Genomic DNA, 72,089 nt, shown 5'->3' on the forward strand with positions numbered 1-72,089 from the left:
TCTAACCATCTTGGAGAGGAGCCACCGCTTTACCATGACAGATCTGGATCATCATCGCCATGAACTGCAAGTTTCCCAGGATGAGATCCTGCGGCTTAGGCAATTGGTGTCGAGCAAGGACTCTGTCATTAAAGATCTGCGTGCCTCCAAGAGATCAGTCGCCCAGGAGCTAGAGGCCGCTCAACTGGCTACTAAAGTTGTCGTGGACAACTGCACCGCTCTGAAAGCCCAGCATGACAAGGCTATGGACAAAGCCATTCACGCGGGGCGAATTTTGATGAGAAGGCCTGGTGTAGTTGTTCCTGATGACATTATTGCGGACATCAAGGCTACACCTGATGCTTCGAGTCACCCTTCCTCCTCGATTGCTCCTGCGAAAGACATTGCCAAGTAGAGATGTTTTGCTGTGTTTAGAAGATACTGAATGCATTTGTGAACTATATGTGTGTGTGATCAGCGCGCTTGAATATTCGGTAGGATATTAGAATGTGTTCTTGGCGCTGAAAACTATAACGTTTTGTTTCTGTTGTTAGAATTCAAAAGTTGTCACGAATGATTGTAGAAGTAAGTGTGGTGTGCTGGGTTTGGAATCTTTTCCTAATTTATGCTAATTGATCAGCTGGTAGGGCATAGAGATCGCCCTAATATGAGTAAATGCGAGCATGTTACACTAAGTCGAGTAAGCATGATCATGTTGCACCGTCTTAAGTCATTGCCGACTTAAGTCGATTGCTTTGTTAGTAGGGTATAGTGGTCACCCTAAGTCGAGTAAGCGTGAGCATGTTGCACCGTCTTATGTCACTGCCGACTTAAGCTGATTGCTCCGTTAGTAGGGTATAGTGGTCACCCTAAGTCGAGTAAGCGTGAGCATGTTGCACCGTCCTAAGTCATTGCCGACTTAAGCCGATTGATCCGTTAATAGGATATAGTGGTCACCCTAAGTTGAGTAAGCGCGAGCATGTTGCACCGTCTTAAGTCACTGACGACTTAAGTCGATTGCTCTGTTAGTAGGGTATAGTGGTCACCCTAAGTCGAGTAAGCATGAGCATGTTGCACCATCCTAAGTCATTGCCGACTTAAGCCGATTGCTCCATTAATAGGGTATAGTGGTCATCCTAAGTTGAGTAAGCGCGTTGATTGATAATAAACAGTTCGAGTGCCCTTGAGAATGAAATCTTTTTATTGATGATGTATTATCCAATTACAGAATACAATGCTGCCCCGATAGCTTTTGAAATCTTGCTAAGGGTAAAACTTCCTGAGATGCTCTATATTCCATGAATTCCCTATTTCCGTGCCATCCATTTGAGTACGCCGATATGATCCTGGCCGAGTGATCTTCGCTACTACAAATGGCCCTTCGCATAGTGGTGACAATTTGTGTCGTCCTTCCCCCGTTAGAATTCGGCGAAGGACCAAGTCTCTCACTACAAAGGATCGATGTCGTATAGCCTTATCATGATAGCGCCTCAGGGTTTGCTGGTGCCTAGCTGACTGAAGTATTGTATTCAATCGCTCCTCCTCCAATATGTCAATATCCTCTAGTCCGGTAGCCTCTGCCTCAGCTATGTTCTCGAAGACCAGCCTTGGTTCCCCAAACCTGAGGTCGGTAGGTAGCACTGCCTCTGAACCATAGACCATGAAGAAAGGGGTATTTTCATGCAGAGCTCGACTAGGTTGAGTTCTTAGGCTCCAAACTACATACGATAACTCTCTGATCCATTTTCCCGCGAACTTCTCATTCTTGTCAAAGACTTTCTTACTGAGTGCTTCTAGTATCATTCCATTAGCCCTTTCTACCTGACCGTTGGCTCTTGGATGTGCTACTGATGCATATTTGATCTAGATGCTTCGTTGTTCACATAAATCAAAGAATTCAGAGCTAGTGAAATTGGACCCAGGTCGGTTATGATGCTATTCGGTATCCCAAACCTGAATATTATATCTTGTATGAATTCCACTGCCTTGGCTGAAGATAGAGAAGCAATGGGTTTGTATTCTATCCATTTGGTGAATTTGTCAATGGCAACCAACACGTGAGTGTATCCTCCTTGAGCTTTCTTGAAGGGTCCAATCATGTCCAATCCCCAGCACGCAAATGGCCATGTTACGGGTATGGTCTGCAGTTGCTGTGCTGGTAAATGCTGCTGTTTTGATAAGAATTGGCAAGCTTCACACCTCTGAACTAACTCGGCTGCATCACTCTTTGTTGTCGGCCAGTAGAAACCAGACCTGAAGACCTTCCCAACCAGAGTCCTAGATGCTGCGTGTATCCCACACTGTCCGGCGTGGATCTCATCTAGCAGTTGCTTCCCAGTAACCGAAGGAATGCACTTCATGAGGACTCCTATTGCACCCCTTCTGCACAGTGCATCCCCAATGAGGGTGTAGTGGGCTGACTGCCTTGCGATGCGTTCTGCTGTGGCTTTATCATTCGGTTCCTCTTCATTCTTTATATATCTGATGATGGGCTCCCTCCAGTCATAAGAGTCTGACTCTGGCTGGCTCAAAACATTGCACTCTTCTGCTTGATCTGGGGAAATGCTCGGGCGTGGCACCTCCTGGACGAAAACTCCGGGTGGGACCTGAGTTCGACTGGATCCTAGTTTCGACAACGCGTCTGCTGCCGCGTTGTGATCTCTTTCCACATGATGAAATTCCAGCCCTTCAAATTTGTCTTCCAGTTTTCGGACGGCTGCACAGTACTTGCCCATAGAATCATTCGAGCAATCCCATTCTTTATTTATCTGACTTATGACCACCAGTGAATCTCCGTATACCATCAACCTCTTAATGCCCAGTGATATGGCAATGTTCAATCCGTGGTGGACGAAGCACCCTAGGGAAGCATCATCAAAGCATGAAGATCCACTCCAGTGCAAAGCCGAGTGACAACAAAGGCAATAACAGCCCCATGGAGAATGTCGTGGTCCACGATGTTCTGAACGTGGCTCAAAATGTCCAGTAAACGCTACAGGTGAGTTTCCCAGCGAGCACAAATGCTCTAGGTCACCGAGTCAATCTCTTGACGAAGCTCCACCAACTCAGAGTCCTGCCCTGCCCGTAAACAAAATATGAGAGTCTTAGCATCCCCGAGAAGCGGGGAAGGATGAGAAACAGGGCGAGTGGCTTACTCGTCGCATGGGCCTCCACGATGGCTAATTGCGCTTGGAGACATGCAATACGAGCGTTAGACGTCCACACGATTGACCGAGATGCCCCTAGCTGGCCCCGCAGCTCAGCCATCGCCAACAGCGGAAGGGCCAAAGACCCGACCCCGCAAGACGACTCATGGCAGATGAGCGAGGAAGAGGCAATGACCCTCTTGCACAGGAAAACACGAACAGGTCGGGAGCTACCACCAACCAGCCTTATTCCCTCCACAGGGCGGCTAACAACAATTGTGGCACCGGTGGCGTCGTAGGGCTGACTGCGTAGGTTCTCCATCACAAGGGTCAACCCTTGATTCTCAGTTTGGATAGGTGGAAGGGGAGGACAAAAGCGATATGACCTCTCCTTCGGTGCTTGAGCCCACCGCCCTACAAAGAAAGCTTATCACCAGGATAACAGAGGGCAAGAATTAGGCAAGTTCTTGGACACTACCCCCTTTCCTTCGACGGGCGACTCTTGGACCAACCTTGGTGAAGACATCTGGAGAAGGATGCTTGCTGCAGTCCATGGCCAGCTGATAGGACCCTAAGGAGTTTGAGTTGGAAAAACCCATCCCAACTGAGTGCCACTTTTAGAAAGCACGGGAGTGACGAGCAAAATCAGTTGAGGATAAACATGAGGTGACCCCCTACTTATAGCGCTCGACTAGTTCTTGAAAGCATGTTGCGGGTCTTGAGAATCTTACCAACTCAATAGTGGTAAGCTACAAAAGGGACAAGGCACCGTCCGACCCTTCATCAGCCCCGAAGGGAGACACTCTCCCCTCAGGGGCTCGGGGGCTAGTGTCGGATATATGATTCCCGGTTCCTAAGGCCCATTGGTCAGAGAACACACTTACAGAAAGCCCCTGGTCGTTCGGGCCCGTTGGTCAGCGGGAAGAGATAGATAACATCTTCCCTGGAAGAACCCACCCCTAGTCGAACCACACAGCACCGAGTCCACGCTCGGGCGTGGCGGAACCTGATAGGGGGGCGGGCGTGCCGGAGGGAAACCACTCGAGTGGATCTCGCGCCCGGCCCAAGACTGACCGATCATAAATAATCGGTCACATTAACTACGCTGGGCACCGCGCTACAGCAGAGGCGCCAGTCCGCTTCCCACTCATGACCTACGAACCCCTCAGACAGCATAGCACTCATGACCTATGAACCCTCGAACTGCGGCGTACTCATGACCTATCGAGACTAGGCCTGAGTGCGCAGACCATTGGCAGGGTGTAACACGACGAGCCGTGCTGAGCCCTAGGCTACAAAGGCCAAAGGTTAGCATAGCCTGAATGTTGACGCCTGGGACCCACACAGCCCTACGCCGTCCGCCATGATAAATACGAGACAGCCAGGCGACCCCGAGGCCCTCGATCACGCGCGGCTTTACCCCGGGTAGAACATTTAGTTTAACCTCGCCTGATGGCTCCTTCGTGGGGAAGCTGTCGTTGGCCGACCCCTCTCCCAGAAAAGGGAAGAGTTGGTCCCAGGCAAAGGGGTTGGTCAAGTGGGTTTGGTTGAGTTCTTTCGGATACGCGCCTAACAGGACGAACCCCAAACAAACCAATCAACAGGAGGAGGAGCACTGACGAGGACCAGGAGGCCAGTGTCCCGTCGCCAAGCTAAGACTTAGCTAGGACTCCACTTTGCAGCTCTTAGCTCCACTTCCACCCCGATAAGAGACTTGGGAGCCTCTTCTCCTTTCTCGCTCGCTTGTAACACATACTACGAGTTTTGATCATCAATGGTGCCGGTAGCATGAGCCGCCGATGATTGGAAGTAGAGACGTTGTTTCCGAACCAGTATAAATCTTGCGTCCACCGCACACACCCTCTGCAGCCCGAAACGCGTGCAATAAATTTACTTATCGGAGCGAGGTTCGAAACACTGACAAACACACAGAGACAAAGGCATAGAGGACTACAAAGGTCGGAGCCTAGGAGCACACCGCCACGACGATCAAGGCTTACCTAGATAGAGAGCACCAGATTCGTAGTCCTTAGGCCTCACCAGTCACCACGCATAAGAGACTTGGGAGTCTCCTCACTCTTTCGACTGGTTGTAATCCCTATGACGAGTATTGAACAACAAGGTGCTGGTAGTGCAAGATACCGAATACTGGATGTAGGGACGTTATGTTTGAACTAGTATATATTTTATGCTCACTGAACACACCATCCAGACCCAGAACGCGCATACACAAATTACTTAGAGTGATTTAAAAATAGTTTAGAATTTTTTATGCAAAATTTATCTTGGTTGGAAAAATTCACAAATATGCTCTTAAGCTTTTTAGCTACTTTAAAAACTTATTGCTTTATTATTATTTTTTAGAACTATTGAAAATTTTCTTACGTGCCATCGAGAACGTTACATAAACACATTTTATCAAAGCGAGCATCCAACTATGCAACTTGTCCTTGTAAAAGAAAAATAAAGTCTGTCGTCACTCGTCAGCCACTGTATCAGACCGGATGCTTGGTTTGCTTACGCGCTTTACAGCCCATAAACGGAACATGACATTTTCACTTGCTTCTATTTTTTCATCTCGTCACCCTAGTAGAATCATTGTCATCTTCGTTGCCCTGCTAGTCCCGTAGCTTCTCTCCCTCCTCGCTCCTCGGCTCCTCGCTTGTCGCTCCTCCTCAGCCCTCACCGCGTTCCCTCGGTCCCACCTTCCCCGCGAAGTAACCACCACTAGGACATCGGTCCACACGCTAAGCATCTAGTGCATCTAGGTCTACGCGGCGCGGGCACGCGGCCGGTACAGCTTCCCCCTGCCCCCCATCCTCCTCGTCGCCGGATGATCGCCGCCGGCGCCGCCTCGATGGGGCGCGCAGCGACTCCAGCCCCCGGGGCCCAGTCCTCCCGGTTGCCGCGCGCCGTCTCGAGGCTGCGGCTTGTGCTTCGCTCCTCGGAAGCAGCAGCGAGGAGCGGCAGCAAGAGATGGATAGGGTGCTTCCGGCCGTCGCCATCGCCGGCCACCGCCGCGGCGGGGGCGGCCGTGGTGAAGGAGGCGAAGGGAAAGCGGCCGGAGGTGGAGGTGGAGCCGGCGCGCGGCGGAGGGGAGGACGTGTGGAGCGCCGATGCTGAGACCGAAGTGGCTCAGGGTGGGGCGTTCCCCGAGCACCTCGTCATCATGGTCAATGGCCTCGTCGGGAGGTGGATCCGCGTGCCCCATGGCTTAGTTAGTCGCGCGTTTTGCGCGTGTTGATGTGCGGTGGCTAAATTTCTGTTTCTGTTTTTTTTTATACAGCGCGGACGATTGGAAGTTCGCGGCAGAGCAGTTTGTGAGGCGGATGCCGGACAAGGTGATCGTGCACCGTGAGTTACCTGACCCCATTCTGTAGGCTATTCCATTTCATGCTGGATTGTTAAATGCAGTTGCTCGCTGAGTCATGGATAGTAGTGTGCGCGTGCTGTGTTTACATTGATCTGGGGGAGATTATCATTAGGGTTGAGGATATTGGTTTATTATCCCAAATGCTGATAAAGGAGAATCGTTTTTAGCTGGCTGAAATACAGTAAGTACCAAGGAAATTGTCTGATACTGGAGTTTAGACTTGTTATGAAGGAATGTTTAGAACAAACATGTTGGTGTCAACATGAAGTTGAGATATATGAAATAATTATGGAGGATTGAGTGTCTGTCAGTCCATGCAACACACAAATAGCTGTCTAGTTGACTAGAAAGTGAAAGGTTAGGCACTTCTCAAATTTTTAATCCTATTTATTACACAAGTTTCTGTTTGAAACAGAAACATGGGATATTGTTTGTGTAACACGGCGATCTGATCCACCACACGGTGTGACAAGTGTTTTGACATATCTGTTAGGAGACAGTGACATACATAGGAAACAGAACCTGACAGAGAGAATTGGAGATGAAGTAACCATATCCTTGTACGACGACTTAGCGAAGGTCATTATGTGGAAGTGTGTATTAGCCATTTATTTTACGTTTTTTGTTCCTAAATTGCAGTAGTAAGATGCATTTGTGGCATCACCTAGTTGGCTACTTGCATGGGAAATATTGGATATCTTCTTGTGTACTCTATCTTATTCAAGAAAATAGTTCTCATCCCAGAACTTTACTTGTCATGATCTGGTATTAATATAAATATATTGTGATAGGCATTCTCTTATAGCTCTGGAAACACATAGATCTTCTTTTATGCCTTCTCTTTTTGGACTGCACGCATGAAGAAGTTGTGCAGATTTTGAAAGTTTATAAAAATGAACTTTCTGTACCCAAAGTATGAAAGAGGTTCCAGTCTTCCAGAAGTGCGTTGGGCTGATGGGCTCGTTCACTGCAGATTAAAGGCAGCTGCCATCATCCGCTGCTTGCACAGTACTTTACTGAGAGGATAGCAGCCGCAACCACAGCTGCTGGTATGGCTATGCCGAACAAAACCTTATCCTATCCAAGCTGCACTTTTCAATGTTGCCTTATTATCCCTTGTGTGGCAAGTTAGTGCATACTAGTGTGATGGCGTTAGGATGAACTGCCTTGTTTCATAGGCAAGTAGTCAACCACACTTGGCAGTGCTGTTCCAGCCCTTAAAAGTGCAGCTGTTTTTTTTTAAACTCGACCTGTGGGGGGTAAGACAACCCTAAGTATTGTATTAAGAAGACCTTCTCATAGGTCAAGAAAACCCCCAGACCCCTGCACCATCCATACACAGCGGCACCTTAGTCCATGTGAGAACGACTGCGACCGGGGCTAGGCCTTAGACCCGTGCTTTGGCGTGAGACAAACGAGGGGATGTTTTTAACCACAGCTTGAAACTTGCTCCCACGGGGAGTCGAACTTAGAATTGAAGTGTGTTACTCAGATCATGATATTGGCATTCATCTTTTCTTTGTTCTGTAATTCTTAGAAGTATAGTGTTTTTCATAGCTTGAAACTAACTTAGCTAGAGGAGTACTTTCTTGAAACAAGTTCTTAGAAGTATAGTGTTTTTCATAGCTTGGAAAGTGTAAATGTTGTTTTTTGGAATCCCTTTGATATTGGCATTCATCTTTTCTTTGTTCTGTAATTCTTGCCTTTTTCTTGTAAATAGATTTAGACTTTACCTTTTTTATGCAGGAAGTCAGTGCAACTCTGCCACTCAGACATTTGATGGTGTTGATTTAATGGGTGAAAGGTTAGCAAATGAGGTATATCTTTTTGATTTGGTGAATCATAGAAGTTGACAACATGTGCATGTCTAGCTAATTCATCTAATTTTTTTCTTTCTACATTAAACTAACCGCATGCATCTATGGTGTATTTGTTATTGCATACAAGCCCTGTTGAAGTGAAAAATGTTGATTGTGTTAGTTTGTGTCAAGTTGTTGATGTCTGGGCTTCTTTTCATAAATGGAAGTACTATATTTCAGCCTTATTGTCTGATGTTGGGACCTTACTGAATTATTATAGGTTCTATCAGTTGTAGAGCAAAGACGAGGTGTGAAGAAAATCTCGTTTGTGGCACATTCTCTTGGTGGCCTTGTTGCCAGATATGCTATAGGAAGGCTCTATGAACCTAATAGTAGAAGGAAATCTTCTGGGGGGGAGAGCAGAGATGATGTTGTGCACTTGAATGGTCACATTGCTGGTTTAGAACCTATGAATTTCATAACATTTGCATCACCACATTTGGGTTCAAGTGGAAACAAACAGGTAAGACAGACCTCTTTTGCTGTTTAATGAAAAAGAGTTATATCAGTGCGTTTATTCTTTCTTATGTTAACTTCACATGGCTACCCAGTACCCTCTAACTGTTTAAGATTTAAAGTGATTATTGGCAATGTTGAAATATTATGTTCTAGCTAATCTGTGCAAGTTAGCCAGCCATGCAATTTCATACAACTTTAATTATGATATTTCTGTTAATTTCATGGATACTCATGTTATTTCTGTTAATTTCGTTTTCCTATGCATTATGTATAATCATGAAGTGCCTTGATTTCACTTGAAGTAGAGCAAGAACATTCAAATTCTTCAGTAATGTTAGTCTCATGTTCAGATTCTTCCACCAGCTACCTTTTTTATGTGGCCTTCCTTTCCTTGAGCGAAGAGCTTCAGAAGCTGCGCATTTGATTGTTGGGAGAACTGGAAAGCATTTATTCCTTACAGACAATGATGATGGTAGACGCCCACTTCTCCTTCGAATGGTTGATGACTCTGATGATTTACAGTTCAGGTTATTTAGTGTACACTTCTCCTTTCTATTTGAAATGATTGATAAAATGTGTCTGTATAGAAATCAGGTCCTTTTATTCTTTGTTTAGGCTGTGTCAAGTCTAAGTACAGTATATTATTTTATGCAGATCGGCGTTGCGTTCTTTCAAACGGCGCGTAGCATATGCTAATGCTAATTTTGACCGTATCCTTTAACAGCTTCATCCTTGTCTGTGTACTAATTATTAATGCTGAGTTACACTTCTTACCTCTGACGTGTTTCCAGTTAACTAAGCAAACAGATATGGTTGGATGGAGAACATCATCAATCCGACGTCAGCATGAGTTGCCAAAAGTATGTTTGTAGCTTCTGCTCTCTATATAAATAGAGTGAATCATTTGTTTGTCATTGAGCTGACTTGCCTTTCTTCAACGCCTGTAGCATCGTCTTCTTGTTCGTGATGAAAAGTATCCACATATTGTTTATGTTGAAAAGGAAGTTACAGACAACAATGAAACGAAGGCCCATGCTGATCATTATGATCCAGAAGGTATGGTCACTTCTCGTACAATCTGTTTTTTATGAGAAATGCGCAAGCCATTTGCTGTAATCTGCATCATGGATGTGCTGTACTTTGTAGCTTCGGCTCACATCTGTCTGACTAGAGAAAAATGAACCACGTGCCGCCCCCCCCCAATGCAGCAGGGGAATTAGGCATGTCTTTTGTTAGTACTGCATCTTCAGCATCTTTTCTTGCATTGTACTGAAAGGATATCTTTCTGAAATGAAGTTATAAAGCTCTATTTGTTGTGATTTCTCCAACCATTGCAGTCAAGTTGCTACATGGAATAATTTACTTGTACTGTCCATTAATGATTCCTATATGTTTGGCAGCTTCCTACATACTGTATTTTAACAGAACATTATAATTATTACTTCAAATTAGGCTGTTAGTTTATCCCGAACTCCACAATTGATTGTTTAACAACAGCTGATAAAAATCCTTTTTATATGCAGAGGAGATGATAAGAGGCCTTACGCAAGTTCCGTGGGAACGTGTTGATGTGAGCTTCCAGAAAAGCACCCAAAGATTAGTTGCGCATAACACAATTCAGGTAAATTTTATTAACTTCTTTCGTTTTCAAACACGCAATAGAATTTCTATACCATTTCATTAAAGGAGAGTTACAATCCCAACGCCGCTCGTTCAAACTATAATTTATTATAAAAAACTTGTTAGACTCTAGTGTCTTTTGATTAAGTTCATATTTTTGACTGGATTTCTTTTCATTTTTCTAGCATCTGAAGATTCTGAACTTTCCTTAACCTTATGTTGTCTCATCATAGCAAGTCCCAAGTCCTTTTAAAGGAGGGTTTTGAATTGATAGGCTTGACTAGCTAACGTTAAACCTAGCCATTCTAATGGATATAAAACCCGAAAGCAATCAATTGGGGTGTAACTTCAGCGACATTCCATATTTGAACCTAAATATGGTGTTAAATGGGCAAGGGACGAGTCAGCATCCCCTTAGTGATGCGTCATGTTGCAATTTGGGCATGATGTCAAATGAGCAAGGATCCGGTTACTACTTCTTTAGTGGTGTATATGGCCTGCAAAACACTGTTTTGCACTATAGACTGGATTGTTTACAGACTGGATTGTTTACATAGTTGAGTTTGAAATGAGAGATAGGGGTGAGTAAGCTGCTAGAGATTGCCTTATGGTTTTTATTGGGTTTGAACTCTAGCCTACCCCATTAGCTAGGTCTTCAACCCCCACCCCTTCCACCCCACAGCTGTCAGCCCCTAGGTCCGTCCGCCACCGGCTTCCGCGTCGCCGCCCCGGGAGGCTCATCCTTCCCTTCTGGGGCGGCTCCCTTCCCAGCCGCTGGCCAGCCCTCTCCCCCTGGCTGGCCCGTCCCCTGCTCCTGCACTCCCTCTCAGATGCCGTCGTGACTGCCCTGCCTCTGACGCCAGCATGGCACCGACGTCCCACATCACGCCTGTACCAGCCACCCTCGATGCCCGTGCAGCCCAGGGAGTGGCCCTCCCCACCAGACGCGTCGCCGGCGCCCCATCGCGCCTGCACCCGACGCCCCATCCTCCGGCCACCTGATCGCCTCTCTCACACCCCTCGACGCCTACGCGGCCCAGGGAGGGCACTCCCCACCATACATGCCATGTTGCACGCTTTCCTCTCCGAGGCGCGCAGACACCCCTTGGCAGCGCTATAGGCCACGCCGGTGCAGCTCAAGGCCACCGCCTCTGACGACATGTAGCTCCCCTTCCTCTCCCCATGACGCGGGCCCAACCAGGACGCAGTCATCGTCCTCCACCGCGTGGCCGCAGACCAGATCTGCTGTCAGGCCCAGTGGTGTCGCACGACTCCTCCCCAGGTCGTCGGCCCTTCCCCACTGGCCTTCCTCTGTCCTCCCACCGCCGGCCTGCTGTCTTAGCAGCCACACGAGGGCGCCGCCGTCGCTGGCCGAGCCAGCGGGCGGACGCCGCCATCGCTGGTCGGCCGCACGTGCGGGCACTATCGCCATGGAGGTTGGCTGACGCACTAGCCGCCACCACAGCCTCGGTGAGTTGAAGGCGCGCTAGCAGTCGTCGTCTCCCTGTTCATGTCTAGCGTCGGCGGGTCAACCTCCGTCTTTCTCTCCCCTAGCATCGGCCACCTCCTCCGCTGACGCGCAACAGCGTCTCCCTCTTCTTCGCACTTCTCCCGTCGTCGGCGTCAACCCCCCTACCAGGCCCGACGCAGGCCCTTGCCCGGCTGGAACCGCCCCGTCACCCTTCCCCCTTCTTCGACGCCTTCGTCGGATTCGTCACTGTCGTGGCCTTCCCGTTCGGACCGTTGTTGCGTCCCTAACGGCTGGATTCGTCGTCTCTTTGGCTGGATCGCCTCTTCATGGCTAGATTCGTTGTTGCCGTGGCCTTCCTGGCCGGATGCCACGGGCGCGGCCACCCTGACCGGCATAGAAGCGCGCGCTGCCGCCGGCCTCCCTGGCGGGGCTCCTCGGTGACTGGACGAGATAAGAAGCAAGGTCCTTGGCCTTCCGGTGCTCTTTTGTTGCGTCGCCCCGCCGACCGTTGACGCTCGAACGTCGACCCCGCCGAAGAACAAGGCAGCGCACCGCCTCGACTTCGGCTACCTCGGCATCTAGGGGCTATCATCTACATGGAGTGCACACTGGTCTCTACTCCAACCGCAACATTCACACCCTCACGACGTTGCAACTGCGGGAGGATTTCAACCCGTCAGCTCCTACCTTCGGCTTCTACTCCGATCTCATCGTGTGTTTTTGCGACTACGGGAGGATGTTAGACAGTGTGTGTTCCTATATATGTAGTTGGGCTGGCACCACCGTTGGGCTGGCACCACCGTTGGGCTGCCGGTCCATTAGGGTTAGGGTTCAATGTCTCTATATTTGTATCCATCCCCTATGCAATACAACAAGCACTTCACATGGACTTGGGCAGTTTGGATCAGGATTGTAGTATAATCTAGTGTGATATTCCTAGAAGATTCCAAGTGCTTGCATGGACTTTTGGCTATTTCACTCACCAAGTTCAAATGTTATCTTTTTACTTGATGTGTTGGTGCATGGTATCAGCATTTTTATATCTTCAATGCCTGGTACTAAAGGAATAGATTGGCAACATGTGTTACCGTTGCAGAGATGCCTTTTTACACCTTTACGAGCTCAGCACAGAACTTGTTAATATCTGTTAGTACTTAAGACTTTCTAGCACTACCATTTTTCAGGCTGCATTCGGTTCATTCTGGACGAAGTAATATTCTTTTATTGTGCATGGCCTCGTCCGAACCCATCATTTCTTAGCACTTTTTATCCTCCCAACATTGTTTATGCCTGGCACATTCTCATCAGAATAATCGACTATTCGGCCAATGTCAGGTGAAAAGCTATTGGCTAAACTCGGATGGAGCAGACGTGATCAACCACATGATGGACAATTTCATCGTCTAGTCCATGGAGGCATGAAGCCTACGTTGTGTCGATGGAGGTTCAGTCTACGCTGTGGGTTTGACGAATGTCCGTCGAAATTTGTTGATCAGTGACCATTCAATTTTGCCTCGGCCAATTTTTCCTTCTAGGTTGCAGTTTCCCATCCCAGGAAATGTGGTTGATTCTTTAGGCCCGTTTGCTGCAGGCGCAGAGCAGAGCCCCGCCCTCGATGCTTATCATCCTGCACCATCAGCAAGGCTAGTTCGTTCAACTGTATCATAATCTGTCCCCTCCTTTGTATACTTGTATTCCGCAACTAAGCTAGTAAATAGATGTTGCTGGAAATAGAATTCTTCTATCTGGTTCAATTGGAGTTGAAGTTCGAACTGAAACTTGCCATATTCTTGTGATCCATCGACGTGCTTATTGGGCACGGTACGGTACTTCAATCAAGCTGTTTTTTTAGGAACTTGAAGTTTTTTTTTTTGGGAATTGTATGGATAACAGGATCGCTCTTCAGAGAGCTCCTGTCGTTCTTAAAGAGAAGCTATATTCTATGTTGAAAGTAATTCTTGCGATTTTTTTTTTGTTTTTGAAAATGTATTCTTGCGATTTCAATAGACTCTAGGTATAACGTGATTGTGGCGTGTGGCGTGGAGCGAATGAGGAGCGTTTTTTCAGCTCGTAGTCTTCTAATTCATTTCAAGCAATCATTGATAGGATAAGTACAGAATCATTTCTCAGAAAATAACTACTTGTTAGAGCAGCTTCTGGATTAGTATAGAAGCTGTTCTAAGAGCTATACCAAATAAATAGGCACGAGGCTTCTCGCAACCTTAGTCGCCCGGAACACGGGATATGGTCTCATTTCATATTTGAGGAACTTCGTTCCTAAATAAGGAACAACCGAATAACGTAGTCCATAGTTTTAAACTTCGGATGCAACCTAGATCGAAGGCTTGAAGAAGAGGAACCAAAGTAAGGCCTTGTTCGGTTATTTCAATTCCATGTGGATTGAAGTGGATTGGGTGGGATTGAGATGTATTTTGACTTGCTATGGATTTAAACCGACTCGATCCCACCCAATCCACATGGTTTAATAGCAAAACAAACAAGCCCTAAAGTGGGAGTCTCATGTTGGCGGAACGTTTTCAAATAAGGATTGGGAATAACCGAACAACGTAGTACATAATTTCATAGATTGGAATGTAACCTAGATCGAACAGGTATTAGGAACAACCAAGCGAGGTAGTAGTACATAGTTTCGAACTTAGGTTGAAACGTAACCTAGATCGAACTATCAAAGATTCAAAGGAGGAGAGGAACCAAATTGGGAATCTTTTAGTCGCGCATTTTCACCATGTAATCTGATCCTATACCACTGATGCATTTCTAGAATTATAGTCATGCATTTTTGGTGGTACATGTTGAGGTGGTTCAAGCGTTGTTTTTGGAACACCTTTTTTATTAAAATGAAGAAACTTTTTCCTATGCGCCATTGTAAAAGTTCGCAAAGGCGGCACAATAGGAGGAGCAGGGGCATCGGCTCCAGGCGGCGGCGTAGTAGGATGGCAGGGAATTAGGTGAGGGAGACACAACAGGAAGAAAGCGCAGGGCACAAGGAAGGCGATGGCGGCGGTGGGTGAGGGCGGCACAGCGGGATGCAAGGGATGGAGGCGGTGACGACGCCCGGAAGGAGATGGGGCAATGAATGTTCCGATCAGTTGGATTCGAGAAATAGGGCAGCCTAGTATATTCGGAACACTAGACAAGGTACCCTAACTAATTTTAAACAAATTTTAAAAAATACGCCAGTTGTTGGAGCTATTTTTGTCGACAAATGCTTTATAATTCAATATACAACATTTGTATAGGACACTGTTAGAGATGCTCTTACATCAGATTTGACTATAACGTAACAGTGTCATATTACGGTGGAACAAAAGTAAAAAACACACTTAAGTCTACGAAAATATCAAGATGTCAAGAGAGAGGTTAAATTGAACTAATCCAAAAATTATCGTGACAATTAAGACCTATAGCTTAACTCATTTTACCTCTTATGATGAATATTTTTCTATCCCTGCGTATAAAATTTTGCAACCTAGTTCTAATTCTACAATAGCATGATTATAAGAAAAATGGATTGATGCCCATTTATAATAATGTTCTAGTATTTGACGATCGATATAATTATTTAGACTATCTTTATTTGGTAGTATTTATTTTTAGTTCAAAAAATATGTAAAATGTACTACGAAGGAAAAGTCATGATCTAGATGATCAACACCTCAAACAAGCCATGTTAAAGACCTTCAAATACATGCAAGAGTCTAAGTCATAAGATGTAAAAGCCTAGGCAAAGACACAAAGAAATGATAATAACATATTACTCAGCAACATCGGATGTGTCGGGTAAAGCATCAGATAAAACAACGAATACAAGTACCATTGTATCAGAAAAGGGCTATCGTAACAGAGTACACCAAACAGGAAGGTCTTGCACCAGATACATTCATTGAACATGTGTGGTGAGGTATATGGTATGACACTGTAGCATGTTTGGTGAAATCCATAAGACACCGAACACATTTGGTGTTGCAAGGAATGGTGACGCCTAAGAGGGAACACATTTGGTGTTGCAAGGAATGGTGACACATAAGAGGGAGGACGTGAATTAGGCAATCTAATTTTGCTCTAATCAATGACCTCTATTTTTCTATCAATCAAAATTATGTCGATATCCAGGCGTTCATACGTGCAACTAAGGTTTTGAATAAGTATTGCTATCCCTACCGCAAAATAAGTTATGCAACATAGGGTTCAAACCTATCAACTAGCTTATAACTAAGCTAGGAAGGTAAAGCATACAACCAAGATAACAATATAAATGCAGAAGCTTAAATATGATACAAATACAAACTCTTGTTGATGGATCGGTATTTTTACGAAGGTGTTGAGCTGCGTGAAAGCTTCCTCTTAGTCCTTGTTAGAGCCTCACCCAAGGAAAGCCCATGCGAGGGCTAAACTCCTAGTCAGGTCACTTTGTAGATAGCTCTAGGCCTTCTCTATGCGTAAGTGGTACTACAGTTTTAGCCTCTTTTAAATGCTTCTTGTCGTCTTCACTATCAAGCTTTCAAGTAAAATATTGTAGGCCCTGTTTAACTCAGTATGTGGTGGCAGTCACACAATAAACGCAGTTGGTATGATCTCGCAAAACTACATCCCCTTCTGATACAACTATATAGGTGCGTGCAAGCAACAATGGTTTGAGGATGTCTAACCTCACTTCTAACCACTAGGGGTTAACCTAGAGCAAAGTGCTATAAAAACAGTGTAACTAACCTAAGCACTTCACAAATCACCGTGACACCCTACTTTTGTATAATATAAAATCCTTTGAATTCCTAAATAACATACCACAAATCGATTTGAGGAGAATGTATTTTTCCTTTTTAACTTAATTTTATTCCATTTTACCCTAAATAGAGAAATAGGTAAAATTATTTTGTATAAAAATACTGACCAATAAATGAACCCAAACTAAACCAAAATGTTCAATTGAATATTTCTCATGTAAAATTCTGAGTTCATTTGATTTGGTTTTGAAAATAAAACTTAAATTCAAAATCTGGAAATGAAAAAAGATAATAGTGTTGAGCCATCCCATAAGGACTTTAGCATAGTTCATGCCCGCGCTAGCTAAAACGTGGGGCTGACCTGTCAGCGCTCCCTCTTGCACTTGCACTTGCACTTGCGCTCACTTGCTAACAAGTAGGACCGAATGGTCCGCTGCTCCCCACGAGTGCACCCGCTCTCTCTCTCTCTCTCTCTCTGACATGCAGGACCTGCATGTCATCCCCAACCTCGTGTCCCTCTCACTGTTCCTCGATGGACATTCCTTTGTCAATCTCGCATATTCTCAACCTGAACGCTGCCCCTATCCTCACGACCCTACAACCGGAGTGAAGAGCATTCACTTCCCTCTTCCCTCCCTAGATGACCGCGCCATTAACCCGACCACATCCGTGGACCGTGGGCATTCAAATGAGAAAAATGGTCGTGCTACCCTCGCCATCATCCCCTCCATCCAATCAATGGCACCCGCCTATAAAAGGAGACCCCCACACCCTCTGCTCCCCATAATTCGAACTCCCAGCCATCCGAGCACCCTCTCCTTGCCGGAGGAGGTTCCTCTGACGTACTGCAGGGGGCAGTAGGGTCACTGCACGCGGGCCCTGTCGCACGCGGGGGCCACGCGGCAGTGCCCTCTCCCCACGTCAGAGGATCTCGTTCCCTCCTTGCCACCAGCGTCGCCGCCACTGTTTAGGAGCATCGGAGGTCGTGTTCTGGCGTCATGTTCCCGCCGCCCACACAACACCTATTTAATCCTGAGCATACATCTATCATCCAATAGCATGTAGACTGATCAACACCCGATCAGATTGATGCTAATAGTGCGCTTTTAATAAAAGAGACCTTGGCTTAGTTGAAATAAACCTGCAATCCATTGCCGTTGTAGCCAAGGACCAGATTTATACATTTGAGACCCTCGAAACTATAGTTAATTAGAAAAATGTCTCTTGTAGCTTAGAAATTAACTAAATTTCATATCAAATTCATTAAATGCACAAAATAGTTTTAGGACTATTTTGATCCATGTTTCTATGTTTGGTGTATTGTTTCTTATTCTGTGTTCATGTTTATTTTATGTCCGCGAGTAGATTCAGAGTGTTGCACCTGTCCCGAGGGCCACCACATTGAAGACCTCGAAATCCTGTAAGAAGGCAAGTATCCATGTTCCTATATCCCATTATATTAAATGTTCATTATTGTTTTGGCCAAATTATATATTGCTCCCAGTAGGATTACCTTAGTATTGTTTACCGTGTCCTTGTTAGACTGATAATTTGGGAATATTTTTAGTAGACAAATGCTAGTGCTCTACATTTTTCAAAATATAAATGTTTTCAAATGTTTTATAAGAATTTTTACAAAAGATGCTTTTTAGCAAACCATGGGGGCTTGATGCCTAGCATAGGATTGCATAAGTGCCTCACCTTAAGGACTAGTTCGCCGAGCGACCACCCGAGAGATCAGTACAACCACAAGGACTATTATGGCTCTGGACTTGACCATGTAATTAGGAGTAATTGTGTGGATATTAGCTATGACAAATGGGGACAAAGCAAGGCAATTTGGCCACAATTTCGCTTGACTAGGCCTTGGATGGGATTCCTTAGAGGGCCTACGTGTGTGGTTTGTGGTGGAGAGATATTACGGGAGAATGCCTCCTAGCTTCTTAGTCTAATATGCATGAGAGATCTTTTGTAAAGGTCTCGTAGTGAACCCTACCACACCTCCCTGGAAGAGGTGAAGGGTCTAGCAAAACTGGACAAATCGGTACCATGACTTGCAGTTAAAGTTATACAACCTATGTAGAGTGTCATAAAACTGATTAATCAACTATGCTCATAGTCACGAGTGGCCTTGGTATCCCCACAGATTAGAAGTGTTTTAAAAACAATAAAACTTCACCATGAGACTTGGTGATGTGTCCACTATGAGATTCAATAGATGGTTCTCTATAGAATGTAGCAGATGGTCCATTGTGGGATTGTTGGAACTCACTGACACGTGGTCGAGCGAGTACAAATAGTGGGAGAGCGGGAATGATTTGATGCTTAACAACACGGTGGATTAGAGCAACAATGTTTTTTTCAACAACCCCCATCAGGGTACAGTGCGGGGGTATTTATAGGTAACAGGGGAAAGTCTCACCTTGGTAAATACAGTTATGCCCCTGGTTACTTATGTTATTCCTAGAATATTCCCCCCTCAAGGGTTATTACAGGTCATTACAGTGTGAATAAGTACGACACGGATGGACACACCATTAATCCTACATGCGTTGTGGCTTACAAGTGGGGCCAAGCGACCCAGGGCGGTTCTACACGGGCCTGCTTTAATAACACACGTGGGTAGTGACAGTAGCCTTCGTCCGACGGGTGCTAACCCTTTAGAAGTCGTCGAGACCTTCACCGTTCCTAGTCGAGCCAGGAACCAGCGAAGCCTTCGCCTGCCCTAGGCGGTCCCTCCATCATAGGGTCTTTGCTTGGTTGGAGTAGACTTCGCTTTCCCTCCATCGTGATTTGTCCTGTCTTTGTTATAAATGAACCGAGCGAGGGGGTAGTCAGCCTTCGCCCCAATAGGGATACAATGGGCGTGTTCAAAAATTGTGCCATGAGACTTGGCAGATGGTTCATCATGAGATGCAACGAATGTGTTTTCAAAACTTTCACCATGGGACTTGGTGAATGGTTCATTGTGGGATGCAAGGAATGACTTTTCAAAAGGTTACTTTACCGTAATGGTTCATCATAAGACTTGGTGAACGATTCATTATGGAATGCAATGAACAACAAAATTAGTATATTGTGACAGATTTTTACTCAAGTGCTTTCCAAAAAGTGGATTAGTATGCTTTTTTAGTATAATTAAAACTTGACCAACTAAAAGCAATCGTTTGAGATGAGCCACTATATAGCTAGTCCACTTTTACTCAAAGTGGGATACTTGTTGAGTGTGAAAGTACTCATTCATGCCTTCTCCACCCCTACACTATGTATTCTATATCCAGATGGAGCAGAATAGATGTCCTAGACCAAAGAGATCTAGGTTTACAATGAGTTTTTGGCATGTGATCAACCAACCTACTGTGGAGGTTCTACTAGTGGTTTGACATATAATATAGTGGTTACGTAATAAATACTTTGTTACGATATTAATAAAGCATTGTGTTTTAAAATAATCCATTGTATGACATCGCTATACATGTGATTCTCGATCCGATTACATGTATAGTGGACATTCGTTTTTGTCCTTAAATTCGATTGTGACAGAAATGGTATCAAAGCCATGTTGATTGTCGGACGCAAGCCTAAAGTAGAACTGGTCGACCTTAACCCTATCTTGCTTAACACTCCATCTTTCCTTCAAAATGAAAACCTCTTATGCTATTCTTACCCAATGGAAATTAATATAATGCACTCTTTCTTGTTTCTAGATGGCACATACCCGTTCGACCGCTAGAAAAAGCATTGAATGCCACATTCACATTAGCACTGTAGTCTTCCCACCACCTTCACCACTAGAGGTGAGACCCTTATACATCACTGTTGAGGACATCCCTAAGGACACAAAGTTTAATGATTGGTTCCCTAAACTAGAAGACAAACCAATGGAGGACTCAAAGCCTAAAGACCCATAATGCTATAACTAGGTGACTCAGCTTCAACAGAAGGCTCAATCAAATATGCCCACTAAACCTTTGAACATGGAGTCATGGTACAAGACTCAAACATTTATGAATACTAGCTCTTGGATGAGGATGTCTCATTAGGAGGGACGAATATATGTCCAACAAGGACATCCTGATAGACAATTAGGATCCTGATGATGAAGAGATTGAGCCCAAAGAGGAAGATCCCGATGAGATAATCAACATCGACGTGCCTTGGATGCTTGAGCCACTTATACCTAGAGTTCCTGATAGAGGGGCTCCTGTACCAGAGGCTCTCGCATCAAGAGCTCCTACTCTAGAGTATTTCCCATAGGGGAATCCAATACTCAAGTACCCCTACACCTTGAGTGGAGGAGGAAAGTCCACTATAATAGTGGCCTGACACTGTGGTTCCCCAGTATGTTCTGACACGTGCTTACAACATCGAGACTGGGAAAAGTCATGGTAAACTACATCGGGGTGCGGTACCATCACATCCTAGGACGCTACCCCAAGGAGTGGCTTGTCTCAACCGAGATTACCAGGCATATGGATATGGATGCCAAAAGGTGGAGGCCCAACACTACGCTTTGTCCGCTCAGGACAACTTTGAGGTCGAGATCAATGATGCGACCAAGCTGGCTATGTCATCCTTATGCAGCCTCAACTAGGACATCTTGGACTACAGTATCTATCTATACTCTCCCCAATGTCGGGCAGGGCAGAACCTAACTATCATTAAATCTAGCATGGCATAGAATAGCATCTGTATGGAGACCTTGCTAGAGTATATGGTGTCCCTTAACACCAATAATGATGTTGCCCTGGCAGAGTTGGACAACTTAATGAGTTAGAACATGCAGCTGCGAGCTTTCCTGGATAACCTAGGACATCGTCATCAAATCGAGGCAACACAAGAGCCTATAAATTCCCCTAGGCACCCGATACTTCTGTACCACCATGTGGAGTCTCGCACACACTTATGTCCTCCCCTAGGATGTAATAGGGAATCATGAATAATAAATAAATATGTATTAGATCAATGATATGCATGAATGTTTGTTATTGTGCATGTGATTGAGTCGGATCTTGGTAATGATTGGTGCTGAGCCGAGGATTTCTGCCCTGGCTCAATTCAAAAACTTATATGGTGAAACTCTAGCTCCTATATAAGAGCATAATTCCTAGTTCTGGGAAAACCCTGTCTGTCCCTTACCTCTTCTATCTTCTCGCATAGAGCGAAACTGATTAAGGTAGATCACCCTATGCCCGTCCTAAGTGTCCTGGGGCCTCCTAACTTCTACCTCCTCAGAATATTGAACCATGTAGGAGGAGTCATACTCATTGATGTTTTCTGGAGTTCTAGGTCAAGCATCATCTCGGATTGATCTCCCATACATCTCTATTTGCATTTCTTGGTGAGCTTGTTCGCGAGGGCTTTGCCATTGCCCACTACTCCCACCGTGATGGGCAGGCTGCTTCATACGACCATGGTGCTCTGTCCGCATCTTGGTGTGGCGCTTTCCTTCATCACCCGAGGCCTTCTGACGAAACTAGTGGGATAAGATTAGAAAGTGAAGTTCATGGAATATGTATAACCATGGATCAATGAATGGAGGAGAGAATTTGGGGTTGAAATGGCCACACAGGGGTCTAGCACTGCCGCCTAGAGACGTGACACTGTCGGGGTCCGACATTACCGCGCTCTGGCGCGCCACTGCCGTGCATACCAGTGTGTCTGATCAACATCTTACTAATCTACCTAGAGGAACTGAACATAATCAAAAAATGGCTAGGGTATTTTTGGAAACCATCACATTACCTTGGATTGGAGAGGAAAGAGGAGCAAACATCGGATCCTTGGGGCTTGGATCTCCCTTGGCTCTAATGGGAGAGGGATCCCCCACCAGATGGAGAGCCTCCTTAGATTTATGAGAAGATGTGGTGTAGAATGAGGAGAGGAGAGAGGAGGAAGATGAGAGTCTCCTGCGCGAGTCTGCCGGTGAAATGGGACTCACGCTCATAGAGGAGAGAGAGGAAATGGTTAAGTCATGGGTGCACAAAAGAAGGAGAAGAATTTTGAAAATATTAAAGGTCGACACCGCTCAAGATACAAAATAAGGATTCATTGGGTGGCTTAGTGAAGATATTGGCTAATTGTTTTTCCATTCCAACATGGCGAATAACGATACCTCCCTTTGATTCATGGTCTCTTAGGAAGCGATGGCGTATGTCAATGTGTTTTGTTCTTGAATGGCTGACTAGATTATTTGCAAGTTTGATGGCACTTTCATTATCACAAAGAAGTGAAGTTTTAGAGAAGTGACAACCAAAGTCTTTGAGAGTGTCTAAAGGATTTGTGCACAACATTCAATGGCTGCAATATACTCAACTTTGGTTGTGGAAAGGGCTACACAATTTTGTTTCTTTCAACTCCAAGACACTAGAGATAGTCTAAGGAATTGACATGTCCCTGAAGTGCTTTTTTATTTACTTTGCAACCGACATAGTTAGAGTCTGAATAGCCAAGTAGATCGAACTTGGAAGTCTTAAGGTACCAAAGGCCAAGGTTAGGAGTGTGCATTAAATATCTTAGGATTCTCTAAACAACAGTTAGATGACATTCTTTACGGTTAGCTTGAAATCAAGCACACATGCAAACACTCAACAAGATATCTGGCCTAGTGGCATAAAGGTATAGTAAGAATCCAATAATAGAACAATATACCTTTTGATCCACAACTTTACCTTCATCATTTAGACCAAGATGTTCATTGATAGGCATAGGAGTCTTGATAGGCTTGGCATTATCCATGTCAAATCTTTTCAACATGTCCTTGGTGTACTTGGCTTGACATATGAATGTTCCTTCTCTTAGTTATTGACTTGAAACCCAAGAAAAAATTTTAGTTCTCCCATCATTGACATCTCAAATCTCTTATTCATGGTCCTGCTAAATTTCTCACAAAAAGAATGATTAGTACTACCAAATATTATGTCATCAATATAAATTTGGCACACAAATATATCCTTATTTACTTTGTAAGTAAAGAGTGTAGGATCTTCTTTGTCTTTGTCAAAGCCCTGCTTAAGCAAAAACTCCCTAAGGCATTCATACCAGACCCTAGGAGCATGCTTAAGCCCATAAAGAGCCTTATGGAGTTTGTACGCATGGTTATGTAGCTTGGGGTCTTCAAATCCTGGTGGTTGCTCAACATACACTAGCTCTTGTATGGGTCCATTTAGAAAGGCACTCTTCACATCCATTTTATAGAGCTTGAAGTCATGATGAGCAGCATAGGCTAGAAGAATCCTGATTGCTTCAAGTCTTGCCACTGGTGCATATGTTTCTTCAAAGTCCAGTCCTTCAATTTGAGTGAAGCCTTAAGCTATAGGACTTGCCTTATTTCTTGTGACAATTCCATTTTCATCTTGCTTGTTTCTGAAAACACCTTTTGTTCCAATGACATTGCTGCTTGGTCTTTCAACAAGAGTCCACACTTGATTCCATTCAAAGTTGTTGAACTCTTCTTGTATAGCCAACACCCAATCTAGATCTTCCAATGCCTATTCTACCTTGAGAGGTTCCGAGGAAGAAATAAACGAGTAATATTGGCAGAGATTTGCTAAATGTGAATGAGTGGTTACCCCCTTTCGAAGACTTCTAATAGCATTATCCGTTGGATGATCCCTATGAATAGTTTGCTTTAACCTAGGATGATCATCTTGCTGCTGTGCTTCAGACTGTACTTCTTCATCTTCTTCCATAATAGCCTAGCAATCACCTTTTGTGCCAGAAGTACTAGCAAAATCAGTTTCATTTTGCGGAGCGGCACTGCTGGATCTATGTCTAGCACCGTCGGGCTTTTAACCAGCACTATCACTGGTGATTTTTTCGTAGAAACTTCTCCATCTTCTACTGGTTGGAACTGTGGCTCTTCTGGTATATCTTCATGATATTTTATGTCTCTAATAGGCATTTGCTTGATTACATCTCATGGTGCTTCTTCTTGACTTGCATCACTTGCATGCACTTGCTCTTCTTGAGAGCCAATAGATTCATCAAATGTAACTTCCACCGCAACTTCAATGCGGCGAGTGGTTTTGTTGAAGACACGATAGGCATGCACATTTGATCCATAACCAAGAAGAAAACCTTCATCTACTTTGGGTGCAAACTTAGATGTTCTAGGTATTTTATTTAATATGAAACATTTGCATCCAAATACTCTAAAATAAGATAATTTTGGTTTCTTATTGGTCAGCAGTTCATATGAAGTATTTTTAAGCATTTTATGAGGATACAATCTATTTATAGCATGACATGTAGTATTAATAGCTTTTGCCCAAAAGATGTCAGGAGTATTGTACTCACTTAGCATTGTTCTTGCCATACCAATCAGAGTGCGGTTCTTTCTACCACACCATTTTAATTTGTTGAGGGGTATATGCTGATGAGAATTCATGCTTGATCCCCTCATCCTCAAGATATTCTTCAATATGAGTGTTCTTGAATTCACTCCCATTGTCACTCCTTATCTTCTCCATGGGTAGTTCAAATTCCTTTTGTGCTCTTTGACAAAGGTCTTGATCTTTTCTTGGACTTCACTCTTGTCATGCACAAAGAACACCTAGATAAATCTAGAATAATCATCAACAATTACTAAACAATACTTTTTACCACCAATGCTCAAGTAGGTGACTGGACCAAAGATATCCATGTGAATGAGCTCCAATGGTTGTCTCGTTGTCATGATGCTCTTTGGTGGGTGAGGGACTCCTACTTGTTTTCCTGCCTGGCATGCACTACATATCCCATCTTTCTCAAAGTGCACATTTGTTAGTCCAAAGATGTGATCATCTTTTAAAAGTTTGGCTAAATTCCTCATCCCAACATGAGCCAGTCGGCGATGCGAGAGCCAACCCATGTTAGATTTCTCCATAAGACAGGTCTCAAGGTTGGCTTTATCTTTGTTGAAGTAAACTAGATAAAGTTGTCCCTTTTGATGACACACAAATGGGATAGAGGCGTCCTCGCTTTTAAAGACAATAATATCAACATTTGTAAATAGACAATTGTAACCCATGTCACATAATTGAGGAACAAATAGTAGATTGTAGCTCAGAGTATCAACATGCAGCACATTTGTGATGGAATGCTCAAGGGTAATAGCTATATTACCAAGACCAATGACATCACCTCGGGCATTACCACCAAATACAATATTTTCATTAGATGATGGCATTGGTGTGTAGGAAGTGAACATACTCTTATCTTCGGTCATATGATTAGTACATTCATTGTTAAGTACCCAGCTTGACAAAGCGGAGGAGTATTCCTGCAAACATAAATTTAGTTGCTTGATTTAGGTCCCCAAAGTCAGTTGGGACCTAATAGGTCAGTCACAATCAACCTTGGAACTCAAATTTCTCTTTTGACTAAGGATTTAGGTTGCTTAACAACATATCTTGCAACAAATTTACCAAGTTTGTTGACTCTAAGGATATACACAGATTCATGTTTGTCATGAGATGCATGAGCCTCGAAAAGTTGATCCTCTTTGTCTTTAGCTATCCACAACTATTCAGCTTGCTTCTGGACAGTTTTCTTCTGAAGACAATTTTTCTTTGTATGTGCCAAAGCTTGTTCAGAAATAGAAACGATGACCTTCCCTTTATTGTGGCACGACACTACCATAGTTGGCTCGGCACTACCGAGTTTCGGCATTGCCGGGTTACGTTCCGCGCGACACTACCTCGTGTTTTGCAGGTCTAACTTTACCATTCTATTTCTTCCTCTCAAACATCACACATTCAACTCCCTCTTTGTTGAATCTATCATTTGATTTGCCTTCTTTATTGTACCCAAGGCCACCCTTTATGAAAGGATGTCTTCCATTGATGAATTTTGGGCCTTTTACCTTTTATAGCTTCCTTTCCTTTTCTTCATAATTGACATTCATGCATCCTTTACCGATGATAGAGTTGAGCCTAGCTATCTCATTTCTCATAACATTTATGTTAGCAATAGCTTCTTTTCCTTTTCAATTTCATTTGAGAGGAAGAAGAATCATTTGCACTTTTCAAGTTTGAACAACTACAATAGAGAACACTATATTGAATTTCAAGATTGACATGCTTTTCATCAAGAGCAACATATTTTTGCTTTAGTTCTTCAAATTTATTTTTCAATGTAGCATGTTATCCTTGTTCTTTAACTAGATTCTTATGCAATGATTCTTTTTCACTTATTTCTAGAGTTACAACCTCTTTATTGTCTATGTAGAAATCTTCTTGCTTAATCAAGACACCTTCGATTTCATTTAGCTCATCTTTTACACTAGCTAGCTCAACTAAAAGCTTAGTTATAAAATCCTTTGTTTTACCATCTAGTTTTTTCATGATAACCATCATCACTAGATTCATTGTCACTTGATTCATTACTAGATGAACTAGAGATAGATGAAGATTTTGGTTTTACCTTCTCATGTTTGGCCATGAGACAAATGTGAGGAGAGGGACCATCATCATTGGATAGATTTTTGAATAGCCTCAATGCATTGGATGATTCTTTTATTGCTATGGTTGCAACCTTTTCATCCTCTTCACTTGAGCTATCTTTAGATGAATCCCACCGATGACCAATATGAGTCTCTCCTCTATACTTCCTATTTTTGTCAAACCCTTTTCTTCTTTCTTTATTGTATTGCTTGTTCTATTTCTTTTCATGTGGACATAAAGCAATAAAGTGTTCCGTACTTCCACAATTGTAGCGAGTTCTCCTTTTCTTCTTAGGAAATCTTATCTTCACTACCTTGTATCCCTCTTTTTTAGTTCCTTGTGATACTTCTTGACAAACAAGGCAATGTTACCTATTTCTTCATGTGACTCATCTTCACTATCTCTCTCACTAGAGGAGGAGGAAATCACCACATTTTCTTTTGCCTTTTTGCTTGTTTTCACTTTGGTGGTAGATTCATTCTTGCTGAAATTTGTCTTGCTTGCATGAGAATTCTTTGTTGTCTTGTTAGCCTTTAGAGCAATATCCTTAATCTTCATTCCATCCAACTTGGTTTGCAATTATCCAATTTTCCTTATCTCTGAAGCCTCTTCCCTTTGCATGTCAAAGGTCAATATTCTACCAAGAACAACACTAGGTGTAAACATGTCAAATCTCTTCTTGTCTCTAATCAAGGTGACCACGACCTCATTTCTTGCAGAGTAAGCCTCTAGCATAATTTTGACTACTTTATGATCATTGATATCTTGTCCAGCAAGTCCTCTAATTTTTCCAACAATAACCATCAATCTATCAAATATCTCTTGTGGCCCCTCATTTTCCAATATGACAAACCGATTGAGCTTAGCCATTAAGATATCAATCTTGGATTGTCTAACTTTGTCAACTCCTTCATGAGCAACGTGTAGAGTATCAAATATCTTTTGCCACTTCCATCCCAATCACTTTGTTGTACTCATCTCCACTAAGTGCACTTAACAAGACACTAGTGGCTTGAGCATTTAGATGGATCCTTCGGTATTCAAGGGGAGTTAGATTACTAGGATCTTGTGGTTCTTCCATCCAACTTCTCACAATTTCACAAAGCTCCGAATGTAGCCCAGTGAGATAAGTCTTCATCACATGTTTCCACTTTACAAAGTTAGTTCCATTAAACTGAGGTAACTTCCCTGCAAGCACATTCACAAGATATCTATGGTCAAGTTTAGGAATAGAATTACTATAGTTTAGAGGAACCTTTTCATAGTCATTATTGATGCCCTTGCTATATTTCATGTTGCCACTCTTATTAGTTTGATAAGATTTGTCATCATCTCCATCATCACTGCGACTAGACTCATCTTACTTCAAGACTTTCTTTCCTGTTTTCCTTTCAGCTCTCTTTTGCTTCTCTTCTTATTCCAATCAAGGTTTCTCTTATGTTTTGAGTCTCCTTGCTGCTCTCCTAAGAAGTTTTTTGTTCTTCCAACTCTTGTGCTTGTTTTCTTGCTTCTCTTCTCAAACGACGCTCTTCTTTCCTTCTTGCTCTTTCTCCTTCAGATATTTCAGTATAGAGTGTTGCATAGCTTGTTGCTTATATTCTCTCATTCTCTGATTCTTCACCAAAGAGATCAATCCCATCATTTGTCCCTTCATTTCCTTGCCTAGACGTAGCCATACCTCACGTAGTTAAGTGCTGCTGAGGAACAAGGATATGATATGTCTAGATGGGGGGGCAAATAGGCTACCTGTAAATTTTCAATTCAAGAAATTGTTAAAACCTTAAGCTGCAGTGCCGCTCTTAGGCCCAGCACTGTCGTAGTCGGCACCATCATGTAGGGGCCCGTCACTGCCGAACAATCTAAAATGTTCTAAACGGAGCCAAACTTTAACATAATCTAAATGATATGATTTCTCACTTCTACCGAGAATATGAATATCAAACTAACAATGAGCTGCAAGCAGACTGAATAGAGTAGAGAGGCATTCAAATAAGCATAACTTAAACCTTAACTACTCAAATGAGCAAATCAAATCAGCACACATGAACAAGGCATTTATCGCATGGTTTTAGCTCACCACAAAGTCTTGCCTACCTCCACGTTGTTGAGGAGAGCCACTAAGGCCAAGGGTTACAAACCCCTCCTCGATCTCAAGCCAAGAGCTTTCGCTCTTAGTAATGAGAGGTTTTTACTATGATTTGGGAAAACTTACAATGTACCAAGGCTGCAACAATCTTGCAGCTCAAGGAAAAAACTACATGCCAGCTAGGAGCAAGATCCAAGATTTAATGAGAGAGTGCTTGTTGTTCACTTGTTTTTGATTACTGAATCATAAAACAAGGCAACATAATTGTTAAACGTTAATGACCTTCGTCCTTTAAAGCATGATCTCCTTTCGGGCATAATGGATCTTGAACGAAGATCATGAAGAACAAGTCTTAATCATTCATAAATATAAAAATGTAGTTACCGATGTAACATTATGCTAGATATTCATTTCATATCAAATGTTAAACAACATCAAGATCCATATCATATATCGACAAAGTGATACATAATGTATATTACATTTGTACCTTCGGCTTGCTTGAAGGCAAAAGCGCGAATGCAATTCCAATCCAGCGCGAACAATACGATGGTACTGTTCACCTATTTATAGGTATGGGGCGCAGCCAAAGCAAAAGTAAATTTATGACCCTTATATATATAATCCTAATACAAACATTATGGATTAATGGGTCTTTTTGTCTTTGGCTCAACATCGCGTTTGACCTTCATAACCATCTTGAGCCGAATCTATGACCATTTGGCGCTTTGCGCATACTTCTTGCAGCTTCGGCATTTAGTCCCGCTGGCTATAGGCGATTTCTCCGTCCTGAGGACCTTCGGGAGAGAAGGAGACCACCAACAGTAGCCCTTCGTGGTGCTAGGTCATTTTTTTCATAACGAGCTCGCGAAACACACGAAGGTTTCTGAATGCTGAAGGTCCGAAAAACACCTTCCTTGAGCTTGTTATTAAAAAACGAATAAAAAGTTACGGCCAGTGCCGGTCCACCGATCAGTCAGTATGAGCAATGCGGCGATTGGCCTTCTTCACCTGCAGGACTATATAAACAGATGAGTTGGTGAGAAGTTACCACAACATTCATTTTATTGCATCGTTGTGCTGTTGAAATTTTTTACTGAAGCCAAAGCTTTCCTGTGCTCTGTGCACTTGCTGTCTATTCTTCGAACAATCGTCAAGTTAGTTGAAAGTTAGCTTCGCCTTAAGAACTGAAATGGCGAGAATCAGGCCTACTGCTAGGCTGACAAACGAAGGTGAAGAGACTGAGGCAACAGAGACAGCGCCAATCTCAGAAGTTATGAGGTACTCTGGGTTGGTTGTTCGAGAGGGAGGAGAAGCTTTTCTTGAGGAAGATACCCGTAATGCCGAACCTGGGAATATTGTTGCCGAAGGTGGAAGCGATGATGAAGAGGATGATGGTATACTAAGTCTAAGCAAGCCTAGCCATATCGAATTTGGCAGATACACCGTGAAGCCTGAGGACTTAGTTTTGATGAAAAAGCTTGGTTATTTTGGGAGAAATGATGATAACTTGATAAGGTTTGCGGGTGAAGAAATAATTCCAGAGCCAAAGGATGATGATGAGGTGGTTTTTATGAGCTTCCATGCCGGGATTTGATTCCCGTTGTACGAGATGATTGGCAAAGTGCTAAAGAGATTTGAGATATATCTTCATCAGCTAACACCAAATGCTATAGTCAGACTTTGTGTCTCGAAGTCAGAGAAAGAGTGATAATGCTGAAGGATTCTGCAGAGTTCATTAACTCCATTACCAGACCAAGGCGAGAGCAGATGGTCTGCACAAGAACTTCGGATGCTACAATTTTGCATATCGAAAGGATACGAAGGCCCTTGTGATTGGATACTGCACCAAGTGGCCCACCGGCTAGACAAATTAATGGTTTTATGTGAAAGCTGATGAGAAGAGAAGGGAGAAGCTTATGAGTATGGTGATGAGTCCCTTGAAACTAAGCTTCGGCACGACGAGGCCATTATGCAACATGCAACTTGGCTCCCCATGCCAACTAGCCGAAGTAGAATTCAGGGTTGTGGCCGAGCATATTAGTACTCAGGACATGTTTCAAGAATACCTAGCCTACAAGAATTTTCCCACGTCAGGTGGGTGGAGATTGCCAAAGAAGAAAAACGAAGGAAAGAAATTTAAACTTGTTAGACTTCTGTATCGCTTTAAGTTTCAGAAAACCTTTAGGGGCCCTTGTGTCGAATGGTTGGAGGTCATTGAGACAATGTGTAATGAAACCCTTGGAAATTACACTAAGAAGAGGACTAGCTAATGAATGCTGCCTTCGGCACACGAGAGAAACGAAGGCTAAATCGAGTGATGGATGCCCTTGGCTTCGAGTATCCCGACCTGACGAAGAGGCCGGTGGAGTGAAAAAGAAAAGAGTTGTAAGTATTCTGAAAAGACTAGCACAAAGATCTGTCGAGAAGGACAAAAATAAAAGGTTAACAAAAAGATCGAAGTTAACGCCAGAACCATCGGTATCTAAGAAAAGAAAGATTATATCATCGAGCCGCGAAGAAGAAGAGAGATCTTCTCCACCGAAGCACTCTGCCAAGACCCCTTCGGCAACTTCTATTGGCGTGACAGAAATTTTAGAGGTAATGGCTGGACCCTTGACTTTCACCATGCTAAGTCCTCTAGGATCAGAGCTAACAAGCTTATTACAGCCAAAGAAGAAAGATACTAGGGAAACTATCGAAGCAGAGGCAGAAAAAGAGCCTTCGGCACCCGGTGGGGGAAACGCGCAGAAGAAGCGCGGTATGATGAATGTGATGAGGGCTATTCTTGATACCCCGCCACCGGTAATTCAAAAGAGGATGACCCCTCTGTTGCTGATGAAGCGCCTCAACGGGCCGAAAGTAGTGGCGGTCCCCTCGGAACAACTTTATCAGAGATTGATAGACTTATTGCTGACGTAGTGCCTAAGAAGAATATCGAGGGACGATTGCTCCTGAGACTTCAAGTCAAAGGGGAAAAGAACTAAAGAAGCCTCTTTGAAAGATAAAAGCTTCGACTTACGGCACCTGGGAGGCCAACAACTTTCCGAAGAGGATATATCTGAATTAAAAGAATTTGATGTGTCTAGCGGCTACCAGCCTGGATTTGTTCGCTTCGGCGGCGTAGATCGCGCTGGGGCAAATATTGTGAGCACGTTGTCGAAGAGTATCGAGTTCCCAAAGCTACAAAAAAACATTAGCAATTATATAAGACAACATATCACATGCAGCTTGTTTTACTCAAATTTTAAGGTATCATTTTCTATTGTTCCTCCTTCGTCAGGTCAGCTTTAGTGTTTCAAAACTGAAGGTCTAGTTCAACTTTGTCTTTTGATACAGAGTTTGCTACTGAGCAAGGCTTTGAAGTTGCAACAAGATGATGAAGACAGAAAGAACGAATTTATTATCAGTGACTTAGAGAAAAAGATTGAGGGCCTTGAAAATTATTTAAAAGAAAAGGACGCCTTGCTTAGCCTAGCCGAAGGCTCTCTTGCTAAAGCTCGTCTTCAAAATGAGAAGCAAGGAATTCTAATTTCGAATCAAGATGTAAGAATTGAAAAGTTGAGTAAAGAGCTGAAGGAAACAAAAACAATTTTGGAAGAAAACACGAGCTGATTCAGTCGTGAATTTGAAGCCTTAAATATGAAAATCAAGGCCGAGGCTGAGAAAAGCTTTAAGATTAGTGAAACACTGAAAGCTCTTCGGGACAGATGCTTCGGCTTTACAACACAATGCTCTGCTCGGTTGGAAGATATTTTCAATTCTGTCGGAGCAACATCTGAGGAAGTCAGTCATTCTGCCAAAGATATCCCAGGGCACTCGGATGGATTGAGAAAGAAATTGAAGATCTTGATGAAGTCATAGTCAGCCACGGTGACTTTTGTGCACTAGTGACTGACCGTGGAACAATTGCTGCTTTTGCCAAGGGGTGATGCAACCACCTCAAGACTGTTAATAAACCAACCTTTGACCTTTCAGCATCAGATTTGGACGACATCCCGGCCGAAGCCAGAAGTGTGGGCAATAGATTTATTACTTAGATCTAGAGGAAGGGTGGCCGGGAAATTACTAGAAACGAAGCACGAGCATTAATTAACAAGGTATGAAGATTTTCTTACTTTCGTACTTCTTCGTGTTTTCTCACATTATGGCTCATAATACCTTTGCCCCATTATTTTCAGGGCGATGCTGATGAAGATTGACAAGCCGAAGCTTATCCAATAACCCTAAAGAATTCTTTCGAAGTTGTCTTGCAATTTCGCTAGTAGTCCTAAAAGATGCTCTTAAAGCTCTTTTTTGTAAAAAAATCATTATATTCGGCAAAAAATTGTCGAAGAATGTAATATTTTGTAAACATTTATGAGTACCTTGTAATATTACCTTTCTTCCGCTGTTATTTGCTTTGCTATGGATGAAACCAGTGTTTCCTATTTTTTAGCCGAAGGCGAAAAACACCTTCCCTTCTTTTTGTTCACAATGAAGCATTCTTTATCCGAAGAGAAGAAACATCCTTCCTTTCATTTCGTTCACAACGAAGCATTCTTGAGCAGAAGCATCCATTAGTTGTCTGCATGCAATGAATGCATCATGGTGCGATGAAGCTAAAGATGTCTAATGAATGTTTGGATGGATGCAAAGTATGATGTGATGAAGTATGCACATACAGAGAGACTCTGCATCCCCTTAGGAACGACTTTGGAGTCTTTTCACCTTTTACTTAGGTGGCATTTTAGCAATGCACCCCTTAGAAACGACTTTGGAGCTAAGCTCTGCATCCCCTTAGGAACGTATTTGGAGCTTCTTCACCTTTTACTTAGGTGGCATTTTAGCTCTGCATCCCCGTAGGAACAACTTTGGAGCTATTTCACCTTTTACTTAGGTGATATTTTAGCTCTGCATCCCCGTAGGAACGACTTTGGAGCTTTTTATATTTTTACACTCGATGGTGTAATCTCAGATCTTTACATTTTACATATGGGGAAATTTGCCCTTGTATTGGAAAGGGCTGCGAAAAGAAAATGAAAATTACAACATATGGCCCCATTAAAAACCTTTCTCCCCTCTTGAAAGGAAAAGGGTGTCGTAGGAAAAAGGAAATTACATGACTGTTATGCATAGTATCTCCGAAGCTCGTCTGCATTCCAGGATCTTGGAATATCATTCCCATCCATGTCTCTTAACCTATACAATCCTGGTTTTGATGAAGATACTACCAAGAAGGGGCCCTCCCACTTGAGTTGTAGCTTCCCCACTGTTTCTGGGTTGACTATTCTTCAAAACACCAAATGCTCTGGCTTAATATTCTTTAATCTCACTTTCCTATCCCGCCACTTTATTGTTTCGGCTTGGTATTTATTGATATGATCTATTGTCTGAAGTCTGATCCCTTCTATGGAGTCTTTTGATACTTTGCAAGTGTCTTCGTCCTCTGCCGAAGCTAGAGTCCTTATTGATCCTATTCTTGCTTCTTTCGGTGTTATTGCTTTGTCTCCGTACAAAAGCTTAAATAGGGTGAACTCCGTTGATCTTGAAACAACAGTGTTCTGATTCCACACTACCTTTACTAGTTTGTCTGGCCACTTTCCCTTTGGCAAATTAAAGATTGATTTCATTATTCCTATGATGATGATTCCATTTGCCCGCTCTACTAAATCGTTGGATTCTGTATGTCTCACTGATGCAACGTGTATTTTTGTTCCAATCTGATCATAGAAAGTTTTAAATGCTTCAGAGTCGAATTGTGCTCCATTGTCAACTGTGATAGCCTTTGTCACACCAAAGCAGCAAATGACATTCTGTCAGGAAAACTTTTGGACTGTGGCCAAAGTTATCATAGCCAACAGTTTAGCTTCAATCCATTTTGAGAAATATTCCATTGCTACCACAACATATCTCAACTTTCCTTGGGCTGGTGGAAGTGGTCCCAATAAGTCTAGTCCCCATCTTTGCAATGGCCAAGTGGGCTAAATCAGTTGTGTTAGGGATGAAGGTTGTTTCTGGTCCCTAGCACACTTATGACAATTTTCACATTTTTGCACTAGGTCCGCTGCATCCGAAGAAGCCTTCGGCCAGTAAAGTCCTTGTCTAAAAAATTTGCCAAGGAGTGGCCTGGATCCAATGTGGGCTCCGCATATTCCCGAGTGTATTTCCTTCATCAATTCTTGACCTTTGGCTCTGGATAGATATTTTAGTAATGGGGAGCATACTCCTTGCTTGAACAATTCCCCTTCTATAATCACATATGGCCTTGTTCTAGCATGCATCCTTTTTATGTAAGATTGATCATCCGAAGGGTAATTGACCTGGAGAAAGGATACAATTTGTATTCTCCAATCTTCGCTATGCACAGGTGAAATTGTAAGCACCACCCTTTCCATGAGTTCAACCGTGCTTTGAGAGTTTCAAAGAATACTTCTAGGGAAGTGGAAGCCCCTATACCGCTGATTTGGCTAGCAAGTCTACTTGTTCATTGTCCCCTCTTGTGATATTTTTCACCGAGAAGCCTTCTAAGGAGGCTTCCATTCTTTGGACTGTGTCAAGATTTTTTCAAGCTTCGTATCACTTGCCTTACTTCTTTTGTCAACATGGCATGTGATTAAATGACAGTCATATTTAAGTACTGCTCTTGTTATTCCCATGGCCCTAAGCTTTCGAAGCCCCAAAAGGACTGCTTCATATTCTGCAATGTTATTTGTGCAATTGAATTCCAACCTGGCTGTATAGCAGGTGTTGGGGGCCTTCCTCTTCCGAAGGTCCTCAAAAACATAACTAACATGTTTGTTAGTATATCAGACTGTTACAGGAGGCTTTGGCTTTGAGATGAAGGTGTGCATGGTATGAAGGTGTGATCTGAAGAAAGGACAATCTAGATCTGAAGCTGTGGCTGAAGAAGCTTCGGCTTAGCACGATGACAATGGTGAAAGGCGAAACCAACTTAAAGGAGAAAAGACTGCTTAGTCCTCGACAGCTTGCCTTATGGTAAACAGTAAATGTCAGGGACATGAATGTAATTTTGTCCAGGATGCGTCCTGTGCCTATAAATAGATGAACGATAACACTGTACTGTTCACGCTGACTTGTAATCGCTCTTGCGTCACTCCCGCCTTTTACCTTCTGTCGAGCCGAAGGTACAAATGTAATATAAGTGTTACTGATGTTTATCCATGTTTATAAAATAACAATATAAGTAGTCCAATAATTTAGAATGATTATTTATATTCTTTTTGTTTTTATATGTCTCTGTTTACATCTTTGCTCACTAAAATGATGAAGGTATGTCCTTCACGACCTTCGTCTAAAAGATCATTATATCCCAAGGGAGATAATGCTTCGAAGGACGAAGGTCTTTGATCGTTAACAATTGTGTTGCTTTGTTCTTGGTGTATAGCATCCGAGAACAAGGACCAACATTGGCGCCCACCTCCGGTGAACTCATTCGACCACCTTCGGCAAGCATCGACCTTCATCATACCGCCGAAGAAGACAGCAGGGTCAGGGGCTGCACTGCAGCCACTGGACGTTAATCAGGAGACGCTACGCAAAGCTAGGAGCCAGAAGAGGAAGGCTACCAGCCCAACACCTCAGGAGGAGGAACTGGACCAAGAAATCAGGGACCTCGAAGCTATCCATCAACAGGTTCAAAAGAAGAGAGAGAAAATGCTTCGACTCGCCGATCTCCAGAGGAAGATTGATGAGGCCACTGAGGAAATGTGTCACCTCACCCAGGATGACCAAGACCGAAGGCCCCAGCATAGATAGCTTTATCAAGAGAATTCATACAATGATGATGAATGGTATGGTGATTTTCATCATGGCAATTTTGCTTTCGATGATGCTTCTCCTTTGGCAGCAGAATTGTAGGCTACCCCATGGCCCCCATCATACAAACCACCTCAGCTTCCTATGTATGATGGGCACTCAGACCCGAAGCAGTTCCTGATGAGCTACGAAGCAACCATATCTTCATATGAGGGCAATACTGTAGTCATGGCGAAATCCTTCGTCATGGCAGTCAAAAGCGTAGCATAAACTTGGTACACTTCTCTCAGGCCAGGGGCAATCACATCATGGCAGATGCTCAAGGATATGCTAGTCACTAGTTTCCAAGGCTTTCAGACGAAGCCAGTCACTGCTCAGGCTTTGTTTCAGTGCACGCAAGACCATGAGGAGTACCTTCAGGCGTATGTCCGAAGGTTCCTGCGTCTAAGAGCACAAGCGCCTACAGTGCCCAATGAAATTGTCATTGAGGCAATGATCAAGGGGCTTCGGTCAGGACCTACAACTCAATATTTTTCCAGGAAGCCCCCACAAACCCTGGAGAAGCTCCTTCAGAAGATGGATGAGTACATCCGGGCCGATAATGATTTCCGCCAAAGAAGGGAGGAAGCATACGGGTTTTTTGAGATGACTAGGGGCTTCGGAGGAAGAATTCACACCAGGCACGTCAGGTCAATCCATAATGCCAACCCAAGTGGTGATAGAGGAAGTCAACCCCAAAGGCAATAACACAGCTCCCAATCATCAGGGCCACAACAAAGCTCCTTCAGGCCACCAGCTCCAAGAGGTAGAGGGGGCAGAAGCTTCGGAGGAAGATACGGAGATCAGCCCAGGAGACTTTTTTGCTTGTTCTGTGGTGAAGACAAAGGCCACACCACAAGAACGTGCCAAGTCATGATTCAGAAGCAGAAAGAGATTGCGGAAGCTGAACCACGGCAGAATCAGCCGAAGCAAGTCCTACATACTGCTTCATGCTATTCTCCCTATGTCCCAGAGTACGTAGGTAATCAACATCCTACGACCTCTGTCGCTTCGGCAAGCCACTCTCAAGCTTCCTGGGCCCAGCTTCCACCACCACCACCGCTAGCAACTACTCTGGCCCAAAGCCAGCAGCCAGAAGGGCACCAACACGCTCAACAACAGCGCGATTTTTGGGAGGAGTCTGAAGCTCGCACAGTCAATAGTACTATGCCTGAATCCAAGCACATCTACTGAAGAATATCCTACCTCTGGTGCATCTTTATCTTTTCTGTCGTTTTATTTTTCTTGTATAAAAAACAATTCACGAAGGATTGAGTTCTGTCATGTAATAATATTGAACTCATATCATCGAGTGGAATGTTTCCTCTTAACAAAACTCTGAAGCTATAAAAGTCGTTCCTAAGGGAGCGCAGTAAGTTTCGAAGCTACAAAAGTCGTTCCTAAGGGAGCGCAGAGTAAGTTCCGAAGCTACAAAAGTCGTTCCTAAGGGAGCGCAGAGTAAGTTCCGAAGCTACAAAAGTCGTTCCTAAGGGGGCGCAGAGTAAGTTCCTAAGCTCAAAAGTCGTTCCTAAGTGAATGCAGAACCAAAATGCCACCGAAATAGATGGTGAAGAAGCTCCAAAGTCATCCCTAAGGGGATGCAGAGCATAAATGCCACCGAAATAGAAGGTGAAGAAGCTCCAAAGTCGTTCCTAAGGGGATGCAGAGCTTAAATGCCACCGAAATAGAAGGTGAAGAGACTCCAAAGTCGTTCCTAAGGGGATGCAGAGTCTGAGAGTGTTTCTGTAACACCCCAGGTGTTACCAAGACACTGTCTTCATATATACACTGATGACTGGTTATCACATGTGGTTAATTGGAGGAGGAGGAGCACCTACAACCTTGGAAGCATGGGTTAGCTAAGAAATGTTAATGACAAAAGCTTTACCCAAACATTTGGAACACTTGTCATCTTGAGCCAAAGAAGTTAAACCCTAAAACCCCTAAAGGCACTAGACTTCCAAGCAAGGGATCAGTGGATAAGTTAATCAAGTTGCCAAACCTTGATTCTAATCCTTAACCAAAGTTTAAGTAACATTATAACCTACAAAATGCAGAGGGGAAACATTACAAAAAGGCCCTTTAAAGACCCCAAATCCACCCCTTAAGTAGAGAGCACACTAGAGCTCTCTAATCTTTTCTAAGTCAAATTTTAACCCTAATCTAAAGATTAGATGTGTTCACTTAGTAAATGGCGTCAAAATCACTTGACCTGAATACCAAAAAGGTGCCAAACCACCTAAGGCACCCACTGGAAAAGCTTGAAACCGAGCCAAATTCGTTTGACATGTTTTGGCATCTCTTTTGTTGCGGAGTGGACAGGGAGACAAGCCAGATTTGGCGTCCGCAAATCTCCCTACCTAGGGCATATCTGCCATTGGAACTCACATACAAGAGACAACCCTAGGTGCCAGGAGGAGGCTTGCGCCGGATCTTTGCCATGATTCACACGTTTGCGATCTCGGCAAGCTTTTGAACATGGGTAGAAGAACACCTCCACGTGTTCGACGCGCCCTGAACGCGCCAGAGCACGCCCAGCGCTCGACTCCGCGCGCCCCGCGCCAAGCCACGCCCGTGTCCCCTGCCCGCGCCCACGCCTATAAAGCCGGCCAAGGCTTCAGTCATACGCTCCCGCGCGCTCTCGACCTCACCGGAGCACGAGATTGCCGGAGTTTGCCCTGCACACGGCGTGCCAGCGGCCGCCCGATCCCCCGCCACCGTAGACCGGTCAGCAGAGCCATTCTCAGCCCCGTCCAACCCTCGGAATAGACTCTACGTGCCTCGGTGAAGCTCCCGGAGCGGGGAATCGAGCTCTGCCTCACTGGAGACACCGGATCAAGGTCACCGGACTTCACCCGACCGTCGGCGAATGTAGACCGGGCTCCACGGTGAGTTATTCTTCGATTCCTTGCACAAGTCGACTCGTTAGCACCCCGAGAAGCTCCCCGTGCCCTTGGATTGACCTGTATCGCCGTGGATAGGCCGGAGCAACCGCCGCCGACGAGCTCGCCCGCCTGCGCATGTGGACCGGCCGATTCCGGCCATCACCGTCGTCGAGTCGTACCTAGTTGTGACCGCAAGGACCTCCCGAAGCCAACCCCACCCTTCGCCAGACCTCCCTCGCCGCCGGTAAGCCGCGCCACCCTTTTTCCTTTCGCGAGTAGTGTTCAAAAGGGTGGAGAGACCTCGGGGAAGAAGGAATAGAAGTCAGGGGAGTTTTTGAACTGTCAGAGACTCAAATAAATAGTTGCGTTGGGGTATAAGTTAAAGAACTGGTTTAGGAAAAGCCAGGGGTCCTCGGTGTAAACTGGTTTTTCCAGAAAACCATTTTAACATTTCTAATTTAAATACAAACAGAGCTTGTAAAATTCATAACTTCAGTTTTATTCAACCAAATTTAGTCAAACCAATTTTGCTAGATTCTAAATAAAGTAAACTACTTAGGAAAAATACAAAACCCCCTAAGTGTTGCAGAAGAATTCAGAGTTTTGAATTAAATAGTGTTTTGGCCAAAAGCTAATTAATAGAGGGGAAAATAGTTACACTGTTAGACTGGGGTTAAGAAAAATCAGAGAAGTACTTAATCACTCCCTAATCTGTTTAAAAATAGTAAACTCTTCAGTACACCAAATTAAGGTAGGGTTTGCCATTTTAATCACTTTTAGCCTAAAGTTAAAGAAAATAGGAAAGGTAAATTAAAATAAGAACCAGGAAGCAACCCTATTTTTGTTAGCTCACTTATTCAGTATAGTTCACTGGAAAATTTTGTTGGACCCTGGTTTAGTGCAAAAGAAATGCACTACCTTTTATTTTATGAAAACAAGGAAAACTTAGAAAAATCCTAGAAGAATAACCCTGAAGAGAAAACACCCCAAACCTTGGGATAACTAATATTTTGTTATTATGAACATAGAAAAAACATGAGTTATGTTGTTTTATATTTTTCAAATAACAAGTTAGTTATAAGCACCTTTTTGGCATTAAACTTTAGAAAATCACAACTAAATATCCAGTAGGACTTTTTCTGTGATTTTTAACACAGAAGCCTAATATCACCTATGAATCTGGACAAAAATAAAAATTGGTACAACAACCTCACTTAAATCATAGCTATAGTGTAAAATGCCCTTTTACACTTGTTTTTGTTATTTTTTCACAAGTAGTATATAAATTAATCCCCATCTCAAAATTTTAGGAGAACCCACCAATGTCAATATTTACCCACTATAATTTTTATAACATTTTTGTAAAATGTTAACTAACCCTGATAGTTCAAAAATGCTTAATAAGAAGTAGTAGAAAGAGAAAGGGAAACTTTGGGAGAAATAGATGAGAATACAAAACTCTTAAGTATATCCAAAAAGAAACCCTAGAAAAACACTAAACTTAATACTGTTTTACTATGCATAACCTTTCCAAATGTTCATATCATTTTTATGCATATATCTTATACATTACATTCGATAGATTGTAATCTCGCTGACGGGGAATACATCCTCGTGCCGGAGCAAGGAGTTGCTCAGGAGGTAGCCCAGGAGCCAGCACCAGAGCCTGCCATCGAGGATCTGCCTTCCCCAGCTTTGGAAGGCAAGCCCCGGTTTTATGCATAACCAGTTCTATATATTATTTTACTGCACTTAATGGTTGTAGGCTTGTATTGTGCACTTAAGTGTAGGAGTTGCCTGAAACCCTAGTTGCATTAACTCAGGATTCCCTTTTGAGATGGATACTAGTATGCTATGTCGAGTAGCTGCTTTACTAATTAGGGATCTTGGTAGAAGTCGAGTGATTTTTCTAGCACTCGCGCGAGGTTAGGAATTGGTTGTATCCATTTTTATATCAGAATGGTGATGGTCTGTGGACACGGATCCATGGGGATGCATGGTCTACGAGATGAAATTGGAATAAGGATTAACGTGCGGATACCTGTGTCAAGCGTTTGAACGTACTAAACACATGCCGAGAAATATGGTAAATCGGTAAGCCTAGTACCTGAGTGAACCTGCCCGCAGACTTTGCCCCTCACGCGACCTGAGACGTGGTCTCCCATTCCGGTTATGGTGGGTACAAGTGCGGTCACTGCACGACGACAATCGGGGTCAGTGAGGCAATGTACGCCAAGGCGGTGAGCCCTGATCTGTTGCCAGGGAATCGATGAGGACAGTTGATGTGTGTGGGGACGGAGTGCCTCGCCACGTCGTGTGTTTAGGTTTACCTTGCAAGGATAAAAACTCGATTCGAATCGTCTGCTTCTCGCAGCTAATGAGACTGCTTGATCCATTGTACTGCATTGAGTAACAAGTGGAAATGTGATGACTTGGCAAAAAAATGTTGATTGCTAAATGTTTGATACCATGTATGATTAGATAGGTACACATTTAGTCTTAAGAGAGTCACACTAAAACTTGAAAAAAGCTAAAACTTGATTTTTAGAATCAGCTAGTGCTTTTGGCAAGCAAACCCCTCAGCCAAACAACTGCATGTCTAGAGGTAGAGGAGTAGACTCCTCACACCGGGTAAGTCTAGCTGAGTATTAGTATACTCAACCTTGCTTGTGACACAATTTTACAGGTTCTCTGGAGGACATGGTTGCTGGACTGACTTGGCCGTCCATCTTGCCACCGGGTTGGACAGTCGAGTGGGACCCTACCTCGGTTGAGGAGGAGCACGAGGAGTGATGGGACAGGCTTCCCCATCCCTCCATTCTTTTATCGTTAGTTTTATTCCGCTGCATTCCGAACAATGATCACTTCTTTTGCTAAAACTCCGATGATGTTGTAATAAACTTAATACTCCTTAATGCATGGTTTTATGTTTTATTGTATTTGCTCTGTGCCTCACCATCGAGTGAGTACGTGGTACTTGATCCTGTTAGTGGACCCGTCGGACTAGATCCGAGGGACTGACGTGTTATTCCTATTTAAGTGTAGTCTAGCCTCTAAGGTGGGACTTAGGCACTTAAGTTGGAATAATTCGGGTGGTTCCGCCACAGCTGGTATCGGAGCTTGTACCACCACAGAGGAATCAATAAACTGTAAATACCATCCTTTTCAAAAGTAAAACTTGTTAGAAACGAATGTTGGATAGATCGGTAAGGCGATAGGTATGGACACAGAGCATGAAGCCTTAGGATAATAGAGGGGTAGATAGGTGGCTATTTGAGTAAGCCCTACATGCTACTATAAGGGATGGGGTTTTTGGCATAAACATCATGCTGCATCATATCATCGCATCATCCCGCATAGCATTACATCATACATCATGTCGCATCAACAGCAAGAATTGAGCACGAAGCAAACCTTCGGCAGTTACAAGATGAATGAAAGTGTGCCGGAGCACGAAGCAAACCTTTGGCAGTACATGATGAATGAAAGTGTGCCGGAGCACGAAGCAAACCTTCGGCAATTACAATCTTATCAGGAAAATTTTTATCGACAACAATATCATACAACAGTTTTGTTATAGAAGGGCTCTTTTCTTTACGAAGCATGAAAAGAAGGGAAGGTGTTTTTTCGCTGAAGGCTCAAAAATGGTATGTACGCAAATTTTATGCATCACAAAGAAATATATTACATTAAAATACACATAGATATACAATGTTCAACTTGTACGCATACTACATCACACAAATGTTCAATTTTCTATCTGCACAAAAGTCTAGTCTTCCTTCAAAATTTTCTCGGCAACTTCGTTCAGAAGTTTGTTGACAACTTTATCAACAACTTCTTCAACAATTCTTATAGTTTCCAGTGTCGCCTTCATTGCTGGATCAGCTTCGGGATCATAGAGCTCAGGTGGCGGAGAAAGTTCAGCTACAGTAAAAGTAATAAGTTGTTAATCTGAAGCTATAAAAAATATTAAAGCTTTGAAACAGTTAAAATACCTATGCGTCCAGCGCGCTGGGCAGCCTCTTCAGCTTGCTTGGCTTCTTCTCGAGCTTCATGAGTTTCTTTCTCATTCTTTTTTATAGCTTCGGCGGCTAATTCTCGGCCGCCTTCCATCCAAACGTTGGAGTAAAATTTCCCGCCCAACAGAGTCGCCTCAGCCGAAGGATCCTTCGTGTTCTCCACAGTGAAGATAGCTTCCGTATGGGTTGCAGCTTTAACATGTTCACAGCCAGATTTTTCCAAAATTGCTGCAACCCCTCTGGCACTAGCAAAAGCGCAAAAATCACCACAGTCACTGAGGATTTCTTCGAAAGCTTTAGCTTCTTCACCGATCCATTTGATAACCCCTTCGGGATCGCCTCTAATAATTTTTTGCTCGGACGAGTAAGCACCCACCTTTGCAAAACTATCTTTTAGCTTCTTGGCATAATCCAAGGATTTTTCGTAATATCTTTCTTTTGACTCCCGAAGCTCGTCTACATTCTTTTGCAATCTTGCGCTAGTCCACTCGCTTATTTACTGCTTTGCCTTAGCCACTTCGAAATCTTCTTTTTTCTCGACAAGCTTTTTCTTTAAATCTTCAATTTCGGCTCTATGAGCTTCAGACTGCGCGGCAAGATTGGCTTCACTAGCCTTGACTCTATCCACCAAGGAAAGTAGAATTTGGTCCTTCTCTGTAGCTTCATTTCTCAGTCTGATAACCTCTGACCGAAGGTTGCTAAGGGCTATCTGGCAACTTTCATCCTTAGCTTTTTTCTGTGCTCTCAAAGCGTTGCTCATAATTAAGCCCTGCAAAAAGAAGGGAGACAAAAAATCAGCACAAGAATAAAAGACAAAAAACAATTTGTTTATAAGTTTATAACTTTTGTACCTTCAGACTATTGTATGCAAGGCTGTCTGCGAGGTCATCCTTCGACATAACAGAAAGGCCAACTTCAAGCTTCGGAAATCCCATGTTTTTCTCCATCTCTCGGCAGACAGATATTTCCTTGTTATCTGGGAGACAGTATAGAAAACCATATTCGTCGGTGCCATTGTACACCAAGGCCCTCTTCGGATACTTTAGTTCTCGGGTGTAGTGTTTGGCTTCCACAATTTCTTCTTCAGACGACCTTTTACCCGAAGCATGTCGAATAATAAAGTCAAGTTCTTCAGAAGGTGCTTCGGGAGTAGGAGATTCGATCTTCTTGAGCGCGTCTTCTTTCTCTAGAACAAGACAAGCGCCTGAAGATCCTTGCTTAGTTCTCCACTCAATTCAAGCAGGCTCTGCTTCAGTGGGCACTGAGGGTCCAGCTTCGGGTTCGGCACGAGCTGTAGCAGCTTCGGCAGTCTCCTTTGCAGGAGCGGGAGTTGATGCCCATGTCGACTCCAGGACGGCGTCCAGTATGCTAGCCATCCTCCTCCTCTTGGAAGTTATTGCGGGAGCTCTTGATACCTTCGGCAATTCTGGCTCCGCTGGCGGGCTTAAGATTTTTCGGCCGCCTTTCCTTTGGCTTCGGCAGCATGCTTTGGCGCTTCGGCCGACCCGGTTGCAGGAACCTTTGGCGCTTCGGCAGGACTAGGCCATCCTGGCTCAGCGGTGGAAGATGTTCCTTCAGCAAGCTTCAACACTGTGGTCATCTTAATGTATAGAGGCCAGTGCGTCAAAACCTTGATCTTTTTGCCCTTCGGTGCGGCAGATATGGGCGAAATAGCAATTTTTCTCTTTTTTCCCTGGTTTTGTGAGGGACAGCTATAATCTGGATATACAAAACCAATAACGTACAACCTTTTTTGCCTCGCCCTTTGAAGGCCAAGGTCATTGCATCATCTTCGGCCCTTGTGTAGGCCCCAAGCAATTCGTCACTGGTTGCCTTAATACTGCTCAGCCACTCATCATTCGGCTTATCAAACCCACCTCTGTATCTGAAGGTATATTTTAGATAGACCAGGCCACCCTGACTAGACCCGGCAGTAGCTTCCTTCGGCATCTCCAGTCGCTCACGAGCGGCCATACTCTGTAAGCAATGTGCTCTTGAACCAAGTCTCTTGTGCCAATAAAAGTGCACATAGTGTTGAAACTCCTCTTGCATGCTTCTATGTCATTCCCAAGAGCAATGGCTTGCCTTCTGATGCCTAAGCAAGACCAAATGGGGCGTTGGATAATCCCTTTTATATCTTCCCTCTCAACCAAGTTATTCTTCACATAAAATCATTCTTCCATCCAGGCACCTGGCCACCTCTTTCGAAATGTCGGAACTGGATAGCTCACATCAGAGCAGGGCACAAAGCCATAACAACCAAAATTATTGTGATACTGCTTCTTGCCAGTAGCCTTCGTCTCATACAACAGCTCGTGCATGTTACAGAAGCATTTTGCGCTTATCTCTAAACCCTTGGCTCCTCACGACCCAAACAAAAACCCCCATCCTGATGATGGCTTCGGGGGTAATTTAATGAGGAAAATTTCAAAGGTCTTCAACACTTCAACCAGGAATTTGCTTAACGGGAACCAAAGCCCTGCCTTCATAAAGCTCCTGTAAACAACCACTTCATCTTCTTCGGGAGCAGGGGCAGCGCTGTCCCCTCCAACTCTCACAATGGAAATATCTCCCTTTCATAGCATCAATTTGACTCTGTTTAATGGATGATTTTCCAAGGATGGTGTGACTCGGCCGCCAGGGCCGATTTTTGGTATCTTCATCTTCACTTTCCACATCAAAGCTCCTGTTGTCGTCAGAATCTTCAGACAAACCAGCTAGCTTTTCATTTGTAATCTTCTCTGTGTTTGTCTTCTCCATGGCCTCGTAAAAACCAGCTAGAGCAGGATCAACAACCTTCTTCTCTTCAACCATTTGGTGAACACTTGTGCAAATGCCGAAGCTCACGAATCAAGTGCAATCCGACATAGCAAGAAAATTCAAGCTTGAAAAAATAGCACAAGCGTTTGAGATGGCGCATCAAATGCTTTCACTGCGGGTTCCTATTTATACGCCCAGTGCATCGCAACTTGGCGGACCCTACATGTCATTGACTTTCACTATTCTAGCAAAGGGAAGGTGTTTTTTCGGACCTTCGGCTGAAGGCCTTTGTTCACGTCGTAGTCTGAATTTGTTAAGTGCAAAAACAAATTAATACTGCGAGGGGCTACTGTTTGGGGCCTTCCTCTTCCGAAGGTCCTCAAAAACATAACTAGCATGTTTGTTAGTATATCAGACTGTTACAGGAGGCTTCGGCTTTGAGATGAAGGTGTGCATGGTATGAAGGTGTGGTCTGAAGAAAGGACAATCTAGATTCGAAGCTATGGCTGAAGAAGCTTCGACTTAGCACGATGACAATGGTGAAAGGCGAAACCGACTTAAAGGAGAAAAGACTGCTTATTCCTCGACAGCTTGCCTTATGGTCAACAGTAAATGTCAGGTACATGAATGTAATTTTGTCCAGGCTCGTCATGTGGCTATAAATAGATGAACAGTAACACTGTACTGTTCACGCTTGTTGGTGACTTGTTCTCAAATGCTATGAATTAAGAATAAGGCAACACAAAATATTAAAGGTTAATGTCCTTCGTCCTCCGAAGCATTATCTCCCTTAGGATATAATGATCTTCAGACGAAGGTCATGAAGGACGTACCTTCATCACCGCAGTATATATATATTAATGAAAGAAGAAGCATATGAAACATGAGAGACAACATGAATAATTATACAACGTCTTTAATATATCTTTATTAAATCATCATAAATGAATATGAACAATATTGAATTACATTTGTACCTTTAGCTTGACAGAAGGCAAAAGTCCAAGCGTGACACACGAATGAATACAAGTCAGCATGAATAGTACGTGGGTACTGTTCATCTATTTATAGGCATAGGGCGCAGCCTGTGTAAAATTACATTCATGCCCTTTATGTTTACTATTGACTTAAGGACAATCCAACGAGGACTAAATAGCCTTTTCCCCTTTAAGTCGGTTCATTTTTCTGCCGCTGAGCCGAAGCTCCCTTGCGCGTAGCTTTGGAGCTGCATCATCCTTCGTCTCGACCATGCTTTTCATATCATGTACAATTTTATTTCGAGTCCGAAGGTACCTGTACATATATTACACTTGGGAAACATTGTTAAATCATGTTTTTGAGGACCTTCGGAAGACGAAGGCCCCCAACAGTAGCCACTCGCAGTATTAATTTGTTATAACAACGAATTCAGACTGCGACATGAACGAAGGCCTTAAGCCGAAGGTCCAAAAAAACCTTCCCTTTGCTAGAATAGCAATAGTCAATGACAGATGGGGTCCACCAAGTTGCAAAGCACTGGACGTATAAATATGAACTCACACCGGCAGCATTTCATACGCTGTTTCTGCCATTTGCAATATTTTCTCAAACTTTTAGTTCTTGCTCACTAGCTCTCGCTAGATTTTCAATCTTTTTGAGCTTTGGCTTAAAGACGTGTTTGCACCATGTCTGGGGAAAAAATGACTGAGGAGATGAAGCTAACTGAGGAGACGAAGCTGTTTGAAGAGAAAAAGGTTGCATATCCTTACATTGCTGGATTTATTGAGTCCGTGGCAAAAACAAATACAGAGAAAATCACTAAGGAGATCCTGGAGGGTTTATCCGAAGATTCTGATGAGAGTGATAGTTATGATGTGGAAAGTGGGGATGAAGACTCTGAGGATCGACCGTGGCGCCCAAGCCATACTATCTTCGGAAAATCAACTATCAAGCAAAGTCATATTGATGCCATGAGGGGGAGATATTTTCGCGACATGTCTATTGTCAGAGTTGGAGGAGACAGTACTGTCCCTGCTCCGAAGTAAAACGAAGTTGTTATATACCGAAGCTTCTTAAAGGCAGGTCTTCGGTTCCCGCTGAGCAAGTTTGTGGTTGAAGTGCTAAAGATATACCAAATCTTCCTTCATTAGATCACCCCGAAGCTATTATTAGGATGGAGATTTTTGTCTGGGCTGTAAGAAATCAGGGGCTGGAGGCAAGTGTGAAGTGCTTCTGCAGTATGCATGAGCTTTTATATGAGACAAAGGCTACTGGCAAAGAACAGTACCACAACAACTTCGGTTGTTATGGATTTATTACTCACCCCAATGCAAGCCGCCTGGTGCCAACATTCCGGAAAAGATGGCCTGGGGCCTAGATGGAGCAGTGGTTTTATGTTAAGAATGATTTAAAGAAGAGAGAAGATATCAAGGAAGTTATCCAGCGCCCCATCTGGTCCCGCTTCGGCCTCCAAAGGCCGAAGGTGAATATTGATAGCGGTGTTGAAGAGTGTCAGAAGGCCTTTAGCACTGTGTGTTCCTTTATTGGCACAAGAGATATAATTCAAGAGCACATAGCATTCAGGGTATGGCCTCTTGTGGAGAGCTGGGATATGTCGAAGGAAACCACCGTCGACTCCAGTGAGGGTGGTTTAGTCTGATTGAAGTATACCTTCAGATTTGGGGAGAAGTTTGATGAGCCAAATGATGACTGGCTGAAGTGTATGGAAGCTACTAGCGATGAGCTACTTGGGGCATACTCCAAGGCCGAGGATAATGCTTTGTCCGCAGCTTTCGGGGGTCGGAACAAGAAAAGATTGAACAGGGTATTTGATGCTATTGGCTTCGTATACCCTGATTATCGCTACCCGCTGCGAGGGCAAGGGAAAAAGAGAAAGATTGCCGCTTCGGTCATTACAGCTGAGCCGAAGGGCAAGAAGATGAAGGTTCTGACTCACCGGCCGCGTTATATTGAACCGGTCGTGATACCTGAATTTGGCAAAGGGACCTCTTCAGCTGTCGAAGCAAAAGAAACTGTTCTGATTGTGCAGAGCACTGAAGAGCCGACTGTAGTGCCGAAGGTGCCTACAGTTGGGCCAGCCGAAGCTAAAGATGATAAGGCCAAAGAGCCACAGGTGGAAAGAGTGATAGAAATGCCAGAAATCCTGAGCCTACCGCAGTGGTAGATTTGCCGAAGATGCATAGAGCTCCTGTTGCAACTCCCAAGAGGAGGAGGATGGCCAACGTGCTGGATGCTATGATGGAGACTACAAAGGCCTTGAGCCCTGCTCCTACGAAGAAAATTGCTGAAGCTGCCAAAGCGCAAGCCAAAGCCAAAACTAGGCAAGCAGAAGCCGAAGCTACAAAAACTCAGGCTGAAGCCGAAGGTGGGCCTTCAGCGCCCGTCGCGACGAAGCCTACCGTGCCTGAGGAAAAAAATGGCAGGGCAGATTGCACCTGAAAAGATTGAGACTCCTGCTCCCGAAGCTTTGATCGAAAATGTTGACTACGTCATTCGACACGCTTCGGGGAAGAAATTGTCCGAAGAAGAAATTCTGGAAGCTAGACATTATGCGCGAAAGTTGAAATATCCAAAGGGAGCTTTAGTGTTTAACGACACTAATGATGACGACTTCTTATACTGTCTCCCGGACAACAAAGAAATATCCGTTTGCCGGGAGATAGGTAAAAGCATGGGATTCCCGAAGCTGGAAGATGGTCTTTTGATTTTGTCGAAGGATGATCTCGCTGACAGCCTAGCATACAACAGTATAAAGGTATAGAAGTTAGCTTTGAATTTGAGAATGAAGTATTTTATTTGTCATGCTCAATTCTTTTCTCCTCTTTGCAGGGCTTAATTCTTAGTAATGCTCTTAGGGCACAGAAGAATATTGAAGACAAAGGCTATACAATGGATCTTAATAACCTTCGCTCAGAGGTGATTGAATTGAGAAACGAAGGTCTGGAAAAAGACAAAATCTTAATTTCATTGGTAAACAACGTAAAGGAAGACGAAGCTACTTTCAAAGCTCAGGCCGAAGCCCAGAAAACTGAAATTGAAGACCTTCGGAGACAACTGGTCGAAGCTAAGGAAAACTACGCACTCGCACAGGCTAACCAAGAAATTAGCGAATATTGAAAAACTTATCTAGAGAAAAATGTTAAAGAACTACGCGAATCCAAGGAAAGGTGCTTCAAGAAATCCTTGGATTGCGTGAGAATATTAAAAACTAGCTTCGCCAAAGTGGGTGCCTACTCTGCTGAAGAAAACTTCATACGAGGTGACCCCGAAGGCGTCGTTGAATGGATAAGTGGAGAAGCCGAAGCCTTCGAAGAAATTTTGAGTGATCGCGGGGACGTCCGCGTGTTTTCCGGTGCGCGGGGAATTTCAACCATCTTGGAGAAGGCCGGATGCGATCACATTAAAGCCATAGCCCATGCCAAAACTGCCTTCTCCATGGATGATACGAAGGATCCTTCAGCTGAAGCAACCTTGATGGGCGAGAAATTTTACAATGATGTCTGGGTGAATGGTGGCCGAGAGATGGCCCATGAAATTATAAAAAAGAGTGAAAAAGACACCCATGACGCCCGAGCAGAAGCAAGACGAGCTGAAGAGGCTACAGAGCGCGAAAAGAGTATAGGTATTATTTTTTGGTTTTTAGCTTCGGTATTTGTTTTGTGGCTTCGGTTTATTTAATTTTTCCTACTTCAGCTGAACTATCTCCGCCGCCGGAACCGTACGATCCCCTAGCTGATCCAGAAATGAAGGAAGCGCTGAACATTATAAATATGGCGGATTCCATTATCGACGAAGTTGTCAACAAACTTTTAAACGAAGTTGCAGAAAAAGTTCTCAGAGAAGAATAAACTTTATTGTAAAAACATTTCGAAATGGTCGATGTATGAGACACTAGAATGGACATTATGCTTCTATTGTAACAAAACTAATATTTGATGTGTGTAACTTTGAACCGAATATGTAAATTATTGTAATTTATTTCTTTGCGATGCGTGAAACTTACATACATACCGTTTTTGAGCCTTCGGCGAAAAAACACCTTCCCTTCTTTTCATGCTTCGTAAAGAAAAAGATCCATGCTTCGTAAAGAAAGATATCCATGTTTCGCAAAGAGAGATCCCTTCTTGTGACAAGGTTGATAAAATTGTATTTCCCGAAGCTTACTTCGTGCCTTAGCACATTTTCATTTTGACGAAGCATTTGCCGAAGATCAGCTCCATATTCAATTCTCGTGTCATTGATGCAATATGATGTATGATGTGATGTTATGCGAAATGATGCGATGATATGATGCAAAATGATGAGGATGCCGAAGACACACACCCACATGCCCACACTGGAACACACAAGCTCTGCATCCCCTTAGGAACGACTTTTGAGCTTCTTCACCTTCTATTTTGGTGATATAAGTTCTGCATCCCCTTAGGAACGTCTTTTGAACTTCTTCGCCTTCTATTTCGGCGGTATAAGTTCTGCATCCCCTTAGGAACGACTTTTGAACTTCTTCGCCTTATATTTCGGCAGTATTTGGCTCTGCATTCCCTTTGGAACGACTTTTGAGCAGAAAACTTATGCTGCGCTCCCTTAGGAACGACTTTTTGTATCTTCGTCGAATTTGGCTCTGCATTCCCTTGGGAACGACTTTTGAGCATGAAACTTACGCTGCGCTCCCTTACGAACGACTTTTGAGCACAAAACTTACGCTGCGCTCCCTTGGGAACGACTTTTGTAGCTTCGTTTATGTTGGCTCTACATTCCCTTACGAACGACTTTTGAGCTTCGTAAATCTGTGAAGAAGATATATTTCATTTTGATAGAATCAAAATCATTACAAGAAATTAAAACTAAGTTTTCATTGCTTGTTTCTTATTCAAAAAGTAAAATAGCCTAGAAGGTAAAAGTATTTCAGAAGCAGGATATCACTCAGTATATGTGTTTTGATTCTGGTACAGTACTATTGACTGTACGAGCTTCGGACTCCTCCCTGAAGTCACGTTGTTGTTGGGAATGTTGACGCCCTTCTGGCTGCTGGCTTCGGGAATAGGTAGGCTGCAGTGGTGGTGGCGGTGGGAGCTGAGGCCAAGAAGCTTGTGAATGGCTTGCCGAAGCAATAGAAGCTGCAGGTTGGTTGCCCACATATTCTGGTATGTAAGTAGAGTGGCACGAAGCAGTGTGTAAAACCTGTTTCGGCTGATTCTGCCGAGCTTCTGCTTCGGCAATCTGTTTTTGCTTCAGAATAGTGATCTAGCACGTTCTTGTAGTGTGGCCCTTATCCTCACCACAGAATAAGCAATAGATTTTCCTGGGTTGATCCTCATATCTTCCTCTGAAGCCCCTGCCGCTTCTGCCCCTTGGAGCTGGTGACCTGAAGGAGCTTTGCTGCTGTCCGAAGATTGTGAGGTGTGTTGTGGCCTCTGAAGCTGGCTTCCTCTGTCATCATTTTGACTCGAGCTGTGGATTGATCTGACATGCCTAGGGTGGATTCTCCCTCCAAAGCCCCTAGTCATCTCAGAAAATCTATAAGCTTCCTCCCTTCTTTGTCGGAAATCGTTATCAGCCTGGATGTACTCATCCATTTTCTGAAGTAGCTTCTCCAGAGTCTGGGGGGGCTTCCTGGCAAAGTATTGGGCCATAGGTCCTGGCCGAAGACCCTTGATCATGGCCTCAATGACGATTTCATTGGGCACTATGGGTGCTTGTGCTCTCAGACGCAAGAACCTTCGGACATACGCTTGAAGGTATTCCTCATGGTCTTGTGTGCACTGGAACAAGGCCTGAGCTGTGACTGGCTTCGTCTGAAAGCCTTGAAAACTGGTAACCAGCATGTCCTTGAGTTTCTGCCATGACGTGATTGTCCCTAGCCGGAGAGAAGAGTACCATGTCTGGGCCACATTTCGGACTGCCATGATGAAGGACTTTGCCATGACAGCTGCGTTGCCTCCATATGAGGATGTTGTTGCCTCATAGCTCATCAAGAATTGTTTAGGGTCCGAGTGCCCATCGTACATGGGTAGCTGAGGTCGCTTGTAGGATTGTGGCCATGGGATAGCCTGCAATTCTGCTGCTAGAGGAGAAGCATCATCAAAAGTAAAGCTACCATGATTAAAATCATCGTACCATTCATCTTTGTTGAATGAGCCCTCTTGACGAAGCTCCCTGTGTTGGGGCCTTCGGTCATGGTCATCTTGAGTAAGATGACGCACTTCCTCAGTAGCTTCATCGATCTTCTTCTGAAGGTCGGACAGCCGAGCCATCTTCTCCTTTTTCCTTTGCACCTGTTGGTGAATGATTTCTAGGTCTCTGATCTCCTGGTCCAACTCCTCCTCCTGAAGTGTTGGACTGGTGGCCTTTCTCTTTTGGCTCCTGGGTTCTCGGAGAGAGAGTGTCCTGGTTTGTGTCCAGTGGCTGTAGTGCAGCCCCTGGCGCTGTTATCTTCTTCGGCGGCATGACGAAGGTTGATGTTTTGCCGAAGATTGTGGAAGTGAGTACACCGGAGGTGGGCGCCAATGTTGGCGACTTGTTCTCAAATGCTATGAATTAAGAACAAGGCAACACAAAATGTTAAAGGTTAATTCCCTTCGTCCTCCGAAGCATTATCTTCCTTAGGATATAATGATCTTCAGAGAAGGTCATGAAGGACGTACCTTCATCACCGCAGTATATATATATATTAATGAAAGAAGAAGCATATGAAACATGAGAGACAACATGAATAATTATACAACATCTTTAATATATCTTTATTAAATCATCATAAATGAATATGAACAATATTGAATTACATTTGTACCTTCGGCTTGACAGAAGGCAAAAGTCCAAGCGTGACACACGAATGAATACAAGTCAGCGTGAACAGTACGGGGGTACTGTTCATCTATTTATAGGCACAAGGCACAACCTGTGTAAAATTACATTCATGTCCTTTACGTTTACTATTGACTTAAGGACAATCCAACGAGGACTAAATAGCCTTTTCCCCTTTAAGTCGGTTCCTTTTTCTACCGCTGAGCCGAAGCTCCCTTGCGTGTAGCTTCGGAGCTGCACCATCCTTTGTCTCGACCATGCTTTTTCATATCGTGTACAGTTTTATTCCGAGTCCGAAGGTACCTGTACATATATTACACATGGGAAACATTGTTAAATCATGTTTTTGAGGACCTTCGGAAGACGAAGGCCCCCAACAACGCTGACTTGTAATCGCTCTTGTGTCACTCCTGCCCTTTTACCTTCTGTCGAGCCGAAGGTACAAATGTAATATAAATGTTACTGATGTTTATCCATGTTTATAAAATAAGAATATAAGTAATCCAATAATTTAGAATGATTGTTTATATTCTTTTTGTGTTTTATATGTCTCTATTTACATCTTTGCTCACTGAAATGATGAAGGTATGTCCTTCACGACCTTCGTCTAAAAGATCATTATATCCCAAGGGAGATAATGCTTCGAAGGACGAAGGTCTTTGATCGTTAACAATTGTGTTGCTTTGTTGTTGGTGTATAGCATCCGAGAACAAGGACCAACAACAGGTTTTGATTTTTTTTGGTGAAATTAGAACATCTGCTGCACCTATGCCGAAGGTTCCCCACGAGCCATCACAGAATACTGACCAAGTCACCAAGCTTCGTCATCTATCGGGTGTACTTCTTCATGAGCCCCTGGCGTCCAATCGACAATGAAGTCTGCTAGTGCTTGAGATTGAATCGAAGATCTATGAACAAAGTCAATGGTGAATTCGTTCAACTCTGCAGCCCACTTGCCAAACCTTCCTGTAGCTTCTCTGTTTTTTATGATGTCCTTTAGAGATTAGGACAAAGGTACTATTATATGGTAAGACTAAAGATAATGCTGAAGCTTCCTAGAAGCCATCAATACAACATACAGTACCTTCTCCAACTCTATGTAGTTCCTTTTCGATGGACTTAATACTTCGGAGACGAAGTAGACTATGACTTGTTTCTTTGTTTGTTCATCTTTCTTTTCTTGAACCAGCGCTTCACAGACTGCAACGTGGGAAGCAACTGCATATAATAGAGTGGGGCTCCTGATGAAGGTGGAGTCAAGGTTGTTAACAGTATAAGATATTGTTTCAAATCTTTGAAAGCCTTTTGTTCAATTGGTCCCCATTCAAAGACTTCGGCTGACTTTAGTACTTCGAAGAATGGTAAATTTCTTTCTGCTGATCTTGAAATAAATCTATTTAATGATGCCACCCTTCCTGTCAATCTCTGAGCACCTTTTCTTGACTTTGGTGGCTCCATCTGAAGTATAGCTTCTACTTTGCTTGGGTTAGCTTCAATCCCCTTTGTTAATACTAGACATTCAAGGAACTTTCCTTTCTTCACTCCGAAGACACATTTTTCCAGGTTTAATTTGAGGCCAGTCTTTCTGAAGTTGGCAAATGTTTCTTGCAAATCAGCAATGTGATTTTCTTGCTTCGTACTCTTGACTATGGTATCATTAACATATGTCAGAACATTTCTACCAATCTGAGTGCAGAGAACTTTGGAAGTCATTCTGCTGAAGCTCCCTCTAGCATTCTTGAGCCCCTCAGGCATCCGAAGATAACAATAAGTTCCACTGGGGGTTATAAAGCTTGTTTTGGGCTCATCTTCTTTTTTCATCCAAATCTGATGATAGCCTGAGTAATAGTCCAGCAAACTCATGATCTTTGAAGTGTCTACCGCATATATGAGGGAATCTATTCTTGGTAAAGGAAATTCATCCTTCGGGTATGCCTTGTTGAGATCCGTGAAATCGATACACATTCTCCACTTTCCGTTGGCCTTTTTCACCATGACAGTATTGGCTAGCCATTTTGGATATGTCACTTCTCTGATTACTCCGGCACTCAAGAGTCTTTTGACTTCATTTCTTGCGCCTTTGGCTTTGTCATCTGACATCTTCTGAAGCTTCTGCTTCCTTGGTCTGATGGTTGGGTTCACATTGAGAGAGTGCTCGATGACATCTCTATTGACACCACAAAGATCATTGGCTGACCGAGCAAAGACATCCCTGTTGTTGAATAAAAACTTTAATAAAGTCTTTTCTTGTTCCTCAGATAACTGTGATCCAAACAACACTTTATGTTCAACTACATCTTCACACAAACTACAGTTGAACTTCAACTTCAACTGTGAACCTCTCTGACCATACACTAGTTGAACTTGCCTCCGGGCCAGTTGAACTGGGTTTTCTCTCCTAAACTTTATGGTCAAGACCAGTTTAACTGGTCCCCAGGGGCAGTTCAACCGGTCTCTGACTCCTCTGACCAGACTGTGCAGCAGTCTGCCAGTCAGACTGGCAGACAGGCTGACAGGTCTGCCAGGGGTGGTTCAACTGCCCCCTAGGGCGGTTCAACTGGTCTTGGTCAGTCTGACCAGACTGTGCAGCAGTCTGCTAGTCAGACCAGGGGCGGTTCAACCGCCCCCTAGGACGGTTCAACCAGTCGTCCCCAGCAAAATCAGCCCAACGGCTAGTTTTGAAGCCCCACCTATATATACTCACTCCTAGCTCTCTCCTCAAAGGGGAGCATGATCCAAACTCCATTTCTAACTTGAGAAACACCTCCCACTCTCTCTCACACATCTCTTGTCTCTTCCATTTCAAATCTTTGGAGAGAAATCTTTGAGTGGGTTTGAGAGCTGCGGTTTTTGTGCTTCATCTCTAAATCCCTCTTGCTCTTCTTCATTCGAGCTTTGGTACTACATCGAGTTCTTGATGGATTCATTACTCTTGGAGATTCTACCTCCTAGACCACTAGGTGTCTCTTATGAGTCTCCAAATCTTGTGGAAGACCACAAGAAAGTTTGTATTACCCGCTCGTTTGAGCAAAGATTAGTGTGTGGGCTTGACATTCGTGGTCGACGAAGGGAGGATTAGGGGTGAAAGAGACCCGGCTCTTTGTGGGTGCCTCAACGAGGAAGTAGGGCACCTTTTTTGGTATGACTGAACCTTGGGATAAATCTTGTGTCTCTTGTGTTCTTGATCATTGTGTTTGTTCGTGTTCTTCGCTCTCTCACCGTTTCATGGAAGAATAGTTCATATCTTTTTGGTGTGTGGATTTTGAGAAATGCCCTTCTTAGATCTACTCCTTTGAACCTTGTGGATCATCTAGGACATCTCATTTCCAAAGATAACTGGGTGAATTTAGAGATCAATTTAGTTTTATATCTCTTCATATAGTTGAGCTCGTGCAAACCAGTTGAACTAGTTTTGACACCGGTTGAACCGGTTTTACCCAGTTCGTTTCTAGTTTTTGTTGAAAAAGTGTCCGCTTGCCTATTCAACCCCCCCCCCCCTCTAGGCAACTTTCAATAGGTATCAGAACCTAATCCTCGTTCTAACGCTTTACCACGTGAGGAAAAGATCATATGTCATGGAGACTAATAAGCGAAAGTGCTTCTAAGCTTGAGAAAGTTGAGGTTGCCTTGACTTCATCTTTTGGTGCAGATGTTGATCCTAGGGCAATAGACCTTGCCATAAGAATCGACGAAAGGATGTTCCTCAAAATGAAGGAAGATGAGGCGAATAACAGGATTGAAGAAGAATAAAATGATCGATGGAGTCCAAATGACAAATCCACCTCTTCACAAGGTTCGTGTTCCAAATCCACTTCTCATTTGTGCTTTGTTGCTAATGGGAGTGATAGTGAAAGCGAAAGTGACGATGAGGAGGAGCATGAAAGTGATAGTGAAGATGAGGATGATCTTCAACAATTCTTCGCTCAACTAAGCAGGAAAATCGGATGAGCTTGCTCAAACTCATGAAAAGAGCGGAAGAATAAAAAGAAATGCTTCATAAGCAAGAAGATTTCCTCATCAGAAAAATTGAAGACTTAGAGAAGTTGACCAAAGAGCATGAAGACATTTCAATTGAGCAAATTAAAGTTTTTAATCATTCATCATATATTGCTCAATTAGAAAATAAAAATGCTATGCTCAAGAACACAATAGAAAAGCTAAATATTGAAAATCTAACTTTGCAAGAAAAACATGATATGATTGTGTGCTCTCATAATAAATTTATGGATTCACATATCATGTTATAAATGGCTCATGAGGTTGTGTTAACTAATTTGAAATCATACCAACCTCACATATGCACATGTACTCAAATAGAAACTATATTATCATGTGCTAACAAATGTTGCTCTCAAGAAAGAAAATCTTCCATTAGGTTAGAATTTTCAGGAACAAGTAATGTTTCCTATGCAAAAGAAAACAACGAGCTCAAGGAAGAAAATGAGATGCTAAGAAGGAGCTTGACTCAATTGAAGGGAAAGTGTCATGCTCAACCTTCTCAATATAACCGTGATAATATGGTGAAAAAGCTTGAGAAGGGGACAACAGTAGCATGCACAAAACTCCTTCAAAAGAATACCAAGCTTTCCAAGAAGGACATGAGCAAGACTCAAGGTGAGAAAATTAATGCTCATATTATTTTCTCTAACAATGTACCTATGTGCTTCAACAAAGAAAGATCAAAGAGAAGCGATAGGAGGTGCTATAGATGCAAGGACAAGGGTCATGAAATTGGTTCATGCCTCCACATGAAGAACCAAGACCTTGCACGATCAAGAAAGATGACCATAAAAAGGATGGAAGCAAAAGGCAAATGCATTGCAAGGACAAGAACCACATTTGCTACAATTGTCGTGAAAAAGATCATCTATTCAAGGTTTGTCCAAAGGGTAAAACTTCTAAGCCTTACTTGTCAATACTTTCAAATATGCTTAGGAGACCCAAATTTGACTCTTGTGCTAGAAAGGTGATGAGTTCACCACATTCTAGGACTAAGGCTATTTGGGTGCCTAAGTCCTTATTGGCTAACCTTGATGGACCCATCATGAGATGGGTACCAAAATGTACTTAATAAGTTTTGCGGGTACCCAAAGATGATATGAAGTGTTGGGGTGCTTGAGCAAGTTAACTCAATTCTTATCTCAAGCTAACAATCTTCATTGACTATTCTTTTAAGATTGGCTAAAGATGAATTAAGTTGTTGTGGCAGAACCTCCCAAGTTATTGGGCCCACATGCACCTGTCCTTGTCTCAAAGACCTCAGACTGCTATGCATGTGCACCAGATAACTTAACAGGATCCGTCCGATTGCCTCAAGGACATCGGATAAACCACGAACAACCAGAACCGCGGGATTAAGTAACACAAATCACACACCAACAATTCTGCAGTGGAAATCTTATTACCAAATTTTACATGTTACATCAAGTTTTATAATGTACATGATCAGAGTGATTATAAAAGTGATTCAAAGGAATAACTTTGAACTGTTATAAATTGTTTATAAGTTTATAATATATGCTAGCTCAAGTGACCATCCTCATTAAGAAGTATAGAAGAAGTACTTAGACTTATAAGAAGGCCGAGCCCACCGGCACTTAAACACCATCATCAGCAGCACAAAACTAAACCTGAAAAACAACAGGGAATAAAACCCTGAGTATGGAATTACTCAGCAAGACTTACCCGACTAAAGAAAAGACTCTCAAGGGTATGCTGGATTTGGGAATCAAGGAGAGGCTTTAGCAAGAATCAACTTAGATACTTTTGCAGAAATAGCTTACTAAAGTGAGTCCTTACTTTCAATATTTTAACGCCAGATTAAATATTAATAGACTCTGTGTGCATCTGGTCTACTTTCACCATCTCATCAATACAACATCATTTTTATTCATAATGTTCACATCCTGACTTAGGTTGTAGGTCAGTGACCAAGTCTTCATAACCGCGAAGGTACGGTGATCCGAATCGATTATACTCAGCTGAGGATCTCCAATCACACGACATATGTAGCACTTAACCCTTGCATATGTCAACCCGCCACCGGGGTTCTTAAGACCAGATCAGGTTCACGCGAACCGAGAGCATAGATACACCACCGTCCAGCCTCTTGCCACGGAGGGTACACGCTACTCTCGCCACCGCTCCACGCCCATTCCGTGTTATCTTATTCTGGCCTTAGTCTGCCCGAGGCAAAGCTTACCCATGACGAGGCATGTGACCAGTTAAAGGGTCCTCGATCATCAAGCCTACATACGCATCCAATCCTTAATCAACCTGGGTAGAACATCACCTGTTCCTAGCCCAAGTTCCGATTTAAGTACTTCCATCCTTAGGATTGTTTGTGTTCCTTAGGATGAAAAGAGCATCACAGGGAACTTTGCAGTACGATCCCACCATTGCTCCCAATAAAAATATTCTTGCAGGCAGAAGCCATCCTTCCTCAGGATAACCCCTGAGCTAGGCATCAACGCAAAGGACAAGCTCTATCCACAAGATTTACCTCTAAGCAGGGCTAAGCATTTTTGTAAATCATATTTTGATACTTCATCAGAAGTATCTATAAAGGTATGGATATCAAGGAAGGCAATGCATCAAAGGGTTCCAAGCAACTCCTATAAACCTAGTGCACATTTCACTAGACTTAAAGTGTGCGAAAATTATTTGAAAACACAAGGAAGGGGTTGCATGCACCGGGGCTTGCCTGGAATAAACACTAGGTTAGTGTTTGTTAGATAGCGACCACTTGACGACCATCTTTTGTCTTGGCATTTGTTCAGGCAGGTTCGTCCATCAGCATCACCCGGCGGAGTAGCTCGCGCTTGGGGTCGACTTGACTTGTCTTTCGCATCACGTGATTAATTATCGCACCTGAATGAAATGCATTATGCATATGAATGCATATAGACAGGAATATCAAAAACCCTAAATAGTGCTACGCGATGGCGAATTTAAACACCTAGCGACGAGGCGTTGTACAATTTTGTACGGAAACACTAGTTATTAATATACGACTACGCGCAATAATTACGTTTCTCGAACCTAACGCAAACATCACGAACAACAAACTATACACAAGAAATACAATTAGTTTAATCACAACTTATCAGTTAATTAATTAAATTCTGAACTAACCCCTTGCCTTATAATTTATACTACATCTTTATAAGTGATTAAAATATTTTATCATCACACATGCCTACCAAAATTCTACTCGGTCCACTAATTCAGCTAAGTGACCGGAATAGCGAAATAATTCGCCATAGCTGAATCTGGCTCGATAATCGCAAGAACTGCGAAGTCGACGAGAGTTTCGTGAATCACGCAATTTATCGAGCACCTAATGGGCATCGCACTAACACATTAATTTATTTAACGTTCGAACTATTCTAAACAATTCATCAGCTTACCGTTTCAACAGCTGACACGAATCCGCCAGATCGGTAGCGATTTTCCGATCCAGGCAATTTGTCGAGCGCTTAGGGAATATCGCGCTGCTAACTTCGTCTTCACCCGATTCTTGGGTTTTCTTGGGGATGCACGAACGACGACGACCTTCGATTGAAGTCTAGGGTAAGCTGGTGAGGTGGGGATCGAGCTGGGGATGACGTTTTTGACGACTCGACGGCAAACGACGAGATCGACGATGTGATTGGGAATTAAAGCCGAGCGAGGCGAGAGAGCACGCTGGCGAGCAGGAAACCGCGTGAACACAAGATAGGGAAAACGACGGGTTCGACAACACGTGAAGCGACGATAGTCGAATCGGCCACAAAGCGTTGGCGAATTCGATGAACATGACCACAGTCGTGTGCTGACGCGGTCAAATTAATTATGGCTAACGAGCTTGTGACAGAGGCGATGATGGTGCGGGAGTTCGACAACACGCTGTGGCGAGCAGAATAAATTCGTGCGCGCGGCAAACAACGAGTTCGTGGCCCGCGCGAGGGAGGAAAACAGAGGGATGGTTTGGCGTCGAACAGAAAGGAATTCCTAGGGAAATCGCCATGGGAAACAGGGGCATCGACGACAGGACGCCGGGAATCGCGAGCTAGACACGGCGTGCCGTGGGAGGAGCCGAGCAGAGAGATAGGAAGTTGCCGGCCTGCCGCGAGGGAGCAGAGAGCAGGGAGGTCCGGCGCGGTGGAGGAAAGAGGAGCACTACGCTGGGAGCAGAAGCCTCGGCGAGCTGCACGGGAGGAGCACGCAGGGAAATCGGTTGGGAGCTACGGAAGGACCGTGGCGAGCAGAGGGCTCCACGCTTGAAAGAGTAGGAGCCAGGGAGGAAGACGCCAGGGACGCGGCTTGGGAGCTTCAACTGCTGGCCATCGGAATCCGAACCAGAGGGCGCGGCAGAGGAGGAAGAACGGCTGGGGCTGGGCGCTACTGGATTTGTATCCGGCCGGCTGAGCGGATAACGGCGAGGAACAGCGGCGGCTTGAGCGGCGTTTGGATGACGACGGCGGCCGGAAACAAATATCTCCACCGGCAGTGAGCGGCGGCCAGGTGCAGAGAAGAAGACGATTGAAATTGGGAGCGCGTCAGGAGATAACGCTGACCAAAAAAATCAAAGAAGGAGGCGGCTGGAAATATCAGAGATAAAAGAAAACGACGGCAGCAGGATTTTTTTTTAGGGATAAGGGAGATGGAACGGTCGTGGGATATTTTCCTTTTTTGGGTTTTCTTTTCTCTTTTTTTTAAAAAAATTCACAGATATTTTAAGAATTAAGATTTATAGCGATAAATAAAGGGTCAATACGCTATACGACTACGTATATTATTTTTCTCGGATTTTAAAACAGGAAACTGAATTGGCCAGTAATGGTTCCAGTTTTGGTTTATTTGAACAGCCTGCCCCAAATAGCGCATTTACCGAATTTATAGAGATAGCTCGAATTGAACGAAATACTTAAGTGAAAATTTTAGTTCGTCTTAATCGATTAATTTTAAATTGTCATAAGGCTCGACACTTTAGAAATAAATAAATCTTAAACTGTGCGAGCCGAATGCGACATCGCAATCAGAATTCCCAGAGACGATGTTAGCATCGTCACAGGAGCGAGATGTAGACAGATTAAAATAGACGAGATCGGATTCGATATTTTAGTCGATGTTTGATTTAGTTGAATTTAGACGAATTCCGTTCGCTACTCGAACACTCGACTAGAGAACAATTCAATTAAAATCCGTAGACGCGATGTCACGGATGACAAAAGGGGGCTAAATTATGTTACACTGAAAACTTAGTCGTCGAGTTCAGATAAATTTAGTCACGATAGAATTCATCAGAGTGGGTCGGTCTTTCCGAATTTCGTATTCGCGCGAGCGATGAATTAAAAATAATCATCGGACGCACCGATTTTCAGAACAAATATGTTCCGAACAACACGAAAATTTAGGACGAGCCTGAATAAATAGAAGTAAAAATGATGTCGCACTCGCGACAAACGGAACAGATGCGATATTAAAATCGTGATAAGCGAGGATGATTAAAATTTAAAAATCCATTTTATCCATTGATATTGCGTGCTTAAATCCGTACTCGTTGTCGAGCGGAATATAAACACCTGGGGTGTTACAGTTGTTATATCACTAACTTCATATTCATCTCTAGCAAGAACTTGTGTTGTAGGGAACAAGGATTAAAACTTTGTGGGAATCAAGCAAAAGGCCTACAACTAAGGGATATCCAAAGGATGGTAACAATTAAATCTTAAGTGCATATTGCTTTTAATTAGTATATTCCTTTGTGTATTTTGTAGCCACATAAGGAAAAATGAAGCACTTGAGAATGAACTTAAAATATTTTACCTTGTCTTGGAAAAGTTCCAATCATATGGTAGATTGCGTATTTGTTATTCTTATATGTGGCAATCTACATACTTAATTGGTGATAATTAATTTGTGGCATATTTCAAATGAATTATCGTATTTTTCCATGACCTAAACATAAATAAGATTATCCCAAATTCTTAAATGGATAGAGTGCTATGTAAGAAATTCAAATTCTTAAAGCACTTATCAAAAGGGGAATTCTCTATATGACTAAAGTTGTGAGACTAATGTTTCTAAGTATTTATGTAGTCTCACAACATGAGAATGTGTTTCTCACATGGAATGTGCAATTCAACATTCAAAGAAGATCAATCCAATACTATGTGATGTATTCCTTCTTGTTTAAATTGGTTTTGAACCTTCTATATTAATCACTCACCATGCTATGAATTAAACTTGCCATGTAAACTTAATTAAATAATCATGCTATTTTTACCTTGTTTAAATCAGTGTTATGCATGATGCTTGTAAGGGTAATTTAGTTCATATCATAAGGTTTCCTTATTTTAGTAAGCTTCTTGTCATTCATATATTAAATGTTGCTAAATAGGAAACTATTGCTTGTGTTTCTAATGCAATCTCTTTTAATCTATTTCATGGAAATTCATAAGTAGAAATTGTGCTCTTTCAATTAATAAAATCACAAGCATTAAAGGTTAATCTTCACCTAAAAGAAAGATTAGAAATGCTCAAGGTAATGGTATGGAACTGGTTGTTTCATTTGGTATGTGATCAATAATAGTTCCTTTCAAGTGGCATTCTTTCAATTGGTAATAATCTATTTTATGGAAAGAAATATCAATATGAAGGTTAAATTCCTTTTGGCTTAAATTTGTAAATTGGTGCATATTGTTAATTCACTCCTCCATGTGCATTGACTTAAAAAGAATTTAATTTATGCCTTATGCCTTAGAAATGATGATTTGTTTGCCATTCATAAATATCATCATTCATTAAATACTTCATTGTACTACTAATACCTCTTTTCAAAGTGCATTTTCGAATAGTTTTAAAAGGAAAAGAGATAACAAGCTAAAGAAGGAAGTCTCCACAAATGATGAAAAGAAGAATACTATGATGACACCACCACAAATAATAAGATCTTTCAAATTGGTATAACAAATGGTACATTCTATCTGGTGGTAAGTATTCTTAGGGATAAGTTAATTCATTGCAAATTTGTCATGCCTTGACCATGATATGTAATGTACTCCTCATGAGACTCTTAACTAAATTGAAAGTGCATTTGGCAAGTCATTCAAATACTTGATGCACATATCTAAAGGAAGCACATTATACATCTTGTGTCTTAGAGAATAAGTTTCCCTTGAGTAAGCTATACTAAGACAATCCAAAATGGTAAATTTGTATCTCATTCATATGGATTGTAATCTTTATTTTCTGAATAGCTACTCTTGATGCAGTTTAAAATTCCCTTCTCGTTAAATCTAAAAGTGCAGAAGAATCCTTTTTGTTGATTCATCACATACATATGCACTAACAGGGATATGATTTTTAAACTGTAAAAGGTGCAATTAGTGATCCATACTCTCTAAATTTTGGAAACCTATATATTGATATCCTAGAAATCTACTTCAATCGGTATCCATATGCTTCACACTGAATTGGATCACTAAGTTGTAAATTCCATGCATAACTTGTCCTCATTTGTTAAGATATGATATGAATGTTTGTGCGACTAACCTTGATAAGCTAGGTGCACCCAAGGTCAAGCTAGGTTCATCATCAAGAAGGCAACACAATGATGTATTAAGAAAATGAGAAAAGGCTCCTATTATTAACTCTAGTTTTTATCTATGTGATTAAATATTGACTTGAAACCATGTAATATGGTTGTCAAGTATATGTTGGTGCCTACACAAGAGAAAGGCCACAATAAGGATTGTGTGGGTACTCAAGGCTCTTACTACTAATCTCATCAAACCCAATTCAAATTGGGTACCAAAATATGAAGCTTAAACTTGTATTGCAGGATCACTCCTTCAATGGATCAAGTTGGGTGCTCGATAATAAATGTATAAATCATATTTGGCGATAGTAGCAATGGTGGTAACAACTGAATCTCAAGTGCATATTATTTTCAAATCTTATCTCTTTTGTGACTTGTGTCTCCACTAAGAAAAAAGAAGCACGTGAGGATATACATCAGATGTTGATTATGAAAAAAGGTCCAATTGGAAGATAAATGAATATTATCATATGGTCAACAATCCAAAATTATGTGATGTATTCTCTCTTATTAATTTGAATTTGATTCTTCTATATTAGACACTCACCATAATATGGATTAAGTCAGCTCTTTAGACTTCATTGAATAACCATGCATATTATCCATGTTAGTCAAAATATATTGTGCATGAGGGCTCAAGGGAAATTTAGTCCATATTATGAGGTTTTTCTATTTTAGCAACTCTCCTGCTTCCCACTAAAAAGAGTTGCTAAATGAGAAACTAGTGCTTGTGCTACTAATGACGTCTATGGTGTTGAGTTTATCCATAGAAAATCTATGTTAAGAGATGATGCTTGTTTTTAAATTGGATAAATCACAATCTTAAAGGATAATATTCAACTAAATTAAGATGAAGTTTATAAGAGGCCAAGGTATGAAAGCTTCCTCTCCTTTAGTTGTTTTAGTATTCTATCCTTAGCGGGATGTACCATAGTATAGGTTAAATTCCTTGCAATATAAAATGTTCAATAGTGCATATAACTTTGACATCAACCATATGTGTGCTCTAATTTAAAGGAATTTAATCTATCCTTATGGGTTTCATGAATGATAATTCATTTGCCATCCACATATAAGTATCATCATTTGTGAAACCCTCCCTTGTGATTTTAATGCTCTCTTTTCTATTATTTCAACAAGGTCCTTCCAAGTGCTTTCAAGATGGATTCAAAATCTACAAATATAAGAGTCTTGGTTGTTTCAATCATTGAGTTTCAATTGGTCTCATATCAAGTATGATTGAATCAAGTAAATATGAATGAAGTTCAAGATCACTTGGTTGCATGAAATCATAAAATAAAAGATATCACAGTGAATCAAGAAGGGAGTTAAACTATCCTGTAAACCAAATAACGAAGATATAGTGACATAATCATATAGACTAATGATTCAAGTTCATGTTTTACAGTCTCACATCTTGGAGAAAGGAGAACATCAAATGAGGATGAGTGGTTTCAAGGAAATGATCAAATATTTACCACATGCCACCCCATGGATTAGTTCTATTGGGGAACGATATGTGTTCTCTAGCATAAGTTCAATTGTTTCAAATATATTATGCTTTGACCAAGATATATGATGAACTCCTCTAAGAATCTTAATTGAATCAAGTGCATGTTACAAGTAATTCGAATACTTGATGCATACATTTAGGGGGAGCTCATTATATATCTTGTGTCCTTAAAGACTAACATTTTTAGTGAATTTGTGTAGTTCTTTGAAGAGAATGAGTTTCTATTGCTTTTTGAAGAGGATAAATTTCTCTTTGGCATGCTAAATTGATTCAATCCAAGTCATGATGAAGACTGATGGGCATCAATGAAAATTATCTTGCTTTGTGTAAAGAAGTGCCAAGCCTATCAAAGAACTAAGTCGAAAAACAATCATCTTGGTGGAGACCATGTGGCGTAGAACAAAGTTTCAAATTAAAAAGGAATTTTTGGGCAAAGACAATCGCTTCCACTGAAATTTTGATGGACATCAAACATTCTTTGCTCCAATAAATGTTTCTTTTATACATTTTATATGAGAATGAGTTTCTCTTCTATATGCTACTCCAACGTCATCTAAAATTGGTAAATATCTATCACATTCTTGTGGTTTGCAAATGTCTAAAGTAGCATACCTTATAAATTCTCCTATTTAGAACTTAATTGATTAAATAGTGCAAATCTTCCTTATGTTGCATGATTATGTTCAATTGATACTCCTTTTTATGCCAATAGTACTTTAAATTGCAAAATAAGTACTCTCCATAGGTATCAATTGAAATCATATATTTGTGTGCACTAAAACTTGAGAAGAACTTACTGTAATATGCAATTAGTGATATGCTTATGTATCAAATTGAATCCATTGGTGGTATTCAATTGGTATTTTTCATACATGATCACTAGTTGTAGAATCCATACTTGTGCAATTTTCATGTTGCTTCTTGTTGTGATAAGAAAATGCTAGGCGACATCTAGACTCCAGGTATCAAGTTTCACCTTCGATTTAGTATGACAATCTTCATTTAATATCTTGGACCTATGTCACAACTATACCAACAAAAGCTTGCAAATGAATTCTAAATCCAACACAAGTTTGGAACACCCCCTTGAAAAGGTAAAATGCAAAGGTACATCACTTCATGTCACCTCTCCATTATCTTTGTGACATATAAGGACCATTTTTATGATAGTGTGTTTAAATCTTGCTTAATCATAATTTCTACCCTTTATATCTTTATATCCTTTTTGGAGATTTATGACAAAGGGGAGAAATTGTGCATTAAAGATTACCATTAGTCTTATGCGAAGATTTTTGAAAAGGGGGAGAAATAATTAACAAAAAGGGGAATCATAAGAAATACATAAGATGTGGAAATTGTTGAGTGCATAGTATGTCATGAGAATCACGTTTATTTTATGACACACTGCCCCCCATGAATAGTATGATATAAGTTGTCTTCATACCTTGACCCAAATATGTGCTTTTGGCATTTGAGGCCAAAAGTGGTATTTTCTGAAATGCACATATTTAGGGGGAGGAAACTATATCATAGGATTCAAAATCTTATTTATCAAATCTTATGTAAGCTTTAAATGTGTTGTCATCAATCACCAAAAAGGGGGAGATTGAAAGTGCATTCATCCCTTTTGTGGGTTTTGGTGATTTGGATAACAACACATTTAAAGGTCTAACAAGTTTGCTAAGTGTTGAAGATGAAATTCAGTATGATGAACATACTTGAATAGTGTATAATGATCAGTGAACAAAGGTTCAACACAATGTTAAATAACAGTGAGACAATGCAAATGGATATAATACGGTCTCTATATTGGTTTGAATATATGGAAAAGACCTAAGAAATCACTATGCATACATATGATCAGAATAGAGGTTGAAGTGATTAAGAGGATTGGTCAAGCCAAAGTGAATAAGATATGAGGAATCGTGAATTGGCTTGACCATATTGCTATTAGTCCATATATGCTTCTATGAGAATCAAACTAGAGCTTCATTGATCTTAGCATTCATATCTAGATGACATTCAAGCTAGGTTCATAATATCGAAGAAATGATTCTCCCAATGGATGCTTAATATGATGTGACTCAAGAATGGCTTGATAGGGTGAAGATAGCAAGGAAAGGGCTTCGAGGAACTAAGCGAATGTGAAGGCCAAGCGACGGCTTGTGGACCGAGGTACCATTGCTAAGGTGAAGAAGAGAGTACTTGCACTAAGTCGATGAACTAATCAGCTATGAAGAGTTATAATATGTTGATGCATCAGTAAGGTGACTAAGCCATGATTTGAACTCATATATGGTGAAATGGTACAAGTCACATGGTTGATTTGTGTTTGCTTCAAAAGGTGAGACAAAGATGTTTGTGATCCTTATGAAGCAACGCCATAGATAAATCACACATGAGACACCAATTACTCAAGGAGTTTACTTAATTATATTTTATTTAACTTGAGTATAGGAATCGTTGTACTATCAAGGGGGATCCAAAAAGAAGGTTGGTGTTTGCCAAAGCTCAAGCCTCTATATTCAAAAGCTATTTCGAAAAACCAAAATCCCTTGGACACTCTATGTCTGACTGTTGTTAGGATTGAGGAACTGAGAGTGTTCCTGTTGAAAAGCAGTTGAGCTTCTTCAGCTGCAGTTGAGCTTTTTCTAGCTGAGTTGAACATCAGCTGAGTTGAGCTTCTTCAGTTGCAGTTGAGCTTTTTCAGCTGAGTTGAACTTCAGCTGAGTTGAGCTTCTTCAGCTGCAGTTGAGCTTTTTCAGCTGAGTTGAACTTCTTCAACTGTAGTTGAGCTTTTTAGCTGCGGTTGAGCTTTTTCAACTGCAGTTGAACTTCAACTTCAACTGTGAACCTCTCTGACCATACACCAGTTAAACTTGCCTCTGGGCTAGTTGAACTGGGTTTTCTCTCCTAAACTTTCTAGTCAAGACCAGTTGAACTGGTCCCCAGGGGCAGTTCAACCAGTCTCTGACTCCTCTGACCACACTATGTAGCAGTCTGCCAATCAGACTGGCAGACAGGCTGACAGGTCTACCAAGGGCGGTTCAACTGCCCCCTAGGGTGGTTCAACCGGTCTTGGTCAGTATGACCAGACTATGCAGGAGTCTGCCAGTCAGACCAAGGGCGGTTCAAGCGGTCCTCCTCGGAAAAATCAGCCCAACGACTAGTTTTGAAGCCCCACCTATATATATTCACTCCTACCTCTCTTCCTAAAGGGGAGCATGACCCAAACTCCATTTCTAACTTGAGAAACACCTCCCACTCTCTCTCACACATCTCTTGCCTCTCCCATTTCAAATCTTTGGAGAGAAATCTTTGAGTGAGTTGGAGAGTTGTGGTTTTTGTGCTTCATCTCTAAATCCCTCTTGCTCTTCTTCATTCGAGCTTTGATACTACATCGAGTTCTTGGTGGATTCATTACTCTTGGAGCTTCTAGCTTCTAGACGACTAGGTGTCTCTTGTGAGTCTCCAAATCTTGTGGAAGACCACAAGAAAGTTTGTATTACCCGCTCGTTTGAGCAAAGATTAGTGTGTGGGCTTGACCTTTGTGGTCGACGAAGGGAGGATTAGGGTTGAAAGAGATCCGGCTCTTTGTGGGCGCCTCAACAAGGAAGTAGGGCACCTTTTGTGGTGTGACCGAACCTCGGGATAAATCTTGTGTCTCTTGTGTTCTTGTTCATTGTGTTTGTTCGTGTTCTTCGCCCTCTCACCATTCCGTGGAAGAATAGTTCATATCTTTTTGGTTTGTGGATTTTGAGAAGTGACCTTCTCAGATCTACTCCTTTGAACCCTGTGGATCATCTAGGACATCTCATTTCCAAAGATAACTGGGTGAATTTCGAGACCAATTTAGTTTTATATCTCTTCATATAGTTGAGCTCGTGCAAACTAGTTAAACCGGTTTGACCCACTAGTTTTTATTGAAAAAGTTTCCGCTTGCCTATTCACCCCCTCTAAGCAACTTTCACTCCCCTTTATTTGTTCCTCCTTTCTCACCTGCCTTACCTGCAGGTGCCACCATGGAGGCAAGGTCACCAACGACTTTGTGGTCCAATGCAGCGTTCGTCCATGATTCAACGAGAGACTCAGTCGCTTAGAGTGCATGTAGCTTGCCATTGCCCGTGCCTCCCAATGAGTTGTACCTCTCCATTGTTGCTCTCCTTCTCACTTGCCTCACCTCCAGGTGCCACCATGGAGGCATGCTCCACGACAGTTCTGTGCCCCGACGCGTCGTCCGTCCATGTTTCGGCGAGTGATCAGGTCACGTAGAGTGCATGCACCTTGCCCTTTCCCTTGCCCGTGTCGCCTAGTAACTTATACCTCTCCATTCTTCTCAATCTATAATCTCTAATCTGGTTTCATTTATTGGAAAATCTGTTTAGGGGCCAAATTGATGTCTTTTCTGATTTTTAGGTCCGGACATTGATGTGCATTCCACTGATATTGAGGTTGAACTCGCGTTGCCCAAACTTTCACTTGTTCCACAAATTGGGTGAGCTGCGAAATTGTTCAACGAGGGAACTTTGTGCCAATCTCTAGTCCCATTCGGTTAAGGGCACT

At 42.7% G+C, this 72,089-nt stretch overlaps 1 protein-coding gene across 3 annotated transcripts; it reads left to right on the forward strand.

Moving 5' to 3' along the window:
- The first annotated feature begins 5,557 nt into the window (after nucleotides 1–5,557).
- LOC100281777 (serine esterase family protein) lies at nucleotides 5,558–13,858 on the forward strand. 3 transcript variants are annotated; one of them, XR_564801.3, is made up of 11 exons: nucleotides 5,558–6,317; nucleotides 6,412–6,479; nucleotides 8,245–8,315; nucleotides 8,578–8,820; nucleotides 9,180–9,343; nucleotides 9,471–9,526; nucleotides 9,624–9,676; nucleotides 9,764–9,872; nucleotides 10,340–10,437; nucleotides 13,243–13,380; nucleotides 13,499–13,858. XR_564801.3 is itself a non-coding variant. In XM_008677183.3 (11 exons), the coding sequence occupies exons 1-10, from the start codon at nucleotides 5,959–5,961 to the stop codon at nucleotides 13,312–13,314; spliced, it is 1,293 nt and encodes a 430-aa protein (XP_008675405.1). In that variant the 5' UTR covers nucleotides 5,558–5,958; the 3' UTR covers nucleotides 13,315–13,351; nucleotides 13,443–13,858. The 3 variants fall into 3 exon arrangements, 2 of the variants coding, with proteins under 2 accessions (XP_008675405.1, NP_001148169.1); XM_008677183.3 differs by having other exon boundaries at nucleotides 13,243–13,351; nucleotides 13,443–13,858; NM_001154697.2 differs by having other exon boundaries at nucleotides 5,694–6,317; nucleotides 13,243–13,748.
- Nucleotides 13,859–72,089: the final 58,231 nt, after the last annotated feature.

Source organism: Zea mays, chromosome 1 (assembly GCF_902167145.1).
Source record: "Zea mays cultivar B73 chromosome 1, Zm-B73-REFERENCE-NAM-5.0, whole genome shotgun sequence".
NCBI lineage: Eukaryota > Viridiplantae > Streptophyta > Magnoliopsida > Poales > Poaceae > Zea > Zea mays.

Coding starts and splice junctions, on each gene's coding strand:
- LOC100281777 (XM_008677183.3), top strand. CDS start 5,959: ATGATCGCCGCCGGCGCCGCCTCGATGGGGCGCGCAGCGACTCCAGCC. Junction 8,316..8,577: donor GTGAAAGGTTAGCAAATGAG/GTATATCTTTTT, acceptor GAATTATTATAG/GTTCTATCAGTTGTAGAGCA. Junction 9,677..9,763: donor GTCAGCATGAGTTGCCAAAA/GTATGTTTGTAG, acceptor CAACGCCTGTAG/CATCGTCTTCTTGTTCGTGA.